Here is a 67,418-nt window from a genome sequence, read left to right on the forward strand (position 1 = left end):
GCTAGTACCATCTGCAAATTTACCCCCCAAGGAAGTAGGTCAAAAGAGAAAAGAATCACACGCACAGAGATGTTAATAACAGCAGTGCTTCCAATAGTAAAAACTGGAAACACCTTTGGTGTGGCCACAAAATTAAATCAAATACCTGTCAAAATGGTAAGTAGAGTAAATGTGTACAACAGGGACGAGTATGAAATTCCACTACATTAAAAGCATAATCTGTCAAACTTGGAGATAGGTTATCTATTAAGATTTGGTGTATACACAGAAAGAAGTTGTAAGGGCATAAACAGAGGAATGAATACGTACCTCATAGTGCAATTGCTGGGGACGCCTGGTGGCTCAGTCGTTGGGCGTCTGCCTTCAGCTCGGGTCATGATCCTGGGGTCCTGGGATCGAGCCCCGCATCGGGCTCCCTGCTCCGCGGGAAGCCTGCTTCTCCCTCTCCCTCTGCCCCTGCTTGTGTTCCCTCTCTCGCTGTGTCTCTCTCTCTCTCTCTCTATTGAATAAATAAATAAAATCTTAAAAAAAAAAAAATAGTGCGATTGCCAGATCGGCAGCAAAGCCAATCCACAAACTCCCAGAGGTGTAGTCTGACCGCCCAGGGGGACTACGCCTCTTCCGTAGCGGCAGCCCTTCGAGCACGAAGCGTGGTGGATGGAGCTGTCAGGGAATGTTGCTTCTGAGGGGCCCCCAGATGCTGGCGCTTTGTTTCATTTTCTCACCCCCAAACTTCATGAAGTAGCTCTTCTTTCCCCCCTTGTGGTTCATCAGACTGAGTGTCTGTGGTTAAATAACTCACCCCAGGTTCTAAGCAGGCAGGTTATTGGCAGAAAGTTATCTGTCGTAACACCCGAGGGTGTGCCCTAAAAACAAAGCAAAACAAAAATCTCATTTTTCTGATTATTAAAAAAAAAAGGCTCTCAGGAATTCTGGGAAATACAGAAAGAGGGTAAAGATGACATTAAAAGTCACCCAGATTTCTTCAGCCCAGGAATAATCATCGTTAACACATTTGTAAATTTCCTTTTTTCCTTCTCCTGTGTATATTGACTAGAATCATACATTCTAAACGATGCTATGCATTCCTTTTTAAATTGACACTGTGTAGCATGAGCTCTCCTCATGCCATTTAAAATTCTTGTTTTTAAAAAAGATTTTATTTTAAAATAATCTCTACACCCAGCGTGGGGCTCAAACTCACAACCCCGAGATCAATAGTCACACGCTCCACTGACTGAGCCAGCCAGGCGCCCCATTTAAAATTCTTTTTTTTTTTTTTAAGATTTTATTTATTTATTTGACAGAGAGAGACACAGCGAGAGAGGGAACACAAGCAGGGGGAGTAGGAGAGGGAGAAACAGGCCTCCCGGCTGGATCCCACAACACAGAACCCAGGATCATGACCTGAGCCGAAGGCAGACGCTTAATGACTGAGCCACCCAGGTGCCCCTAAAATTCTTTTAAACATGATTTTTAATGACTGATAAGTTATTCTGTGTGTACACCGTCCTTTGATCTTTCTTTTGTTGGGCATTTGTACTTCCTTAATTTTTTTTTATTATATATAGAAATGCTGCATAGAATCTTTGTAGACAACTTTAATCTGAGTCTCAAAGTATCTCCCTGGGACAGATTCACAAAAGGGGACTTGCCTGGAGCAAGGCTGGGAATATTTTTTTAAGTCTTTAATTCTGTTTCTTTCATTTTTATTGAAATCTAGTTGACACACGATGTCACATTCATTCCAGGTGATTTGATGACTCCATCTTACTCCCTGTTCACCACAGGTGTAGCTACTGGCTGTCAAGGCTACGAATATTTTTAAGGTCCTTGATGTATATTACTGACTTTTCACAAGGGGTCTCCACTAACGAGGTGCCTGTGGGATGCTCCCTTCCCGTTGACCAGGGTTCTGCTCCACGGATGGGTCCTGGCTGAGGGCCCTGGGGTCAGTTAAACAGCCTCTCGGATCCTTTCTTTTCCTTTTTTTAAAAGCACTTACATAGGGATTTCCTGTACTTTCTAAGTGCTTTATTTTTTTTTAAGATTTAATTAATTTATTTATTTGAGAGAGAGACAGCGAGCATAAGCAGGGGAAGGAGCAGAGGGAGAAGCGGCCCCCCCCACAGAGCAGGGAGCCCGATGTGGGACTCGATCCCGGGACCCTGGGATCATGACCTGAGCCGAAGGCAGATGCTTCACCGACTGAGCCACCAGGCGCCCCTTCTAAGTGCTTCATAAGTACTAACTGATTTAACAACCCTGCAAAGAAGCCTTGGTCCTTCTCCCTGCTCTGTAGGTGTGGAAGATCAATGATGCTGGGGCCACTCAGAAGCAGGGCAGGAGGGGTCTCTGCTGTAGGAAGAAGCCAGACCCTCTGGCCTGGGGCTCAGGCACACATCTCATGACTCATCGCTTTCTTTTTTTAATTTTTCTTATTTCTTCAGGTGCTCTGAGCTTTGACGCTGTTGCCAAGCCTGGTCACGTGACCTGGGGCCCACAGGCAGCCCGGCCGGTGTCCTTTGGGATGGCAGGGAGGCCACTGGCTTTGCAGTCAAGGATGTGGCACAGCCATCCGGGTCCTGAGGAGCTTAGAGCCGTGAGTCAGTGTGGCAAGGCCTTCGCCCAGCCCAGAGGCTCGGGGGATGGCAGTCAGCGTGGAAGGGCCCCCCACCCCAAGGGAAGGAGAATCTGACATGGGCCGCTCCTCAGGAAGCTCATGAGAATCCATGTTGGCGGAGGCATCAGCTGGACCAGCCACACTCACCACCTGTGTCCTGGGGGTGAGCTCCCTCGGGGCAGGACCTGTTTTTGTGTCCCCAGCCCTGTCCCCTTTGTGTCTGCTGATTGACGGGTGCTCAGGGGTTGCGGAGGGGGTTCGCGGGCCGCCCAGGAGGAGCCTGCCGCTGGGATTAGGAGATTGTTTACCCACGAGATTAAGGTGCAGCCTGGCTGGGCAGGGGCCCTGGGTTCAAATCCCAGTGGGGTCCCTCAGTGTCAGGCTGCATGACTTTGAAACGGAATTAGTTTGTGCACTTTGGCCTCAGTTTCCCTTCTGAAAGCCTCCACTGTGTTGAGGGTGGAAAGAGATGTGTCAGCAAGGAGGCCCAGACAGACACCACGGGCCTGAGCCTTGGGTTGGGGGCAGGAAGCCACAGGGCCCCTGTCTGCTCCCCGTCTTGCTCCTTCTGAGGACGGGGATAGACACCCTTTGGGGTTCCTGGGTCGACTGACCTTCCCTCCTCAGGAAGGGGCTCTGCCCTTTGACAGGGCTTCGGCCGCCCCGAGGCCAGGAGCTGGCTGGAACTGAAGTCTCACAGCCAACCCCAGACTCATCCTTGAAGGCACACCGTGCAGATGCCACGCACGTGCACACGAACATATACAGCACACACCACACACACGTATCTCTTTAGGAAACTCATCAGCTCCCACCAGGAGCCCCTGAGAGCCCCGAGACCAAGCGGCGGCGGCCAAATGCTCCCAGGACAGCTGAGCGCTGCACTGCATAGGAAGCAAGAAGTGTTTGCAGGAGGTGTCGGGGCTGCGTGTCACACCCCCTAGTGAACCTACAGGAAGCGGGGCGAGCAGGCCAGGAGTTTCGCACCAGAGGGGACGGCAAAAGCTCGTTTCCTTTCCCAGATAGCTGCTGAACTCTTGATAAAACGCTGGGGAAAGGGTCTGCCGCAGTGGGACAGGGCTAATCCGCGGATTCCCAAATGACCTCCTGGTCATTATTATGTATTTTGTTTACTCAGCCCACCTTTCTACCTTTCTAGTCGCCCTTCAGAAGGTGCAAATCCTTCCTCCAGCTTTATCAGCCCCGCTCTGGAGATTAGAGCCCCAACATCACTGCCTCCCGAGGGCTCGTCCCTGGCCTGGGGGCTGGGGGCGCTGGCATCCCCCTGAGGAACTCAGTACCTACAGCCTGGAAATGCTGATCCGTCTGCGCCGTAAAGACTTCCCATCTAGAACAGGGTGACCCCACAGAAAGGCCAAGGCGATGAGCAGAGGGCAGGAGAACTGGGGGCCCCCTCCAGCCCTGATAACTCCCGAGGGCAAAGAGGGAGCTCAGACGTGGGCGGCTGAGAACAGGAGAATGCGCACCCCCCCTCGTCCCAGTGTGATCGCACACCTGGGCTTGTGCAGGTTGATGATTCTGGAAGTGCACCCACGAGACAGCTGGGCGGGGGGGGGGTGGCGGGGAACAGCGTAGGAGATACCTGTCACTGTCTGTCCGTCCGCCAAGGGTATGTCTTTCAACCTCGAAGTTGTATGTGTTACTAGCTACGAGTAACCTAATCTGGACTAAGATCTTGAGTCTCTAATTCCCCCCTTCAGGCTTTTTAGCAAAAAAGAACTCATCCATCCACCATTCTCACTTCCCTTCCTCCCCTCCCCCGCACCCAACATATACAGTTTGAGCCCCGGTTGCTTGCAGGTCCCAACGAGAGAGTGTCCTTGCTGAGTTGCTGCTCTGCTGGGGTTTCTGTGTCCGCAGCGCTGAGACGGAGGGCCATCCGCTGTTACCGTGAGGGATCAAGGGCATCCGGAGAATGGAGGGATGTACCGGGCGGGGAGAGACAAGGGTGACTAGAGCACCGGGGGGGGGGGGGGGGGGGGGTTCATGGAGGGAGGGAAATTTATGCCCGACTTGAAAGATGAGAATCTCTCAAAGGTAAAGAGAGAGAAGAACGAGCCCACAGCTGGCCGGCCGGGGCTGTTCTGCGAGAGGCCAGTGTGCGGCATGGAGCGTGGAGCCCGACGCGGGGCTCGATCCCATGACCCTGAGATCCTGACCTGAGCCAAAACCAAGAGTCAGATGCTCAACCGACCGCGCCACCCAGGCGCCCCGAAGTAACAGAAGTTTAGAGGGAAATGTTGACCGACATGATGTTAACTTTAGATGTTAAATATGAAACTTCATTTGCATATCATGATTCTGTTTGGAGCATTTAGGGAGAGAAAAAACCTTTCTGTTCATCTGTTCTTACTCTCAGACGTTCAGGGAGAACCCAAAAAAGACCTCAGGAAGAAATTCTTTTCCTTTTTTTTCCTGGGCCCTTTCTTTCCTCTCTGAGGCAATCAGGAAGCTGAGGAATCATCTGGAACAGGCCAGATCGCCATCACCTTCGTGACAGGACGGACGTTTTTCCCTCTCAGGCCTGCTGCTGCAGACGCAGCCGGCCTCCCCCTGCTTCGGGCAGATTCTGGATGGTGTGCCCGGTGGCCCGGGGTCCGGCCGTCTGTGGACAGACAGGTTCCTGGGTGGTTCCAGGCAGAAGTCACCACACCCGGGGACTGTCCCAAAGAACAAACCCAGCCTGGGAAGAAGGTGGGATGCTGGAACAGGGGTCGTGGGAGAGCTGTGTGGGGCTCCCTGCAGGTGCAGAGCGGGAGCCCACCCTCAAAGCTCAGGCTGGCTTGCATGTCCAACACAGCTGCGCTGTGCGGGGTGACAGGACCGGGCCACTGCAGGATCCAAGGCGTCCTGCACCGGGAGGACTGAGTGAGCTGGAAGGTTGGGCTCTCTAAGGGCCACTTCGGTAGGAGAAGACTGGTTCAAGTGTCCTGGGTCCTAACGCATACGTGTGCAACAGACCCAGTGTGAGCTCAAGGTACAGCTAACCCTTGAACTACGTGGGGGTTGGGCACCAACCCCCGTGCCATCAAAAATCTGTGTATGACTTTTGACTCCCCTAAAACCTCAATACTTGACCAGAAGCCTGACTGATAAGCTGAACAGTTGATTAACACGTAGTTTGTATGTTCTATGTATTATATGCTGTATTCTTACAATAAGCTAGAGAAAAGAAAATGTCATTAAGAACATCATAAGGAAGGGACGCCTGGGTGGCTCAGTTGGTTGAGCATCTGACTCTTGATTTCAGGTCATGATCTCAGGGTAGTGGGATCGAGTCCTATGTGGGGCTCTGCCCTCAGCGGGGAGTCAGCTTCTCTCTCTCTGTCTGCCCCCTTCCCACATGCTTGTGCTCGCTCTCTCTAAATAAATAAATCTTAAAAAAAAAAAAAAGGAAAATCATAAGGAAGAGAAAATACACTTACAGCCCGGGACTGTATCTATTGAAAAAAAAAATCTGTGTATAATTGGACCGATGCAGTTCAGACCCATGGTGTTCAGAGGTGTTTGCATTCTTTGTACGGCATTCAGACCGTTACTACTCCCAGCACCCCAACATATCTCTGAAAGATAAAAGTCTCTACATACACCTGAAGCGAACAGAACACTGTGTGTTAACTCTACTGGAATTAAACAACAACAACAAAAAACCCCCACCTCATTCTACCATTCCCTAGTTAAAAAAAAAAAAGTCTTTGCAAAACTTTAAAATCCCCAGCAATACAGGTTGGTAAATGGTATGGCTTTCTTCCGCCTTACAAAGCCTGGGACAGAGAGGGCAGATCTAGACAGCTTTAGTAGTAGTCTTCCCTCCCACAGGTCAGTAGGGGCGATTTTGTTGTTTTCCCACCCTTGGAGCTCACCCTGGGCCCACCGTCCAGGCCAGACCGTCCGCCCGGAGACGCACATTCTCTGGGCCCGCATCCCAAGCTCTGTGTCACAAAGGCCGCGGCCCTCCCTCCTGCTGGCTAATAAGCCCCTGGTAAAAAGTGTCCCAATCCACATTCGTGTTTTTCTTTTGGCCACTAGCTAATTGCCCAATTATTTTATTTCCCCAGCAAAACTTCAGTCGGCCTGGAATCCACATTCAGGACTAAAAGCCTGTGTCCAGGGAGTCAGGGGATTTGTCCTCTGTCTGTCTGCTTCTCTGTGGCCCCTGCCCAGCCCAGGCCCGACCCAACTGAGTTCCCAGCTTGTCTGGGGCCGGTGGGGGGGCGCCCTGCCCGCTTCAGAGGTCAGGCAGAACTGTGCCCTGGAAAGAGCTTCTGGGTGTGGAAGGAATTCGGGCCTAGGAATCGAAGGCTGGGCTTTCTGCCGGCAGCCATCAGAAACTGTGGGAGCTTGGGCAAGTGGTCACCTCTCTGAGCTTCGCTCTTCTTGTCTTTAGAAATGGGGGCAGCGGGGGGCGGGGGGCAGATTGGCCTGGACAGGCCATGTTGGCTCTCAGCTCCCTGAGTCTAAACATAGCAGGGCAGTGGAGCAGGCGGCCCCTTGCTGGGCAAACCCTCTGGGGTTTGCCAAATGCTCCCAGGCTCTCCCCGCCTAAGGGAGGTCCCCAGGATCTGGAAGCGTTCTGTTTCCCAACTGTGGACCACCTGCCCATGTGCCCACAGGCCCCGAGGGGCCCCGCGAGCACCGGGTTCCGGAAGCCCATTCCTCAGTCAGAGATGCTGGGTGTTGGCTGGTTGTTTCAGTTCCCACTGAGGACAAAGCTCTAGAGTCGTCTCTGTGCTGGGAGGCCACCCCAGGAACCCAGTGACAGGCCCGGGCGAGGCGGGAATCCAGCAGAGGACGGTCTTGCCCATTGACTTTCTTCTTAGGAAAGTGAAGTTTCAGTGTAACTGGTCGGTGACCCCAGGGGCAAAAGGGGCTCGGGACACTGAGGATTCCCAGGGGTCCTCAGCCCTGAGGGGTCTCCTGGGGTCAGGGGGAGAGCCTCATGTCCTCGTGCCCGGTCGGCCGGGGAGTAGCAGCACCGGGGTCCTGACCTCCCCCAGCCCTGGGACAGCAGGTCCCTGTGGAAACCAACACAGGGGGCCACACGGCCTCACTGTGAACTTCCAGCCCCCAGGGGGCTCCTGGGGCCTAGACGATGGGGGCCTGGGGAGGAGGTCCCTGGCCTGCGCGGGGCAGCCCGGGTGTTACTTCCTTGGCACCACCCTGGCCCGTGATAAGCCACCGGGCTTCCTCTCTGTAAGTGGACTCTTGCATATTTATGGAACAGCCGCTCAGGATAGCTTCCAGGGACTAAGGGCCACGGGTCCCGGGTCGCCTGTGAATGTGACACTCTGCACCTTTTGGCTTGACTTAAGGCCCAAATGTTTGCATCAAGTAAGTTCCTGCTGATCACTTGCAAAGAAAAGCCGCAGCTCTGCTCCCCGGCAGAGGCCGCGCTTGGCCCAGTGAGAGCAGGAGGCCCGTAGGGCCCTGCGGTGCAGGGGGGGTTCAGACCACGGGAGACGTGAGCTCCTCCCTCCCTCTGCGTTGCTCCTTCCCTGAGTGGTATTCTGACTTTGCATCTGGAAGGTGCATGCGGACACCTGCCTCCTCTGTTGTTGCAAATACCTGCTCAGAGCTGAGAACAGTGCCTGGCATGCGGTGAGCACTCTAGAAACGATTGTTCTTGTTGGGGCCATTGTTAGAAAGGCCACAGGTAATAAGGGGGGCAAACCGTTATTGTGCACTTACTGTAGACCAGGCTCTGGGATGCGCCTCCTCCATGTGCTAATGCATTTGCTCTCCAGACTAGCCCTGTGAAGGAGACCCGATTATTACCACCTCTCCTTCAGAGGGGGAAACTGAGTCACTAAGGCCTTGAGGAACTTGCTAGAAGGTCCAACAGCCAGCAAGGCACACAGACCCCATATTTGCACCCAGCCAGTCTAAACCTGTGTTTGGGAGGCCCCGGGAGGCTCCCACTCCCGTGTGCTCCCCACCTGAGGCTTTGGACAGGACATGACTCTGGGCAGCTATGGCCTCACCTTCCAGGTCCCTGTCCCTTGACCCGGGTCCCCCTGAGCACTGGTATGAGTCCACGGCCGGACTCGGGGCGTGGAGCACTCCCGGAGTGGCTGGCACAGCCTGATGGGCCTCGGCTGTGGGACTGCGAAGACACTTGCAAAGTTGTCCTTTGTGGCACCGCCGGAGAGCCGGACCTGAGTGCGGCAGCTTCCTCGGTCAGGGACAGCACACGGTCTTCCGAGGGCCTGTGGAGAGCAGCAGGAGGGGGCCCGCAGGAACAGAGAAGGGGGGAAGACGGGTTGTGGGCTTCTGTGGGAGCTCGCTGAATGGGGCCTGGCCCAGAGCAGGCAGGAATGCAGAGTCCTCGCCCTCCTTCCTTCCTGATGAACACACGGAGACCCAGACTGGCCTCTAGGAAAGAGATTTCAACAGTTGCCCGATAGGACTCTCTTTATTACAGAATAGGCCCGCTTTTTCATAGGCTGGGACCGGGGTAGGGCCCGGGAAATTCAACAGGCACTGAAATCATCCCTGAGCTGCCCAGACAGCAATGGCCAGAGGCCCCGGGCTGGTGTGGCATCCAGACAGGCCTCTGTGCCAGTTCTAGACAGTCCCCTCCTCCAGGCTCCTGGACCCGCCTGGCCGCTGAGCTCCCAGGAGGTCCGAGGGGTGTGGCCTGGCTCCCCCCACCCCCAGGCCCGGCCCAGGGCTGGCTATAAAGCCGACCCAGCCTGACCCTCAGCACAGCCAGCCAGGACCCTCCCGGAGCCGCCCCCGGGGACACGTCTGTCGCCTCCGCGGCTCGGGCTCGTGCGCGGCCCCATGCGGCCACTGTGGCTGTGCTGGGCTCTTTGGGCGCTGCCCTTCCCCGGCCCCGGGGCCGCCTTGAGCGGGGAGCAGATCCGGGGCAGCCTGCTGCGGCAGCTGCACCTCAGCCAGGTGCCCGTCCTAGACGGGGGCGACGCTGACGGGCTGGTCACCCCTGCCCACGTGACAGCCCAGTACGTGGCCCTGTTGCAGCGCAGCCACGGCGCCCGCTCTCGAGGGAAGAGGTTCAGCCAGAAATTCCGAGGTGAGGCCTCCCTGCGGCTACGCCCCGCTCCTTGTCAGGGTGCCAACCGGGAGCTCAGGGGTTAGGGACACGGGGCGTGTGGGGAGGGTGTGGAACACGTCCCACCGTTGGCCTCCGGACTCGGTAGCCCCGCTAAAGCTGCTCACGGGCCCCGGACTCCTCTTGGGGACATCTCCCCGGGCATGGGAGGGAGATGGGAGGAATTCAAGGCTCTTGCTCTGCTTCTTAGGACACTCAGCCGGCCACCAGAGGTCTCCATGGCAGGGCTCTCTGCCCCCCCGTTTTGCAGTGCCCTTTGCCCAAAGAAGGCTACAGGTCTGGGCGCCTGGCTGGCTCAGCAGGTGGAGGGTGTGACTCTTGATCTTGGGTTTGTGAGTTGGGGCCCCCGCTGGGCCTACGTAGAGATTACTTAGAAGTAAAATGTTCAAACAAACAGAAAAGAAGGCTGCATGTCTGTGCACTTGAGGGGCAGCCCCAGCCCCCACATTCTCCCTGGCATCTCCCTGGGGACTGCTGGGGAAATGCTGTTCACTGGCCGGGGGCCCAGCCCCCTCGCAGCCGCCCTGGTGCTGTACAGGCCTCCTGACCCTGCTCCTGTCCCCAGAGGTGGTGGGCAGGTGGCTGGCGTCGGAGGCCTCCACGCACCTGCTGGTGTTCAGCATGGAGGGGCGGCTGCCCCCCAACAGCGAGCTGGTGCGGGCCGTGCTGCGCCTCTTCCAGGAGCCGGTGCCCAGCGCCGCGCTCCGCAGGCTCGAGCGGCTGTCCCCGCACAGCGCCCGTGCCCGCGTCACCGTCGAGTGGCTGCACGTCCGCGAGGACAGCTCCAACCGCACCTCCTTGGTGGACTCCAGGTGGGGGCTGCAAGCGGGGAGGGGGCGGGGGAGGAGGGATGGGGAGGGGACGGGCGGGGGGGTCCCAGCAGGGGGGGGCGGGGGGGGGCAGGGAAGTAGGTGTCCTGGAGTGGGGGGAGGGGGCGGGGGTCCCAGCGCGGGGGGAGGAGACGGGAGGAGGAGAGGGGAGGGGCGCGGGCCGGGGGTCCCAGCGCGGGGCGGGGAGGAGAGGGGCGCGGGCGGGGGTCCCAGCGCGGGCGTGGGGGCAGGGGGGCTCCCCAGGGTGAACCCGCAGCCCCCAGCTCAGGCCCCCGTCCCCGCGCCGCCCCGTCGCAGGCTGGTGTCCCTCCACGACAGCGGCTGGAAGGCCTTCGACGTGACCGAGGCCGTGACCTTCTGGCAGCAGCTGAGCCGGCCTCGGCAGCCCCTGCTCCTGCAGGTGACGGTGCAGACGGAGCACCTGGGCCCGCGGGCCGCGGGCGCCCACAAGCTGGTGCGCTTCGCCTCCCAGGGGCCGGCGGGCGCCAGGCAGGGCGAGCCCCAGCTGGAGCTGCACACGCTGGACCTGGGGGCCTACGGGTAGGCGCCCGGGCCGCACGGGGGGACCCCACTCCCAAGGCCAGCTCAGTCCGAGTGGGACTTTTCAGGGTGCCATGGGAGTGAATGCCCGCAGGAGAGTCCCTTTCAGTCTCAGGACTAAGGGCTCTCGTGATGTACCGTTTGGTTGTTGGTAGTGACCCATCCTTATCCTTTTGAACATAATGAACACTGGGTGGCAAAGCTCCTCCCAGATGCCCCCCCGCCCCGGGCCCTCCCTGCTGACCTCTGCCTCTCCTTGCCCGCGCAGAGCTCAGGGCGATTGTGACCCCGAGGTGCCTGGGTCGGAGGCCCCCCGCTGCTGCCGCCAGGAGATGTACATCGACCTGCAGGGGATGAAGTGGGCTGAGAACTGGGTCCTGGAGCCCCCGGGCTTCCTGGCCTACGAGTGCGTGGGCGCCTGCCGGCAGCCCCTGCCCTTCAAGTGGCCGCTTCTGGGGCCTCGGCAGTGCATCGCCTCGGAAACGGCCTCGCTGCCCATGATCGTCCGCGTGGAGGAGGAAGGCAGGCCCAGGCCCCAGGTGGTCAGCCTGCCCAACATGAGGGTGCAGAGCTGTAGCTGCTCCTGGGACGGGGCGCCAGTGCCCCGGAAGCTGGAGCCTTAGGTGTGGGGCGTGGCCACCGCGGCGCGGCCCTGGACAGGGGCACAGAAGCAGGTCTGGACGTAGGTGTTAATTTCCTCCTTAGCAAGTGACCCCTGGCCCCACTCAGCGCCCCTGTTTTACTTTTCCTGCACGTTCTTCCTTTTCTTGTCCTCCTGTGCATCACCCCCACCCTAAGCACTTAGGTGAGTAACTAATGCGGCTCAGATTTCTGAGCTCTAGAAGGAAATCCCAGCCTCCTTGTTAAGGAACACAGCCGGGCATGGGCAGACTGCACGCGGGGAGCCTCTCTATGGCAAACTCTCAGCTGAGTATGGACAACATGCCCTATGATGTGAGCTGGGGAAACACTGATTTACTCTACTGCATGATGGGAATTAAAACAAAAATTTTTTAAATCCCCCACTTTCCCCTAGGTAGGGAGGAGGTAAAAAAAAGAACACCCCTTCCCCAAAACGTTGACCCATTCTGGACTCTTGTAAACATGCTTGGGTCCCCACTCCCTTGAGAGATTGCTAGGAGGGAGGACGATGGGCTTCCAGCTGGGGTACTTGGTTTCTGGATCAAACAGGGTCACAACTGTGACCTCAAGCCAATGGGGAAGCCTTTGGGCCACCATTTCCTCTTAAAAGAGAGGAGGTGGGAGTCAGCTGAGTCATTACCCTGGGGGTCAGAGAGCCCAAACTTCACCGGCTCCCCTGCAGACCCAGCTTTTCCTGTGTGTAGTTAGGTTATTTCCCCCACTGTTTTAGAAGCTTTACCACCAGAACCCAAATGTATTTACTTTTTAAAAAATGTAGCCAAAACAGTTGAGTGTAGATAATATGCCAAAATAAAGTGACGGTTTGCTCTGTGTCTCTGCATTTTGTTTCTGGTACCCTTTATACCAGAGAGAAGGGAGTGATGATGGGGATGAGATCTCATAATGATGTGAAGAGATGGGGAGACCAAGACCCCCGGTCTCTGGGGGTGCCAAACACTGCAATAACTAGTTTTGGATTAAGCTTTCATTTCTAATACTTATATTGTCCCCCAGCTCTCACTCCAAAACCGGTATCGTAAACAATCAGTCACACGGGCCACCTCTTTAGAAAACACTTTCCCCCTGGCAGTGTTTATGGGGACAGACATGGGGTGACAGTGGTGTGGCAAGCAACCTAACATTTATTGAGCACTCACTGTAAGCCAGGGCACTGGACCAGGCAATTTTGTATACCTTACATCACTTAATTATTGCAACAAATTCCTTAAGGTAGGTATTATGATTCCCATTTTCCAGATGAGGAAATCGAGGCAGGGCGATGCAAAGCTGTTGAATCTCTACGCTGAGGCATGGGTTATAACACTCCTTCCCACTGTGCTCCCCCCATCCCCCCACATAAGCGTGTTCTGTTGATGACATGGGCGTTAGCCACCAGGTCATCTGGAAGCGGCCACACCTGGCAGTGCCCTAATGTAACCTTTCTAGGCAGCTGGGTTTCCTTATGCCTGGCTGTTGAAGTTCTTGGGCTCTGTTTTCACCCACAAAGCTCATTAATAACAACAGACTAGTGGAGGGGAAAATGGAGCCGGTCTCTGGACAGCCAGGATCTGAGAACGTGGCAAGCATATGGCTGGAGGCAGGGGAGAGGACTTGGCTTGGACAGAAAGGCCTAGATCACCTCCATCAGACATCTGAATGAAGCCCTTCCGCGTGGGATGCTGTGAGGACCAGGGCAGACCGTTGTTTTCTTTACAAGAAGAGTATCCATACCTTCTAAAGAGTTCCACCAGCTACTCAGTGACCTATCTGCAGACTCCCAGCCAGACCATTCAATCAGTGGCAAGGATGGGCCTACTCCCATCATCCCCTGTGAGCTAAAAAGTCCAGGAGATCCGCCTTATTTCAAAATATAAGGATGTGTTCCTCAGCACAGGGAGACGGTGTGGTACATAGAATGTTTTCCCCAATATATCCATGCCTCCCAATCCTTGGAGCCTGTGACTCTGTCATTTTATATTTATACTCTGGATTTTGCAGATGTGATTAAGGTTACAGACCTCAAAATAAGGAGACGATCTTGGATTAACCAAGTACACACAATCTAATCACAGGATTCCTTCAAAGTAGAGAACTTTGTCTGGCTGGAGGCACAGAGATGAGGCTTTAGGGAAGGTCAATGAGAAGATGTGACCACCAGTTGACCCGTGAGCTGGACCCGGGCAAGGGAAGCTCCTCATCCCCTCTCCTGCCTTTGGAATGTTCCAGTCACCTTGCCCAGAAGCTGCCCCCAGGACAGCCTTGAGACAGTGATGTGGTGCTGGGACCATCAGTACAAGACCGAACCCCCCCCCCCCCCCCCCCCCGAGGCCTCTCTATGAACAGTTAGGATGTGGCCAGTGGACGCAGGGATCCACCTTCTCGCAGCCCCCAAGACAAGGCTCATAGGTCGGTTCCCTGAGCTCCTTCAACCCATCTGGAGTGGCCTGCCTCTTTCCTCCATCCCTCCCTGTCCACTGTGTCTGGGTGCTGGCTTGAGATCACACCCGGAGCTCCCAGGAGGATGTGAACCAACAGAAGCAGAAGAGGAGGCCAGAAAGATTTGAAGCAGGAAAAGGACCGGACCTGCCGTTACTGGTTTGCAGATGAAGGGGACTGTGAGCCCGGGAATGTGAGAGCCTTTGAGAAGCTGAGAACAACCCCTGGCTGGCAGCCAGCAAGGAAAGGGGACCTCATTCCTACAGCCACATGGAGCCAAATTCTGCCAGCCCCCTGAATGAGTCTCGGTGCCGAATCTTCCCCAGAGCCTCTAGAGAAGGACTTGGATCAGCTGCCACCTTGATGTGGCCTGTGGGACCCAGAGCAGAGAAACCAGCTGGACCCACTGACCACTTGTGACCTGCAACACGTGAGGTAACACATTTGTTCTGTGACGCAAAATTTGCAGGACATTTTTATGGCAGCAGAAGAAACGAAGACAGTCCGCCAAAGTCCATTAGAAGTGAGGTGTAATTATAATGTTTTCACTTAAAAGACAAAGTAACATGATTAAAGGTAATTTTGAATGACTTGAAAATTGCCCATAATCCCTATGGTTTTTGCATGTCTCCTTTATATACAACCTGACCTGTTCACATACAACATGAACACATACTTGTTTTAAAAATCAGGTTTAGGGGCACCTGGGTGGCTCAGTCGTTAAGCGTCTGCCTTCGGCTCAGGTCATGATTCCAGGTCCTGGGATCAAGCCCCGCATCGGCCTCCCTGCTCTGCGCGGGGCCTGCTTCTCCCTCTCCCACTCCCCCTGCTTGTATTCCCTCTCTGGCTGTGTCTCTCTGTCAAATAAATAAATAAAATCTTAAAAAAAAAAAATCAGGTTTAAGGGCGCCTGGGTGGCTCAGCCTGTTAAGCGTCTGCCTTCGGCTGAGGTCATAATCTCAGGGTCCTGGGATCGAGTCCCACATTGGGTTCCTTGCTCAGCGGGGAGTCTGCTTCTCCCTCTGCCTCTGCCCCTCTCCCCCTGCTCGTGCTCTTTCTCTCTCGCTCAAATAAATAAAATCTTTTAAAAAAAATCAGGTTTAAGGTGTGCCTGACTTACAGAACAAAGAAGTGTCGAGTTATATTCCAAAGAGTCACACTGGATCTCTTTAGGTGGTGGGATTAAAAGCAATGTTCATTTTTCCATTTGCTCAAATTTAAATTTTTTCTACAATCAACATGGGTTATTTGTGTGATTTAAAAAGAAAGAAAGAAAGAAAGAAAGAAAGAAAGAAAGAAAGAAAGAAAGAAAGAAAGAAAAAGAAAAACCCATGCAAAATGTGCCTCCCTGGAGAGGTCCCTAAGTTAGGACGGACTGGGGTCAAGGGGACTTGCTTTAGGATTAGCTGAAAGCAGCTCAGGATCCTCCCTTATTCCCTGGATCTGTCCATTGTTAGACCAGATGAGCCAGCTCATTAGATCAGAAAGGAGGCCCGGAGGCCCTGGGGGGTGAAGGACCGGAGAAGTGGAGGCAGAAATGATGCATTATCCACTTTGTCTGGGAAGGCAGGAGGGGGAGGAGTGGGACTGTGGGGAGGGAGGAGGGGGAAGGGCAGCAACAGTTGACCTAACTGACCAGGAGAGGAGGGGGAGGATGGAGGAGGGGGGGGGGATGAAGGTGGGCAGTCCCAGAAGCTTGGTGAGCTTCCCCATTTTCCTTCAGGGCTTCTCTCTGCCTGATCAGATGGAGTAAAATGGAGAGGACACAGGTGCCGGACATGGAGAGCCTGTGTCCCCGGCCAGTTGGCAGCACCAGGCTGGGGCCCTCCTGGGGGGGCGTCCTAAGTAGCTGGGGGAGGAGGGCGCTTTCCTCCCTGCATCTCGCCAAGGGAACCCTGGCAGGACCTTTAGAGTCAGCAAGTCATTACAAGAGAAGGAAATGGGGGTGCCTATCATTAAAACAGAATAAAACTTTGTACATATAAACTTTAAACTTTGGAGATGAAAAAAAAATGATAGATCTCCAAGTACCACAAAAAAAGAACCAGTTTCTGGCCAGTGGCTCACCCGTCCAGGATCTGTGAGGAGGGCCACGTGCCTTGGCTGCGCCCTCTCTCACGTGGCCTGGCCCAGCTGGTGGTCAAGTCAGCACAGGGGCCACCAACATGGCCTCCCTCCCTGGGCCCCGGAATCCTCCTCACATCTCACCTCTACTCCTGGACGCCAAAGCAGGAGATGCCACGGCCACCAGGTCACGGATGGATGGTTGTGCGGAAGGAGTGAGACACCGCACTCCGCCCCACCCCAATCTTGTGTTTGCAGGCCAGAGCCAGAGACCAGGGGAAGCAAGGGGACCTGCAGCCTTCCAAACGGACTATGGGGAGCCCTGCTCCCTCAGAGGAGCCGACAGCATTCAGAAGCTCCCACCTTCCCTGCTGCCTGACAAAGATTCTTCTACTAGAAAGGAGGCCAAGTGGGAGCAAGTAAAGACCAGAGAAGAGAGGAAGGATGTGGCAGTGCTGGGCCCCAGTTCCAGTCCCCGAGCTCCTCCTGATGCAGGTGCCCCTTCCAGATGGCACGCTCCCAGTACCTTCTCAAAGGCTGTACCGCAGGTCCCCCTTTCCTCCGCTAGTTTGAAGTGTCCAGTTGCCGGCCCCCCCTCAGCCGCCGTGGGGGGTCTCTAAAGCCACTACACACGGAACAAAGAACATAATCAGAGTTTGACAAAGATTTTCTCACAGTAGTAGAATTTTTAAATTTTTTTCTTATTTTATTATTTTTTTAAAGATCTTATTTATTTATTCATGAGAGACAGAGAGAGGCAGAGGCAGAGGGAGAAGCAGGCCTCCCGCTGAGCAGAGAGCCCGACACGGGGCTCAATCCCAGGACCCTGGGACCATGACCTGAGCCGAACACAGACGCTTAACTGACTGAGCCACCCAGGTGCCCCTGAATAATTTTAAAAATGGACATAAGTTTGTGAGGATAGGGACCTTTGCTTTGTTCATGGCTGGACCCCCAGAACCTGGCTCAGTAAGCATGTGTGGAATGAATTAATAAACCTAATTTTGATCTTCGGGAGAATGGTCAGTGTGGTGCAGCCATATAATGGAATACTAAGTAGTCAAAGATATCTTGTTTTAAACAACTTGTTTTAAACAACTTTTCAGTGACATTGGGAAATGCTTATTATACATCTCACGTAGAAGTTTCAAAACTATATGTATATCATTTATTCCCAAGAATGGAAAAGTATATATGCATAGACAATAATAATGTAAGGAAATCCACCGAAAATGTTTCCAAGAGACTGTCCCTAGGAAGTCTGATTATGGGACTATTTTGACCTTTACTTTTTTTTTGGATTTCCCATATTTTCCTCAATATGCATGTACTTCTTTTCTAATCAGAAAAAGTTACTGAAATATTATTTTGCTTAATAGTGAACATTTGGTCCGCACCTTTAAGGATGCAGGAACCAAGGAGGTGGGGGCTTGCTCAGGGACGTGAGCAGGTAGAGGAAGCTTGCAGCAGGGAGAAACTTGCAGGGAAAGGGGTGGGGGGTGCTGCAGGGAGGGGGCGGGGCAGGGGTGCAGAACCCCCCGCAGACAGGCCGTGGGGAGCCCACAGTCTCCCCAGCTCCTGAGAGTCATCCAGGGATGCCCCCCCTCCCTCCGTACTTTCCTGACACCCGTTCCGGAGGCCCCTTTTACTGCTGGTGGAAATGCAAACCTACCGTCTGGGGAGCGTTTACAGCAAGTTGGGGCTGGGCGAGGGGGGAGTCATAGACTTCCCCTGCCTCGGCTGGGCCCTACGTGCAGCTGGGGCGCCGCGGGCAGAGTCACCTGGCTCCGGGGGTCCCAGACAGACCAGGGTCAGCCACTCACCACTCACCAAATCAAAGGCAGAGAGAGGAGGAGGTGAAACAGGAAAGGAGTCTATTTCAGGGAAGCCGACACCAGGGAGACAGCCGACTAGTCTCATAGACGGTCTCCCAAGTGCTGCAAATACATGCAGGTTTGCATCAGGAAAATGCAAAGGGACAGAGGTTAGTGGGGAGTGCGGGTGGGGTCGGTCATGGGTGGGCTTGCCAGGGCCGGCTCAGGGCGGTCCCTGTGGCTCGAGGGGCGGTTTCAGAGCTCAGGCCCGGGTTCTTTGCCCCGGGCTGTTTGCCTGGGGAAAGAGGTAAGCCGGCGAGGAGAACTTGGTTGGAAAGCACGCACAGGTCAGAATGGAGGTGGCGGACCCCTGTTTCACGCTAAGGACTAGATCCTCCCAAACGCACGAAAGGAGCCGATCCTCCATTCTTAGGAACCGTGCAGGCTCGGCGGACAACGCGGCTGCTACCGCGGCCACCACCCCGCAGGCCGGGAGGGGGCGAGCAGCAGGGGCTTCCAGCCGCCCCCGCTCAGGCCTGCAGTCCACAACCCGCGGAGCCTCCCGCCCGCTAGGGCGGCTGACAGACCGCGCCACACACAACACTAGCCGTCTTCGGCCGGAATCCCAGTCCCCGGCCCCACCCGCCTCGAGGGCCGACCCTGGTCCCGGGCGGGCCTGCGGGGCGGAGACCCCGGCTGCCGCGCACCGCGCCGGAGGTTCCCACCGCCAATCCCGTGCTCGGGGGCGGGCGCACGGCCCGAGCTCCCGGCAGCGGATTGGTCCGCTCGAGCTCCCGGCGGAGGCTTGGTCCACCCGAGGATTGGTGCCCCGCTCCCGAGCTCTCGGCCACGGATTGGTCCGCTCGAGCTCCTGGCCGCGGATTAGTCCGCCCGAGGATTGGTGCCCCACTCCCGAGCTCTCGGCCACGGATTGGTCCGCTCGAGCTCCCGGCCGCGGATTGGCCCGCCCAAGGATTGGTGCCCCGCTCCCCAGCTCTCTGCCACGGATTGGTCCGCTCGAGCTCCCGGCCGCGGATTGGCCCGCCTGAGGATTGGTGCCCCGCTCCCGAGCTCTCTGCCACGGATTGGTCCGCTCGAGCTCCCGGCCGAGGATTGGCCGCCCTGGCGAGGCGAGGCGGGGCGGGGACCCGTGAGGCCCCACGGCACCTCCTGCCAGGCAGGCGGTGGGGAGGGGTCCCGGCAGCCGGGCCGGAAGCTGCCGGCAGCTGTCTGCGTCCGGCTTCCGGGGCGTGCGGCTCGTTGGGGTCTCTCTCCGCCCGGCCTCGTGTATCCTGCGGCGGCTCCCTGGTGGTGCCGGACGCGTTCCCGCCGCCATGAGCGTGGGCTTCATCGGCGCGGGCCAGCTGGCCTGTGCCCTGGCGCGGGGCTTCACGGCGGCAGGTGGGCTCGCGGGCCGCAGCCTTGTCCGGGGACGCCTTCCACCGCGCGAGCCCGAACGGCTGAGCGTCTGACGGGCGGGACGAGGCTCGTGGAGCAGCGAGGGCCGCGAGCCCGCGCGGGGCCTGGTTGTGGGTCCGACCTGCCCTCCCGGGGAGAGCGCGGGGGCCGGAGGGCCGCGGGGGCCGGAGGGCCGCGGTGCCCGGCTGATGAGCTCCATCTTCCGCAGGGATCCTGTCGGCTCACAAGATCATAGCCAGCTCCCCGGAAATGGACCTGCCCACGGTGTCCTCGCTCAGGGTAGGGGGGCGCGGGGGCGTGGGGCACGGGGGGGCCCGGCCCGCGCCCACCTCCCCCCAGGAGCGTCCGGCCCTCTGTGCCAACCCTTGCGCGCTCCCATTTCACCTGCCCCTCTGCCCATGTCTCTTTCCGGCCGGGGGAACTTTCCTGGCAGAGGGGTGCCCGGGTGCCCGAGGCCTGGTGGGGATGGGAGACGGCCACGGCCCGGTGGCCTTGGGGAAGCGTGTGGCTGCCTAGCACTTGGCTCACTTGTTCGCTAGCAACAAGGGAAGACTTCGGCGGCGACGGGGGTGGGGGCAGACCCCGAAGGGACAGAGCAGGGGATTCCAGGGTGCTCCGGGGGCGGGGGGGGGGGCCCGGGCGAGGGAGGTTGCCCGCACTGTGAGCTGGGTAGTCTCCTCCTGCAGAAGATGGGCGTGAACCTGACCCGAAGCAACAAGGAGACGGTGAGGCACAGTGACGTCCTGTTCCTGGCTGTGAAGCCGCACATCATCCCCTTCATCCTGGACGAGATCGGGGCGGATGTGCAGGCCAGGCACATCGTGGTGTCCTGTGCTGCTGGTGTTACCATCAGCTCTGTGGAAAAGGTGCCCGTGATGAGTTGTTTGTGGAGGAGGCTGGGGGCGCCAGTGGTGCCCTGGCAACTCACTGGGGCCTCTTCCTTGTCCCAGAAGCTGATGGCCTTCCAGCCGACCCCCAAGGTGATTCGCTGCATGACCAACACACCCGTGGTGGTGCGGGAGGGCGCCACGGTGTACGCCACGGGCACCCACGCCCTGGTGGAGGATGGCAGGCTCCTGGAGCAGCTCATGAGTAGCGTGGGGTTCTGCACGGAGGTAGAGGAGGACCTGATTGACGCCGTCACGGGGCTCAGCGGCAGTGGGCCTGCTTACGTGAGACCCCCTGGGGGCCCAGGGCAGTGGGATGGACTGGCAGGCCGCTTGGGCTGTGGGTGCTGCCTACGTCGGGGTGAAGCTAGCTGTTGGAGGAGAGCAGCCTTTGGAGCTAGTTGCGGTCATGAGGAAAAGCAGACCGCGGGGAGTGGCCCTGCGTGTCTGCGGCCCTGGGACTCAGCGAGTGTCTCCACAGGCATTTATGGCCCTGGACGCATTGGCTGATGGTGGGGTGAAGATGGGCCTGCCTCGGCGCCTGGCGGTCCGCCTGGGGGCCCAGGCCTTGCTGGTCAGTATACTTGCCCTGCGTGTTCTGGACTGGGGTGTGGGATGGGGGCCCCAGGGGGGGGGGTCCCTGAGCTGGGGGGGAGTCCCTGAGCTGGGGTGGGGCTTGGTTGGGAAGCTGGGATAGCGACTGGGGAAGGGCAGTGGGTGTGGAAAAGCCTGTCCGAGGTACATGAGCAGTCTTCTCTCATCCCTCCTGCCTCCCGCAGGGCGCTGCCAAGATGCTGCTGGATTCAGAGCAGCACCCAGGCCAGCTCAAAGACAATGTCTGCTCCCCCGGAGGGGCCACCATCCACGCCCTGCACTTCCTGGAGAGTGGGGGTTTCCGCTCCTTGCTCATCAACGCTGTGGAGGCCTCCTGCATCCGCACACGGTGGGTCGCTCCCCCTCTGTGCCTGGGCCCCCTGCTCCCAGTGACCCCCAGGCTGGGCCCCGTCCCACAGAAACTGCCCCCTGTGGTCCCCTCAGCAGTCCTGCGCTCTGTCCATAAGCATGGTTTCTTGGACTCCGTTTCGCCGAGGGTTTGCAGGCCTTTCTACATTTAATGGTCACTGCAGTTCTGTTGGCGGGGGGGGGTGCGGGTAGCTTGGATTTATAGAAGAGGAGGTTGAGGCCCAGAGACGGTTTTCCTGAGCTCAGGCAGCTAGTACATAGGCGAGGCGGGCTGGGCAAGTGTGTGACTCCAAGCCCGCTCACTGTCCCATCTGTACCGTGTCTCCGTGTGATTGCAGAAAGCACGCAGAGCTACACATGTGCGTGGTCACCCACACGTGGTTAAATAGCACTTCTGAGAAGCTCGGGGGAGTGTTTGATTTAGGGTTCTAATTTTGGGTGGTGTCCAGTCCTCCGGGCTTGGGGGTTATGTGCACGGGGAAGCTGTGTGGAGTTCTGGCTCCTCCTTCAACCCCTTCGGGGCTTTGTCTGCAGAGAGCTGCAGTCCATGGCTGCCCAAGAGAAGGTCTCGCCCGCTGCCCTCAAGAAGACCCTCCTGGACAGAGTGAAGCTGGAATCCCCCACAGTGTCCACGTTGACCCATTCCACAGGGAAGCTGCTCACAAGAAGCCTGGGCCCCGGGGGCAAGAAGGACTGAGGTGGTCTCTGCCCTCCTTTCTAGAACCAGAGCCCTGTGGGGGACCGAGCAGGGCGAGGGCAGGTCCGGCAGTTTCAGGTCCTTGTGATAAAACCCCCTTGAATCTGTTCAGACCCAGCCACACTAGTTTCTTGTCTTGTCCACGTTGGAAGATGCTCCCAGGGGGAGGGGGTGATGGTGGCGGCCAGAGGCAGGCCTGTGCACCTGTTGGGGGAGAGAGGCCACGACTCCAGTCTGAGCCCTGCTGGGTGAAAGGTCTGGAGACCTTCAGCTGGGGTCCTCTGTCTGGAGCCAGAACCAAGTCCGCTTGACACCAGGTCAAGGCAGAGAGAGGTACGAAACGTGACGAGGACTTTGCTCTCTGAATTGTGAGTGGAAAAGAAGTGAGCAACTTAGAATTGTTACAGTTAATCAGAAAAGCACGAAAGTAGGTCATGCTTCTCTTTAACTCTTGCTTCATAGGTGTCCCGTTGGAAAAGTGTTACTGAGCGCTCTTAAGTTTAACTGCTTCAATATAGTTTTATTTTTTATTACCCTGCTTTTATTTTTTTTAAGTAAGCTCTGTGCCCAGTGTGGGGCTTGAGCTCACGACCCCGAGATCAAGAGTCGTGCGCTCTACTGACTGAGCCAGGCTGCTTTTTTATGCTTCATCTTAAGTCTTCATTCTAGAGAACTCCAGGACCTGACCAGGCATTCCTTGCTTCTATGGGGAGCGCCGTCTGAAGGCAAGAAGTAGGGAGGAGAAGAAATTATGGGCTAGGCCCTGAGAGCTGTACAGACGCCCTGCTCCAGCCTGACCCCCAGGGTCAGGGTCAGGAGATGGCTCTAGGATGGGCCAGAGCTCATGGCCGAGGAGAGCCAAGTGGCCTGAGCTGGGGGGAGGGTGGCTGCCCAGGCACAGAGGAGGAAGCCGCCTGCTTTGTAGTTGGCCGTGCACCTGCCGGGCTTTGGACCCAGGCGGACTGCACTCTGAGGGAGGAGCTACTTTTTCCCTCACTTGACCGCAGATGCTGAGGCCTGGGGACAAGCAGCTTAGCTCCTTGAGCTGGGCTCACGGGTGGGGCCATGGGTGGGCCTGCTGTGTACACAGCGGGACAGAGCCTCCCGCTCGTCCCCAGGAGCTCGCCGCCTATGGCATTGGCACCGGCATCCTCTCTGGGTTCAAATCTGAGTTGCCCCCCCCACAATTTGCGGGTAGATGTGTTTTTTTTAAAACTTAATTCCAGTTAGTTAAGCTGTACGATACAGTAATTCAACACTTCCAGGCGTTGCCCCGTGCTCATCACGACAAGTGCACCAGTTTCTGCCACTTTCAGCTAGGGGACCTTAGAGAAGCTACTGAATCCAGTCTCCAGATTTCATCCCCTCTAAATAGGAGGTCCCGCTCCATCAGAAGCTTCTGGTGGGTTTGCAGTGAGACCTTGTGGAATGGCTCAGCAGAACATGTGGAACACGGTGGACCACTCAAGCCTGTGGTGCTCATCCTTCACCCCCAGCTGCGGGAGGGGGTCCTCGGTGAGGACAGCAGCCCAGCTCAAACTCCAACCTGAGAGCCGTGGATGAGGCTCGTTCCTGTGGGGCCACAGTGACAAGCGACAAGTTCAACCCTCTGCAAAGCTATTGTAAAGCCCACGTTAGGTGGCAGGCTCTGCACGCCCTTTATAGGAAATCTTAGGATTCAGGAACTGGGTAGAATAAGGCGAAGCTCGAGGAGGTTAAATAAGCTGCCCCCCAAAGATTCAAAGAGACATTTCACCAAGGAAGATAACACGGCAAATGGGCCTGTGAGGAGACGTTTAAGCCATCGCTGACTGGGGAAATGTCAAAGCCCAGGGCGGTACCACGGCACAGCCGCTCGCACGACTGGTTTTGGTGGAGCTGGGGTTTACCAGAAAGCGATGTTGACAAGGATGTGCAGGAATGACAGCCCTCCTGTAAAATGGAGTGGCCACTCTGGCCAACAGTCTGGCAGTTCGGAAAGTTAGTCACCATATAAGCGATGCTATTCAAGTACCAACCCAGGGGACAGAGCACTTGTCCGCACAAACGCTTGGGCGTGAATATCCAGGACAGCAGCATTCCCAAGAGCCAAGAAGAGGAAACCACCCAAATGTCTGCCAGCTGGTGAGCGGACACCCACCAGCATCACATCCACTCAAGGGAATAGCGTCCGGTGATGATAAGGGAGCGCTGGTCTCGCTACACCATGAAGGTGCCCAGAAACATCACCGGAAGCGAAAACCCAGTCGCTGTTGGCCGCACATTCTGTATGATTCCGTGAATTGGAAATGGCCAGGAACTGTGCGGTCTGCAGCGCCAGATTGTGGCTGCCCAGGGCCGGGTGGGAATGGGAGGAACACGGGGTTTCTGCTGGGAGCCACGAGGTGATTGAAGAGGCGATGGTTGCACTACTGTGGACATACATGATCACCGAACTGTATATTTAAGTGGGTGGATTTTAAGGACTGTAATTCACACTAATGCTTTAAGAAAAGAAAGGAAGTTTCCCCAGGTTAATACCAGGACTCAGGTCCATGCCTGATACTGAATCCTGTCCTCTCAGCACCGTGCCTGATGGCGAGCGGTCCTTGGGGACTGGAGACTGTCCCCTCATCTCTCCCCCGCCCCCTCAAGGCCACCCCCTCCCAGGCCTAAATCCACCAACGTACATTTACTGAGGACCTATGCCTTGGTGCCTGCGGTCTGCTTGGCTCGGGTGAATCCTCACCTGCTAAGGACCCCTGTCCTTCACTTCTGAGCTTCCGCCCCGCACGGTTGGGCTGGACTTGAATGAAGGTGGCTGTGGCCGCAGTCCTCCAGGGAGAGGGGGGAGAGGCTCAGGCCTTAGGGAACAGTTCTGCTCTGCTCTCCCCGGCACCTTGGGCTGCCCACCTTCTCACCGCGGGCTGAGGGGTCCCGGAGCTGGGGCCTGAGCTTCAGGTGGTCACAGCCAGGGGCTGGGGACTCCCCACGAGGTCAAGGGGGCCCCCCGAGTATCAGGCCCTGGCCAGGTTGAGAGCTTGTGGCCTGAGCTGCCTGGAAGGCACTTGAGCGTCCCCTGCAAGCCTTCCAAGAGTAAGAGCTGGTGTTCGAGGCTAGCGCGGCCTCTCCGAGAAGTCCATGCCGAACGCTCCCTCTGCCAAGTGCCCGTGAGGCCTGGGAGCCCCCTGGTCAGCAAGACTGTCCTTGCTCGGAGACACACAGAGGCTCAGGACAGATGTAGACACAGGACATGTGGAAAACAGGGCAGAGAGAGAGAGTAAGGAAGGGGGTAACCAGGCCCCCACCCCCAGCCCACCAGGACTCTTGGGGCGCTGGGCCTAGAGCGGGCCTCAATCCCCACGTCACAACTGGCTTCTCTCAGGACCCCCAGAACTGCCTTACCTGCTGCCTCCATGTTGCTTTCCCGTAAAACGGGGCACGAATCTCGGCCCCGACTGTTCCCAGTTGTTACCTTGGGGGAGTGGAGCTGAGGCTGGTTCTCACTTGATTTTCTTCCTTTTACTTTAGATCGTGGCTGGCAACATGCAGGCCCCACCTTTTTAAATCCATAGTTAAAGGATTAAAAAATGGGGCACCTGGGGGGGGGCTCAGTCGGTTAAGTATCCGACTCTTGGTTTCAGCTCAGGTCGTGATCTTGGGGTCGTGAGATTGAGCCCCGGGCTGGGCGTGGAGCCTGCTTGAGATTCCCTCTCCCTCTTCCTCTGCTCCCCCAAAATAAATAAATCTTAAAAGAAAAAAAGAATAAAAAATGTTTGTGTTGTTTGGTGCTTCTGGCTGGCAGGCCGTGTGGGGACACATCCTTGTCCCCGTGTGTGTGGCCGTCACTAGGCAGCAGCTCAGAGGAACACTGGAGAGCTTAACTGCGCTTCCCTCACCGGTCCAGGGGTGTAGACAGGCCTCTGCTGTCTAATCACATCCCTTCAAAGCCTTGACCCATTCTTCCCTTTTACCAACAAACCGGAACGTAGGCAGCAATGGGTACTGTGAGTCTGCAGAATCAGGAGCGTTGAGAAAACAGAACGCACCTCTTTTCAAGGTCTGAGCCAGTGGCGAGCACCCTACCTTTATGAAAGACGGGGAGGACGACGTTGGATGAAGAAGCCCTAGAAGGATACACGAGACACCAGGGAAAGAGGTACTTAGGGCGGGGATGATGGGAAGGCCTTTTCCCACTGTACTGACTCAGGAATCACATGACGGTGTTATCTCATCACGAAATATATCTTGTAAACCTTTAGGGGGCCGCCAGGCTGCCCAGGCTGTGCGGTGCCCCAGTGGGACGCATCGCCCCAGGTGGCCGGCCAGGGCTGGAGCGAGTCCTATGCGCCCCACTCCGGCCATGGGAACGTCTCCCTTGGCCAAAGTGGACAGACTGGTCCTCTGTCTCTTACCTCTACCTCCACCCACCTTCTGTGCTGCTAGCCTCCAGGATGGGCTAATCATCTGTTTGTCTGTCTCCCCCAGCAGCTGGGGTGCTGCCCCGGGTGGGGGACAGGCTGGGTTGCAGGCCATGCCCCCTGTTCTCGTGCTTGATGCTCAGAAAACACCGCCGAATAAATGCAGATAGGCAGGCATGGATGAATGAATGCATGACAACTCTGACATGGCGGGCTGGGCTGTTTCTTGCTGTGTCTCGGCAGTTCTCTGGTTTGCTGGGGTGAAAGCCCCGTGCACCTGCTAGCCTGTCTTTGGACCTGGTATTTCACTGTTGGTTAGGTTCCGACTTTCTTTGGTTGGACCAGCAAGTGTTTCCTGAGCCCTTCTAGAATGCCGTGCTTGTGCTCAGCTGGCTGTGATGTGAGGAAGGCTTAGTGAATTTCTATGGGGGCCACTCTGTCTCGCGGCTGCTGCAGTAGAGGGGGTGCCTCCCCCATGGCTTCGGAGCCTTTCCTATAGCGTCGGGCTCTTTCAGGTAGGAGGGAAGCACGTCAGGAACATTTAGGTAAAAAAGGGTTGGGATGGAAATCAGCTCCAAAGCAGTTTTCAGTTGTAGATTGTATACGGTTGGGGTGCCTGGGGGGCTCGGTCGGTTAAGCGTCCGACTCTTGGTTTCAGCTCAGGTCGTGAACTCGGGGTCGTGAGATCGAGCCCCGGGTCAGGTTCCAGGCTCAATGTGGGGTCTGCTTGAGATTCTCTCTCTCCCTCTGCCCCTCCCCCAACTCGTGCTCGCTGAATCAATCAATCACTCTTTAAAAAAAGGGGGGGGGATTGGGATGGAAATCAATTTCAAAGCAGTTTTCCGTTTTAGGAGGGATTACATGGATAAATGTTTTCTCCCCCTTGAAAATCGCTGACTGAAATGCACTCGGTGGGCTGGGTAGCAGCAAGAGAGCTCAGGTTGGACATCGGAGACTTTCCCCTGCATCGGGGTACTTCAGTGGGGGGTGACTGGGAAAGCAGACAGTTTGTCATCTTCAGTGGGTGTGTGCGAGCCTCTCAGTTACTGGTCTCCCCGAGTTCTAAGATAAGTGAATTTTAAGTTGGATTTTTACACGTAGGATCTTGTTGGTGAAATCACGGCAAACGTTGTTTTCCTTCTGCCGTCTTAGTGAGTTTCTGCTACACAGAGAGCAAAGGCCTAGGTTCCAGTCTTCGCTGGCCAGGAGACCTCAGGCAAGTCATTGGTCTGTTTCGATTTCAATTGATGATTATGTCCCTTAAAAACAGAAAAATAACAATAATTGCCCGTCCTTCTCTGGGGGTGGTGACCGCTGTGGGTAAAGCGCAGCCTGGCAGCGCCTTCAGCAGGTAACATTCTGCGCTGACGCGGTCCCTGCTGTTTCTGCAGTCCCCGGAGCTCTATGCTGAGATTCCTTGTCTCCTGTATGACCTAAACTGTGCACACGGCCTGAGGCTACTAAGTGCCAGCCCAGGAGTACGTCCACAAGACCCCTGATCTCGTTTCCTCTTTAAGAATCATGATGGGCTGGGGGCGCCTGGGTGGCTCAGTCAGGTGTCTGCCTTCGGTTCGGGTCATGATCCCAGGGTCCTGGGATCGAGCCCCACGTCAGGCTCCCTGCTCAGCCGGAAGCCTGCTTCTCCCTCTCGCTCTGCCGCTCCCCCTGCTCATGCGCGCGCTCTCTCTTAAAATAAAATAAAATAAAATAAAATAAAATAAAAAGGCTTCTGATGTGGTTAGCATCTCCCCATTTTACTGGTGGGAACACAGCAGATTGGAGAAGGTAGGAGCACAGCCAGTGAGGAGGAAAGCCTGCATGTCTAAAACCAAAACCCGTTTTCCAAAGGCCTGAACTGTGTAGCTCTGGTGGGTGCTGCCCACCTCACCGCGAGGACGGAGGGGTCCTCCTGTGGGTGCAGCGGCAGGAGCACCGGGCTGGCGAGGAGCTGGGGGATGGAGGCGGGGGTAATGCTGCAGGGGTCCCCAGCAGGTGCCTGAGAAGGAGACCCAGAAAACTGGGTGGGGTCAGGACTAGCTTCCTTACAGCCTTCACTGGGGGCTGGGAACCTTGCTTTGAGGGTTTCAAGCTATTGGGAAATGCGCTCCGAGAAGTAGGTGCTTTGATTTTTTCCGTTTTGTAGAAGCAAATATATATCATTCCTACTTGTCTTTTTTTTTTTAATGGGAAAACTTCAAATTCTTAGTTGATGACATTTTGAGTCATTAAAGTCTTGATAAGCTATCTGGTCCATAAGTATATTTATAAGCAAAGAACTATTTATTAATAGTTTAACTATTTATTAATAGATAAACCAAGGCATATTAAAAATGTGTTTGCATGACATTTTTAATAAACTGTTTTATTTATATTATACTTTAAAAAAATTTTATTATGTTATATTAATCACGTCATTATATCATTAGTTTTTGATGTAGTGTTCCATGATTCATTGTTTGTGTATAATACCCAGTGATACATGCAGAATGTGCCCTCCTTAATACCCATCACCAGGCAAGCCCATTCCCCCAACCCCCTCCCCTCTAGAACCCTCAGTCTGTTTCTCAGAGTCCATCGTCTCTCATGGTTCGTCTCCCCCTCCGATTTCCCCCCCTTCATTCTTCCCCTCCTGCTATCTTCTTCTTTTTTTTCTTTTTTTTTTTTTTAAAGATTTTATTTATTTATTTGACAGAGAGAGACACAGCGAGAGAGGGAACACAAGCAGGGGGAGCAGGAGAGGGAGAAGCAGGCTTCCCGCCAAGCAGGGAGCCTGATGTGGGACTCGATCCCAGGACCCTGGGATCACGACCTGAGCCGAAGGCAGACGCTTAACGACTGAGCCACCCAGGCGCCCCTTCTTCTTTTTTTTTTTTTCTTAACATATAATGTATTATTTGTTTCAGGGGTACAGGTCTTTGATTCAACAGTCTTGTACAATTAACAGCGCTAACCATAGCACATACCCTCCCCAATGTCCATCACCCAGCCACCCCATCCATCCCACCCCACGCCCCACTCCAGCAACCCTCAGTTTGTTTCCTGAGACTAAGAATTCCTCATATCAGTGAGGTCATATGATACATGTCTTTCTGTGATTGACTTATTTCGCTCAGCATAACACCCTCCAGTTCCATCCACATCGTTGCAAATGGCAAGATTTCATTCCTTTTGATGGCTGCATAATATTCCATTGTATATATATACCACATTTTCTTTATCCATTCATCTGTCAATGGACATCTTGGCTCTTTCCACAGTGTGGCTATTGTGGACATTACCGCTATAAACATCAGGGTGCACGTACCCCTTCGGATCCCTACATTTATATCTTTGGGGTAAATAGCCAGTAGTGCAATTGCTGGATCGTATGGTAGCTCTATTTTCAACTTTTTGAGGAACCTCCATACTGTTTTCCAGAGTGGCTGCACCAGCTTGCATTCCCACCAACAGTGTAGGAGGGTTCCCCTTTCTCCGCATCCCCACCAACATCTGTCGTTTCCTGACTTGTTAATTTGTACATTATACTTTTAAAAAAATACAAGTTATTTGGGATGCCTGGGTGGCTCAGTCTGTTGGCGTCTGACTCTTGATTTCGGCTCAGGTCGTGATCTCAGGGTCTTGGGATCGAGCCCCGCATGGGAATCTGCGCTCAGCTCACAGTCTCCTTGAGATTCTCCCTCCCTCTCCCTCTGCCCCTCCAACTCATGCTCTCTCTCCCTCTCTTTCTTTAAAATGAATAAATAAATCTTTAAAATATACAAGTTATTCAATTCATTTAAACTAAAGAAAAACAGTTCACCCATTTCATTCGCCCCATGTCCCTGCCTCTGGCAACCACCAATCTAAGTCTCTGTATCTATGATCTCAGTTGTGTTTTTTAAAGATTCCACAGATGAGAGAAATCATACAGTATTTGTCTTTCTCTGACTTACTTCACTTAGGATAATGCCCTTGAACTCCATCCAAGATGGCAAGATTTCATTCATTTTTATGGCTGAGTAATGTTCCATTGTATTGATACCGCATCTTCTTTATCCAGTCTTCTGTCGATGAGTGGATTATTGTTTCCGTGTCTCGGCTACTGTAAATAATGCTGCAGTGAACGTGGGGGTACAGATACCCTTCCAAGTTAGGGTTTTTGTTTTCTTTAGATAAATACCCAGACGGGGAATTGCTGGATTACAAGGTAGTTCTATTTTTCATTTTTCGAGGAACCTCCATACCGTTTTCCAGAGTGGCTGCCCCAGTTTGCATTCCCACCAACCATGCACGAGGGTTCCCCTTTCTCTGCATCCTCGCCAACACCTGTTGTGTCTTTGGTTTTTGACTTTAGCTCTGCTGACAGGTGTGAGGCCACATCTCACTGTGGTTTGGATTTGCATTTCCCTGATGGTGAGTGATGCTGAGCCCGTTTTCACGCACCTGCTGGCCATCTGCATGTCTTCTCTGGGAAAATGTTCAGATCTTCTGCCCATTTTCTAATCAAATGTGTTTTTTTGTTATTGTTGTCATGGTTGAGTTGTGTGAGTTTATGTATTTTGGATATGACCCCGCTTATCAGATATATGATTTGCAAATATCTTCCCCCATTCAGTAGGTTGCCTTTCACTCTGTGGACGGTGCCCTGTGCTGTGCAGAAGCTTTGTAGCTTGATGTAGTTGTGCTTGTTGATTTTCGCTTTTGTTGCTTTTGCTTTTGGTATCAAATTCAAAAAATCGTTGCTAAGACCAACCTCTAGAAGTTTACCACCTGTGTTTTTTCTTCTGGGAGTTTTATGGTTTCAGGTCGTCTTTAATCCATTTTGAGTTAGTTTCTGTGTATGGTGTTAGAAGGTAGTCCAGTTTCATTCTTTTCCATGTGGCTGTCCAGTTTTCCTACCACTTTATTGAAGAGACTCTTTTCCCCATTGTATATTCTTGCCTCCTTGGTCGTGAATTAATTGACCGTATGTGTGTGGCTCTATCTTTGTGCTCTCTCTTCTGTTCTCTCGATCAGTGTGTCTGTCTTTACGCTAACACCATACTGTTTGTGTATCACCGTAACTTTGTGATATAGTTTGATGCCTCCAGCTTTGCTTTTCTTTCCCAAGATGGCTTTGGCTCTTCAGGGTCTTTGTGCTTCCACACAAAATTTTAGGATGGCTTGTTCTTCTGTGAAAAATGCCACTGGAATTTTGATAGGGATAGCATTGAATCTGTAGATTGGTTTGGGTAGTATGGCCCTACCCGCCTTTTGGATTAAGAGAAAGGAACAAGAAATGAGCGTTTGTCGACTTCCTTTTCCAGCCCCATGGCCTGATTGTCCCAGAAGGCTCACTTTGCCCTATGCAGACATCTAGGTCTCTGCTGAGCCCAGCCCTCCTTCCCCACCGCCCTCCCCTCTGCTGCCCTTCTTGGCTTCTCTGCCCCCAGCTCCTTCCCCCATGCCAGTCCTTCACTGGTCCTTGGCATCCTGGACTTGCACTATTACTATTTTCTCTGGAGCGCAATGCTTTGCTCTTCAGTAACGCTTTTGAACTGACGAGGTGCTGTGGTCCATCACATCCCATTGGAGTCTCACCAGGGTCCTGGGGGGGCGGGTGTGGGGGAGGGCGTGGGCACCCCCATCGCACACAAGAAGACCCCGAGGCACTGGTCTAAGGCAGCTGGGGCTGGGATCCCAGCCTCCAGATTCCAAGTCCTCCCCCCACTGTCTCAGAGACGAGCGCGCAGGGACAGCAGGTGGCCCCGCTGAATACCCCTGACAAAGGGGCAGGCCCCGGGGAAAGTGTGTTCTGGCCTCGGTGTCCCACTGCTCAAATATGCCACTAGAGGGCGCCAGGTGCCAGCCGCTGAAACCCCGTCTGCCCCTGCCCCTCAGCGTCCCTGTCCCCGGTGGAAGGCAGGTGCCTCCCTGGGTGGCCCTGTGTCCAGGCTTGTCCGTGGTCATCGAGCTCAGGAGGACGCCTGGAGTCACATCCCTCACTAGCCATGTGGCCTCGGGCGGGTTGCTTACCCTGCAGGAGCTTCCCTGCTGGGCTTGGGGTCTGGCAGGGGGCAGCTCAAAGAGCCTGGGGTTGCTCTTGTTTTCATGGGGATCCATCGTTAAGGGATCTGAGGCTCAGGGAAGATGACGGCGGGGGTACAGGTCCCGGAGCCAGGGCCTGGTGGAGCCAGGGTCAGGCTGTGGCCTGGGTGGAGGGCGGGGGGCGGGCTGGCCCGTCCATGGCCTCCCATTCCCCAGGCACTACCGGCTCTGGACCTGCTTCTCAAACCAAGTGATCACCTGCCTGGTTTTGTTTGTTTGTTTTTGTTTTTGTTTTTTTTAACGTAACACCCAACGTGGTATTCGAACTCATACCCCTGGGATTAAGAGTCCCATGCTCCACGGGCTGAGCCAACCAGACGTCCCAAACACCTGCCTTTTTTAATTCAGGGAAATAGAGACAAAACTGGTGTTGTTGAGTTCTGTTTCCAATCTTACTACCCTCTACCCTCCAAGATGCTCCCCTGTCCGGACCCCAGACCCACCTCCACCTGGATGTCCCCCTCCCTGGTTTTGCTTACTTCATTTCCTCCCCTGGAGGAATGTGCCTCTCTGAATGTGGCAGGTCTTCATCTCCCACCCAAACCTCAAACTAGAGGTTCCGACCCTCAGGCGGAAGGGGTGCCCCTGCCCAGCACTGCCCCGTGAGCCCCACAGACGCCTGTTTGATCGAGTCGGGCTGACTGTGGCCTGCAGCCAACATGGGCCTTGGGGAGACACAGCAGACAGGAGGTGAAGACCCAAGATTACCAGTCGATATGTATTTATTTACGGCTTATTTGGGGGCCCACGAAATACAGAGTATTCACTTACCGAGCCCCCCGATGTGCTGGTGTCAGTATCCTGCGATGCCCAGGGCAGCCCTGGGGAACGGAGACCCAGCTAGAAGCAGCCCCAGGGACACGGGGGCAGGGGACAGGCAGGGCAAAGACGGGAGCGCCCCCACAGCTGCGGGAGATGAAGTGGGGCAGCTGTAAGAAGCAGCCTCCGGTTCAGTGGGACTCACGTGCATGTAATCCGTCTGCACATACGGAGCACCACTGTGTACCAGGCACCAGAGCCCCAGATAAAACCAGACTCATCCCTTCCTCCTCTAAGGGGGTTCCCGATCTGGTGGGGAAGAGTGACAGGGAAGCGCCCATCCTACAAGGTGATAAATGCTCTGAGGAGGCGGTAAAGAGCCTTGGGAGCAGACAGGAGGTGCTCGGGAAGGTCTGGCAAGGGAGGTGATGCTGGAGATAGGTCTGGAAAGATAAGGGGAGGGGCACCTGGGGGGCTCAGTCGGTGAAGCGTCTGCCTTAGGCTGGGGTCGTGATCCCAGAGTCCTGGGATCGAGCCCCACGTCGGGCTCCCTGCTCATTGGGGAGCCTGCTTCTCCCTCTGCCCCTCCCCCTGCTTGTGTTCCCTCTCTCTCTCAAATAAATAAATAAAATCTTAAATACATAAATAATCTTATTAAAAAATAAAGGAAACTCTGTAAGCCTTGAGACTCCAGCCGTCCAGGGAAGGAGTGGGAGAGGCGCTGAGGAGGGCTGCGAGTCTCAAGGCTTCAGGTCCCCTCCCCGCCCCCACCGCCCCTATGTCGTAACTGATCCTTTAAAATTGAATTTGTCTAATTAATGTGCAGATAAGCTGCTGTCCACCCCCCCCCACCCCCCCACCCCCGCACACACAGGCTTTACCCCATGTATTCAGTAAAGCACTCTGCATGTATTCGGTAAAGCACTCTGGCTTGGTGGGGTGCTAGGTCGGGCTAGTGAAGCGGCCGCAGATCCGTGGATGGGGGCAGGCTGCAGGGGGAAAGCAGGTGTGGTGGCCCCGCCGAGGCTTCCAGCTTGGTGACTCCCTTGACTGAGCTGCCAGGTACTGCAGGAGGTCGGGCTCCCGACACACTAGAACAGCAGGTGCCCTTCGCAGAGCACCGATACAGGTCACGTCCGGGGCCCGGCCCTGCACGCAGCCAGCCCACCTCCTCCCAGGTGACCCTGTCAAGTGGGTGCCTCGGTTCCCTGCTTTTACAAATGGGGAGAACGAGACTCATGGTATGCCGGGGGCTGTGGTGAGCGACTGCAGAGCTAGAGCCCATGTGCACCCCTCTGCTGTGGGGACCCCCCCCCCCCCGAGGAGCAGGCGGGGACAGAGCTGGGGCCGGGTGTGGAGGTGCAATCTCGCACCATAACTTAGAGCTGGGCGGAGTTAGGGCTTATGCGCTTCCGCGTGGGAAGATCGTTCTACCTTACTTACCTCTTCACAGGCCGTATCTCCAAGGCCAGTCACATTCCTGGGTGCTGAGGGTTACAGCCGCAGCATGGGAATTCAGGGGGACACAACACAGCCCTTCACAAGCAGAGTCTGGGGAACATGGAGATTTCAGGGCTCAGGGGCAGAGAAGGACCAGAGAGTGACAGGAGGGGCCGCCCCGGCGGTGGTGCGGGGAGCTCGGAGGACGAGGGTAGACCAGAAGCCCCCAGGCTGGCAAGTGACACAGGCCCCGGGTGATCTGGGTGCATGGGGCCGAGCTCCTGAACCCAGAACTTGGAGGAACGGACAGCTGCTCGGGAGGGAAGGATGTGGCTGGCGTGGCCACTCCATCGGCAAAATCACCTGTCAGCCCCGCTCCAGACGAAGGTTAGCGTGGCCGTGGAGGGCGCCTCTGGTCATTGCCAGCCGGGGCTGTGATGTCTCCAGCTCCGTTCCTTGTCCTCCCTAGGCTGTCCAGGTCTGGAATCTACCAAGAGCTGCTCCTCTCTGGACACCAAGGGACCCTGGCCTGTGAGATGGGGACGGGCCAGGCCCTGTTATTCTGGGGGCCTCAGAGGTACCCGGCACGAGGACCCGGCCTTCCCACTAACACCCAGATACAAACATTTCCTGGGACCCCCATGAGCCTGGTTGTGTCCCTCAGTCCTCAGTGCTGACCTCAGTCGGCTTGTAGGCAGAGAAGGGGTTGCACCCTCATATACACACACGCACACACACGCACACCCCAGAACACGCTTCTGTTTTACTCCGTTGCTGCTAACACCGAGCTAACACGTCTCCCGGAAATCTCTGTAAAAACGGACTCCTCCAAAGGAAACAGAGACACGTCGTGGATGATTCCTAAGCAGAGAAGACAGCCGTGGTCTAGCACCAGAGTCGCTGGAAGGATGTGAAGACCGTGCAGGTCAAATCCCTCATTGTCCAGAGAGGGTCCTGGGCTGCCCAAGATCCCACAGCGCGCTGGTCCTGGCTGTGCCTGTGCTGGCCCCCTTAGCTGGTGCTCAGGCCGACCCCGGGCCGACCCCGGCCAACCGCTGTCCGAAGGCGCTGGGGACGCTCTCTCCCGGGCTGGGCAGCCTGCTGCTTTGATCTGAGGTGGGGCCTCCCACCTCCCCCTCAGCCTCCATCCCCTTTCAGGGTCCCCAGGCAGGACGCTGAAGCCCCCTGTGGGAAACGAGAGACTGGTCCCTCCCACCCTTTACGTCTTACTCCATTCTTAATTACAGAGCCGAGGAGCAGAGCCTCCCAGGCTGAGCCAGAAATAGGCAGCTTTTTAATTGGATTTTTGTTCTCCCAAAGGAAAGCCCGGTGGGCCCACGGCACCGAGCCTGCGGGGGGAGCATGCAGGGGACACAGGGCTCACTGGGGCCCGGAGTTGGCAATGTGGGGGGATCCTGTGACCGAGAGGTTTGACTCCAAACTTAACCCTCCCTCAGCAAGTAAGGCGACCTCAGCAGGCCTCAGTTTCCCTGTGGGAACGAGGCATGGGAGCAAGCTTCCCCTTGGGGCCTTTCCCGCCCTACTGATCAGGAAGGCCGGGTCAGCACTTGACACCCCTGCCCCGTGGGCACCCTTGCAGCCTCTTGGGCCTCTCCCATCTCTGGGCTCTCCTCTCTCACTGTAATGATGAAGGCATTCTCTGTCTCCCCTGCCCCGCCCCTGCTTGGAGCCTGGCCATGGCTGTCTGCGGTGGGGTGGGCTGGGGCGGGGGCCGGGCCTCTCCTTTGGCTTCTTTGACAGTTCTCCCCTGTCCCATGGAGATGCCCTGGGGGTGCGAGGGCCCCTCAGAGTGCTCAGGGGGCCAGAGCCTCTCTTGGGCCTGGGGAGACCAAACACTGAAATGAAGAGCTATTTTCCTGAGAAGGAAATGGAGTGGGGCTCAGCTCCCCAGTAAGGCCCTCCTGCAGGTGCAGGGTCAGCCCCGGACCCCAGAACCGACGGGGGCCACTGTGTGGACCGGGAGCCCCGCTCCTTGCTGGAAGGGGCTCCTGGGCGGGTGCAGACACTTCCCATCCACACTGGAGCTCACTGTCTGCAGGGGCCTGGTGCTCCGAGGACTCCGGGGCAGGGGGCCCACTGTTGGGGAGCTGCCACCTTCCTGGTCCGGGGGAGGCCGTCCTTGGAGGGAACTTGCAGCATCTCATGCGGACAAGGCTTTGTCCGGGGGGAAGCCCAACCACCTCTTCTCCCTCTCAGTGCTTTGGAGCTGGAAGGAAAATCCAGTTTATCTCCCTCGTTTTACAAAGACATTGAGATCCCGAGATGCTCATAAAGTTTGCACTGAGCTAAAACTCCCATCTTTCAATTCATTGATCCATTTATTCATTCAACAAATATCAATGAAGTATCCACCGTGAGTGCTTGTCCTTGTTCTCTGTGCAGGGACACAGCCGCGAACAGGCTGGACAGTCACTGAGCCCATGGAGAATCTACATCCTAATGGGGAGGTAGTCCACAGTCAAACAAATAGATAAAGATGATAATTTTATTTTTTTATTTTTTTATTTTTTTTTTAAAGATTTATTTATTTATTTGAGAGAGCGAGAATGAGAGAGAGAGAGTACATGAGAGGGGGTAGGGTTAGAGGGAGAAGCAGGCTCCTTGCTGAGCAGGGAGCCCGATGCGAGACTCGATCCAGGGACTCCAGGATCATGACCTGAGCCGAAGGCAGTCACTTAACCAACTGAGCCACCCAGGCGCCCCAAAGATGATAATTTTAGATAGGACTAAGTAGCAAGAGGAAAATAAAGCTGGATGATAAGAGAGATCTCGATTGGCAGGGGCAGGAAGGGGATGCACGGATTTTATGAAAGGGCAAGAGAGGGCTTTCTGAGGACCTGACGTTTGATCTGAGGTCTGAATGACAAGAATTAGCGAACCCTGTGAAGGTCAGGATGCAGAGCCTTACAGGCAGTGGGTGCAGCTAGTGCAAAGGCCCTGGGGTGGAACCAGCGTGGCAGGTTTGGGGACAATGAGAAGGGCCGTGTGACAGGCTGTCAGGGAGCAAGAGCGGCAGCAGGAACAGGCAGGAGGGTGAGCCTGGTCCAGGTCAGCCTGAGCTTTCAGGCAAGACATTTGAGTTTTATCCAAAGTGTAGTAGGAAGTCATTGGAGGTTTTTGTGTTTTTTTTGGTTGTGTTTTGGTTTTTGGTTTTTTGGTTATTTGAATAGACTTTATTTAGAGCAGTTTTGGTTCACAGCAAAACTGAGCAGAAAGTATAGGGAGTTCCCAGATACCCCTGCCCCCATACATGCTCAACCTCCCCGGCTATCAACAACCCCACCATGGTGTGCATTTGTCACTAAAAATCCTCTGTGTCCCCCCATTCATTCCCCCACCCCACCCAGCCCCTGGCAACCTCTGATCTTTTTATAATCCCCATAGTTTTGCCTTTTCCAGAATGTCACATGGTCGACACGTAGACTTTTCAGATGACTTCTTTCACTTAGTAATACGCATTTCAGAGTCTTCCATGTCTTTTCATGACATGATAGCTCATGTCTTTTTAGTGCTGGATAATCTTCCGTTGTGTGGATAGACCACAGGTTTGTTTTGTTTTATTTTGTTTTTTAATCCATTTACCTAGTGAAGGATGTCTTGGCGGCTTATTGGTTTTGGCATTTATGAAGACAGCTGCTATAAACATCCATGTGCAGGTGTTTGTGTGGACAGAAGTCCTCAACCCCTCTGGGTAAATACCAGGGCGCATGATGGCTGGATCGTACGGTAAGAGCAGGTTCAGTTTTGTAAGAAGCTCCATACCGTCTCCCAAAGTGGCCGCACCCGCTTGCTTCCCCACCAGCAGTGAAGGAGAGTTCCTGTGGCTCCACATCCTCGCCAGCATTTCGTAGTGTCAGTGTTCCGGAATTCGGCCGTTCCAATAGGCGAGTGGGGGAAGGGGACGGGAGCCCCCCTGGAGCCCCCCAGATGCTGGGCTCTGATGCAGACGTGGAGCCGCTCCTGGGCTCCTGGGCTCCAACCTGACCGACCTCAGGATCCCTTCTGGCTCTGAGCCCAGGCCGGGTCCAGCAAGTGGCCCACCCATGGAGGCTGAGGATGACCCAGGGAAGTCTGCTGTTTCAAGCGGGAAGGAAGGCTGCTGGGAAGTAGCCGCGCCCTGGAGGTGTGAGGCGGAGGAGGAGGTCGGTGCGGCTGGGGACAGAGACCAGCAGCCCTGGTGACACACAGCCCCACCTTCGGGTAGGCACTGTTATTCCGGGGACAGAGCCTGTGTCAGCCCCATGTTGCCCACGCGCTGGGAATGGCCCGAGGCAAATGCTCAGCCTCCGTGCATACCTCCTAGGTGTGGTCGTGAGGTTACTCGGCTCTGGTAAACCTTACTTGTCCCGCCTGTCATCGCTGAAATCAGTTCCTGCCGGGTCTGTGTGCTTTGGTTCTGGGCGGAAGAAGCGCGAAGACAAGGTCTTCAGATACATCTGTACAGTTGGGTGGGGGGAGGCGCAAGCGCACCGCGAGTTCATCAGAGCTAGGCTGCGAAGGGCTCTGACCCTGCCTGGACGTCCTGCTGTGGTCCAGTCCCCCCGCCACCCCCCCAGGTGCTCTCCTTGCCCCCAGCCCTCATGGAGGACACACAGGGCGGGATGGGAGGTCCTGGAAAAGGAGTGGCTGGGTCACCGTGCAACCACGCATGTCCACCCCTGCTCCCGATTGTGCTAAGGCTGAGGCGGGTCCCCTCGCCCCCCTGCAGTGGCGTCGACAAAGCACTGGGGGCTGGTGGCCTTGGCAGCTCCCGGCGGCTCCCCACACACTGGCAGCCTGAATCTGGGGGTCGAGGAGCCTGGGATGGCCCCATCTCGTCTGCCAGAGATCAACCAGCGTGTGGGAGCCCCGAGCCGGCCTCCGTGACCCAGGAGTGGGGAGGGACAGCGTCCGTGGGATGGCTCAGGACCGGATGGCAGCCTCCCTGGGACTCTGGTGGGTTCTGAACATGGGGCCTGATCACCCCCACCTCCAGTCCCTCCTGACCCCCATCAGGTACTTAGGGGCTCAGAGACTGAAGCAAGACTGTCGCGTGGGAGACAAAGGGCCAAAGGGGGCTCTGCAGCCGTGGTGGGAGGCTCCCTTCCTCCTGCCACCGCTCTCGAGCATGTCCAGGCCACCCCTCCACCCCCATACATTCCCCCCAAGTTCGAAGTGCCCCCTCCGAGACAGCCGTCTGGCCCGAGGGAGCCTCCAAACTCCAGACCCTGTAGCTGCTGGGGTGTGTGCCTCGCTGGGCGAGGACCTGTGTCCCATGGCCCTCTTCCCCTCTCCTCCTCGGCGGGTTCCTCACTGGCCCCCCAGCCGCCTCTGTGGAGTGGCCTCTTTTGCTGTAATGGTTTTCTTCCTCGCTCGGCACTATTAAAGCACTACATACAATATTTTCCTTATTTGTCCGAGTGAATGGTCAGTCGCCCCTGCATTCCCACCCCACAGACTATGGAGCTTCTAGGGGCTGTGTGTCATTCTGGGATCCTGGCTGGTGGCTCCCCCACAGCCTGGCCCTGTGGCCCTCTACACCGGGTTTGAAAAGGCTCAGAATTCCTCAAGAAGGGGGCAAAGCCGGCTTGCTACTCAGGATGGGAATAAGGCTGAAAATGTAAACATCCCCAGGGAAGGAAGCAGGCCGACAGAAATCTCTAATGGGATTATACAGAGATCTCTGTATAAACACAGATTATAAAATTAAAATGTCATCACAGTATAGTACTGTTTTGAAATTTGCTTTTCCGTTTGCATTTATTTTATCAGGGACCTGTTTCCAGGTGAGTCCTTTTTTTTTTTTTTTATTGCTCTTTAAAAAATTAAACGAGTGATGCCTGAAAATGTTCTCAATGTCAAGAATCCCGCCAGGGCAGGGGTGCCTGGCTGTGGGTAAATGGAGCATTCGATGCTTGCTCTTGGGGTCATAAGTTCGAGCCCCTTGTTGGGCATGGAGAGGACTTAAAAATAATAAAAAATTTAGAAGAAAATCCCAGCGGGGCAGAAGTCTATAGAGAAAGAAGCGGACATCTTCCTCCCCACCTCACAAATGCTCACACACTGGGCTGCTCCAAACAGTCCCATGGCTCTGCTGGTCAGAGGTCTGAGTCCGCTCAGCTGGAGTCTACGCTCAGGGGTCACCCGGCTGAGGTCAAGGTGTCTGGCGGGCAGGACTGCTCTAAGCTCACTTCGCTGCTGGCAGGGTCCAGCTCCTCAGCCTGGAGGGCTGCGCTCTTTCCCTCGCTGGCTGTGGGCTGAGAGCCCCTCTTGGCTCCTTAAGGGCATGGCTTAGCTCAGGTCGCTGGACCCAAAGACCACAGACGGGGCAGCTTCAACACCCAGCATGTATTTCTCGCACTTCCAGAGGCTGGACGTCCACGTTCAGAGTGCCAGTGTGGTGGGGTTCCGGTGAGAGCCCCCTTCCAGTTCTGCAGACAGATGCCTCTTGCTGTGCCCTCTCTGCACATAAGGGCGCGGATCCCGTCATGAGGCCTCCACCTTCATGACCTAACCACCTCCCAGAGGTGCGCACCTCCAAACACCATTGCACTGGGGATTAAGGTTTCGACGTGTGAATGGGGGGGAACATTCTGCCCCTAGCAGGGTGCCTACCTCCCTCCAGGCGGCCCCTCCATTTTCATGCCCGCTACTATGTGTCAAACGCTCCTTACGCTTTGAATCCATCTGACTTTCTCTTCTGCTACCAGCCAGAGAAAGCTCTCTGCTTTTTTTAAAAAAAGATTTCATTTATTTGAGAGAGAGAGAGGATCTCCAGCAGACTCCTGCCTGAGCATAGAGCCCAACTTGGGGCTTGATCCCAGGACCCCGAGATCATGACCTGAGCAGAAACCAGAAGTCTGGCACTGGGCATGGAGCCTACTTTAAAAAAAGAGAGAGAGGGTGCCTGGGTGCTCAGTTGGTTAAGCGTCTGCCTTTGGCTCAGGTCATGATGTCAGAGTCCTGGGATTGAGCCCCGCATCGGGCTCCCTGCTCATCAGGAAGCCTACTTCTCCCTCTCCCACTCCCCCTGCTTCTGTTCCCTCTCTCGCTGTGTCTCTGTCAAATAAATAAATCTTTTAAAAAAGAAAGAAAGAAATTATAAAAAAGAGAGAGGGAACTATATATACTCTTTAGCCTAGTGTATCCACTTGTAGACGTTTATCCAAAAGACACATTCATACAGGTATAAAGTGGCCCCTATTATACTAGGCTGTTTATTGCAGCATTATTTGTAACAGTAAACACTTGGGACCAATGTGAACTTCATTCAGAGGGATCTGGTTACATAAATTATGCTGCATCATACAGAGGAATTTTATGTAGCAGTAAAGTAAAACAAAAGCATGAGGCAGCACTGCATAGAAGATTCTCCAAGACATATTGTGGTTTTGTTTGGTTGGTTGGTTTGGGTTTTTTTTAAAAAAAGATTTTTTTTAAGTAATCTCAACACCCAACATGGGGCTCAAACTCACAACCTCAAGATCAAGAGTCGCGTGTTCTTCCGACTGAGCCAGCCAGGCTCCCCTCCAAGACATATTGTTAAATGAAAAAAAAAAAAAAAGACACAGTACGTATAGTATGCTAATCATTCAGTTTAACAAAGAAAGGATGGGGCGCTGGGGTGGCTCATTTGGTTACAGGTCTGCCTTCAGCTCAGGTCATGATCTCAGGGTCCTGGGATCGAGTCCCGCATGGGGCTCCCTGCTCAGCAGAGAGCCTGCTTCTCCCTCTGCCTCTGCTCCTCCCCCTGCTTGTGCACAAACAAATAAATAAATAAAATCTAAAAATATATAATATAAAAGAAAGAACAAAATGCATGTGCTTATGTTTGCCAACATTACCTCTGAAAGATACCTTAGAACGACAGTGTTTCCCCAAACCTAAGATCCTCTGCTGCTGAAGCTTTCGTCACCTGACCAGGACGGAAGTGTATCCCCCACAAATTCATATGCTGACATCCTAACAGCCAGCACCTCAGAATGTGACTGGACTCAGAGATGGGGACTTTAGAGAGGTGAAGAAGGGAAAATGGGGTCATGGGCCTGAGTTCTCATCCGATTGGACCAGTGCCCTTCTAAGAAGAGAAAATTTGGACACACGGACCCCAGGGGTGCCCGTGCACAGAGGATCGACTGTGTGAGGACAGCGAGAGCATAGCCACCTGCAAGCCAAGGGGAGAGAGGCCTCGGAAGAAACCACATTTGCTGGAACCTTCCCACCTCCAGAACTGGGAGAAAATCCAGTTCTGTGGCTTAAGCCTCCCAGTCTGTGATCTTCGTTATGGTCACCCGAGCAGACTAAGACACCAAGCGTCATCTGAAGGTTGTACAAATTTGTTTCAGCTGTCTCCTGGCTGACGATAAATTCTGATTTCAAGGAGGCTATGGTGTCAGAGAAAATAAGAAAACTCTTTTGTATCAATTAAACCGATAGCACTGGCTCAGGGGCGGGGCTGGAGGGGCCAAGGAGAGTGGGGGCCAAAACTGGCGGAGACAACATTGTAACAACAAATTACAATTACAACTTCAGAAAGAGGTATCGATCAGATCAGATTGTAAGATTTGCACGCTGGGGAGAGATGTCTCTGCAGAGCACAGACCGTCTCGGGGGAGGGGAAAGGGACAGATGAGGAGTGAGAGAAGGAGCCAGGCTGGGCACCCTGGACTCTTGAACTATGGGTGTTAATTGTAAAAAGATTTAAGAAACATTGTTAACTTAATTTTCTTAAAGTAAAACAGGGTAAAAATTAGTAGCACTGTGAAAGACTCCTGCTATTTATTAAGCACCTACTGTATACCAGGGGGCTGTGCCAGGCACTCTGCTGACCTCTTGATTAATACTGAGGAGTTCCTTGCAAAAAAGAAGTCCATTGTTCCCATTTTATAGGAGGAGACTCACGTTGAAGAGGGTAGAAAACTCACCCGATTACACACAGCTCCTGAGTGGTACAGCCCAGGGCTCAAAGCTGCCAGGAAGGGGCTGGTGAACTGAAACATGGGTCCCTATTCCTGCTCAGGGAGCCCCAGGGAGGACGGGCAGGGCCCAGCCAGGAGCTTGTCTGGAGACCCCAAGGGCCACATGGGCCCCCAGGCCTGGGGTCCGGGAGGCTGATGGGTGCAGGGTTGGGACGGCCTGCAAAGGTTGTCTTTGGGACGACCTGGGGCTGGGCCTCAGGGCGTCCCTGGAACACCCACCGCAGTGCCTGCCCTGAACGGGAAGGGGACGGGAGCCCCCCTGGAGCCCCCCAGATGCTGGGCTCTGATGCAGATGTGGAGCCGCTCCTGGGTTCCAACCTCACCGACCTCAGGGTCCCCTCTGGCTCTGAGCCCAGGCCAGGTCCAGCAAGTGGCCCACCCGTGGAAGCTGAGGATGACCTCTGACCCCACGTTTTCTCGTGGCCCTCACCTGGCAGCCTGGACTCCGCCTGGAGTCACATCCTGGCCTGAAGGGCAAGGGGTGATGGTGGGCACATGGCCCTACTCACCTGCCCTCCTGCCTCAGCCCCCAGGACTACCTGGGCCCCGGGTTTGCGGCCCACGCCCCACGCCGGCCCACTGACCTCCACGGTGCTCTCAGCTCTGGGGCCAGGGCCAGGTCCAAACTGGTGCTCGGGCAGTAGTACTGATCCCCCACTCCCTCACGACACAAGATCTGGCTCCATCTCCTGCCAAGGGACCCTGTGGAGATCTGGGCCAGACCCAGAGCAGGTGCAAGTCGAGGATGAGGACGAGGGGCTCCTTCCTCTGCATGACAAAGGGTGGGGACTGCCGTCCAGCCCCCGGACAGTCCATCAGCCCACTGTCACAAACCTCCCAATCCACACCGGCTTTCTTGGGCCTCTGGCCAGGGCTGCCAGAGTTAGCAACTCAAAATATAGGACTCCCAGTGAAATCTGGACTTCAGATAAATAGCAAATGATTAGTCTAAGTATGTCCCCAACTGTCTCCTGTATTTTATCTGGCAGCATTACCCCTGGCCACTGCCCAGGTGTTTCATTTTCCCAGTAAAACTCTTCAAGCACCTGCAAGCCCGCCACCCCTTGCAGAAATCCTTGGGAAGCGGGGGATCGATCCCACCCCCGCCCAGCCCCATCACTGGACTGAGTCCCCCCCTGGCAGCTTCTGGGGTCAGGCAGGACTCTAGCTGGGAAGAGCTGGAGGGTGCGGAAGGATTTGGGCTGGCCCCCGGAAGGCCTGATCTTCCTGCTCTTTTCAGAAGCTGGGCTCTCCTGGCCTCGCCCAACTACCTAGCAGGCAGTCGCCATCAGCGACTGTGGGAGCGTCAGGAAGGGGTCACCTCTCTGAGCCTCGGTTGTCTTGGCTCAGAAGTTGGAGGGAGCGATACACCGGCTGGTTCTTCCACTTCTAATCTCTGAATCCATGAACAGCCAGAGAGAGGGAGAGATGGGTCCTTATTGGACACACCCCCACTGGTGCTAAATTATCACAGGTTCCCTGGCCTAGGCAGGTACCCTGAGAACAGTGGTTTCCGACTGTGGTCAGCCCAGGATCTCAGCAGCCCCCGGAGCCCTCAGGGCACCAGGCCAGATGCTCATCGCTGCCCACAGGATGGGTCCTGAATCCAGGAGCCCTGGTGGTGGGGGGACAGTTTCTTGCAGCCAGCAACCAGACCCCAGCTCCACACACCAGGGAGTCCAGTTGCCTCTGTGCCTGGGCAGACCGGGAATCCGGCACAGATGAGATGGGAATGAGATCACGGCCTCTCCTCCACAACTCAGACCTTTAAAGTCCGTTGGTCAGGCCCCCCAAAGCAAGGCAGAAGCTCATGGGCACTGGACAGAGAGCCAGCTGTCCACAAGCCAGACAGCCTCTGTGCCTGTTCTAGACAGCCCCCTCCTCCAGGCTCCTGGATCCGCCTGGCCGCTGAGCTCCCAGGAGGTCCGAGGGGTGTGGCCTGGCTCCCCCCACCCCCAGGCCCGGCCCAGGGCTGGCTATAAAGCCGACCCAGCCTGACCCTCAGCACAGCCAGCCAGGACCCTCCCGGAGCCGCCCCCGGGGACACGTCTGTCGCCTCCGCGGCTCGGGCTCGTGCGCGGCCCCATGCGGCCACTGTGGCTGTGCTGGGCTCTTTGGGCGCTGCCCTTCCCCGGCCCCGGGGCCGCCTTGAGCGGGGAGCAGATCCGGGGCAGCCTGCTGCGGCAGCTGCACCTCAGCCAGGTGCCCGTCCTAGACGGGGGCGACGCTGACGGGCTGGTCACCCCTGCCCACGTGACAGCCCAGTACGTGGCCCTGTTGCAGCGCAGCCACGGCGCCCGCTCTCGAGGGAAGAGGTTCAGCCAGAAATTCCGAGGTGAGGCCTCCCTGCGGCTACGCCCCGCTCCTTGTCAGGGTGCCAACCGGGAGCTCAGGGGTTAGGGACACGGGGCGTGTGGGGAGGGTGTGGAACACGTCCCACCGTTGGCCTCCGGACTCGGTAGCCCCGCTAAAGCTGCTCACGGGCCCCGGACTCCTCTTGGGGACATCTCCCCGGGCATGGGAGGGAGATGGGAGGAATTCAAGGCTCTTGCTCTGCTTCTTAGGACACTCAGCCGGCCACCAGAGGTCTCCATGGCAGGGCTCTCTGCCCCCCCGTTTTGCAGTGCCCTTTGCCCAAAGAAGGCTACAGGTCTGGGCGCCTGGCTGGCTCAGCAGGTGGAGGGTGTGACTCTTGATCTTGGGTTTGTGAGTTGGGGCCCCCGCTGGGCCTACGTAGAGATTACTTAGAAGTAAAATGTTCAAACAAACAGAAAAGAAGGCTGCATGTCTGTGCACTTGAGGGGCAGCCCCAGCCCCCACATTCTCCCTGGCATCTCCCTGGGGACTGCTGGGGAAATGCTGTTCACTGGCCGGGGGCCCAGCCCCCTCGCAGCCGCCCTGGTGCTGTACAGGCCTCCTGACCCTGCTCCTGTCCCCAGAGGTGGTGGGCAGGTGGCTGGCGTCGGAGGCCTCCACGCACCTGCTGGTGTTCAGCATGGAGGGGCGGCTGCCCCCCAACAGCGAGCTGGTGCGGGCCGTGCTGCGCCTCTTCCAGGAGCCGGTGCCCAGCGCCGCGCTCCGCAGGCTCGAGCGGCTGTCCCCGCACAGCGCCCGTGCCCGCGTCACCGTCGAGTGGCTGCACGTCCGCGAGGACAGCTCCAACCGCACCTCCTTGGTGGACTCCAGGTGGGGGCTGCAAGCGGGGAGGGGGCGGGGGAGGAGGGATGGGGAGGGGACGGGCGGGGGGGTCCCAGCAGGGGGGGGCGGGGGGGGGCAGGGAAGTAGGTGTCCTGGAGTGGGGGGAGGGGGCGGGGGTCCCAGCGCGGGGGGAGGAGACGGGAGGAGGAGAGGGGAGGGGCGCGGGCCGGGGGTCCCAGCGCGGGGCGGGGAGGAGAGGGGCGCGGGCGGGGGTCCCAGCGCGGGCGTGGGGGCAGGGGGGCTCCCCAGGGTGAACCCGCAGCCCCCAGCTCAGGCCCCCGTCCCCGCGCCGCCCCGTCGCAGGCTGGTGTCCCTCCACGACAGCGGCTGGAAGGCCTTCGACATGACCGAGGCCGTGACCTTCTGGCAGCAGCTGAGCCGGCCTCGGCAGCCCCTGCTCCTGCAGGTGACGGTGCAGACGGAGCACCTGGGCCCGCGGGCCGCGGGCGCCCACAAGCTGGTGCGCTTCGCTTCCCAGGGGCCGGCGGGCGCCAGGCAGGGCGAGCCCCAGCTGGAGCTGCACACGCTGGACCTGGGGGCCTACGGGTAGGCGCCCGGGCCGCACGGGGGGACCCCACTCCCAAGGCCAGCTCAGTCCGAGTGGGACTTTTCAGGGTGCCATGGGAGTGAATGCCCGCAGGAGAGTCCCTTTCAGTCTCAGGACTAAGGGCTCTCGTGATGTACCGTTTGGTTGTTGGTAGTGACCCATCCTTATCCTTTTGAACATAATGAACACTGGGTGGCAAAGCTCCTCCCAGATGCCCCCCCGCCCCGGGCCCTCCCTGCTGACCTCTGCCTCTCCTTGCCCGCGCAGAGCTCAGGGCGATTGTGACCCCGAGGTGCCTGGGTCGGAGGCCCCCCGCTGCTGCCGCCAGGAGATGTACATCGACCTGCAGGGGATGAAGTGGGCTGAGAACTGGGTCCTGGAGCCCCCGGGGCTTCCTGGCCTACGAGTGCGTGGGCGCCTGCCGGCAGCCCCTGCCCTTCAAGTGGCCGCTTCTGGGGCCTCCACAGTGCATCGCCTCGGAAACGGCCTCGCTGCCCATGACCGTCCCTGTGGAGGAGGGAGGCAGGCCCAGGCCCCAGGTGGTCAGCCTGCCCAACATGAGGGTGCAGAGCTGTAGTTGCTCCTGGGATGGGGCGCCGGTGCCCCGGAAGCTGGAGCCTTAGGTGTGGGGCGTGGCCACGGGGGGACTTGGCTTTTGTGGGCATCAGGGGTGTTGTAGGGCATGGGGAGAGCCGGGGGTTGCTGCTGATGGGCAAAGGCTCTGTGCCATCTACTGAGCTCTCTGTCCATTCAGCTTGCCTCCTAATTTTTGCTTCCCAGAGTCAAGACTCCCTGGCAACTGGGTAGCCCCCGCCCGTCTTCTCTGTTCATGTGACAATATCCCAAGCACTTACCTCTGTCAAATCTATAACGTAAGAGCAGGAAGCCAAATTGTCATTGTTTCCTTAAACCGTCACTGGATCTGGGCTGAGCTCTGTGGAATGGGCCTGTGGTAGGGTCAAGTATGGGTTGTGTATTCCCAACCCAGATAGGGCATTTTCTAATGAACAAATGAAACATGTTTTAATCTGTATTTCTCTATTTTACCCAGAACCCCCAGGGAACAGAGAGTTCTAAAGGGATTAGGTCCACCTGCTTAGAAAGCTAAGGAAGGAGCTAGAGAGGACTCAGTCAAGGTCTCAGTAATATAGGAAGCTAGGACTGATGCCATTCAGAGTCAAGTGCACTTGTCCTGCTAAAATCCAAGCAGACATTTTTTGTCACTGTTGACGTTTTTACCCTCCTGGGCACAGGGAGTGGGCTTTGTTTCAATTCTACTTGCTACAAAATAAAAAGTCTGTGATGATAAAAATCATCAGTACTGTAAGACTGTAGGTCACACCTTTAGCTTTTGGGGCAGATGAAGGGAGCAAATGCTGAAAATGTTGGATATGACATTTTCGAGTGCCTGGATTACAGGGGCTGATAAGCTGTGACTTCGATCCCAGCCTGGCCATCTTGAATTCCTAGCCAGTGTGCAGGACTCTTATTAGCTCTGAATTCCATACCCTCCAAAACCCTATCTCCTTCCCTATCCAACAGAATAATCCCCGACTCCCATACACTTACTGGAGATTTAAGGAAATGGTGTTTTTACCAGCACCCCCCACACGGATGATACATGACAGGGGTTACGGCCATCTCAACTTTTATAGGGGTTATGGCTGTCTCAACTCACATTCGGACCCTATTGGCCTTCTCTTGATTTTGAAATAAACTTCATTTACTGAAAATCAAATTTAGAAATCCCTTTCCTCTCTGAAATTTTGAAATCAAAGATTCTAACGTTTCTCCTTTTTTTTTTTTGGTCAGTGGCTTCACCATTCTAACTCCTGGGGATAGAGCCTGGCACTTCCCCGGACCCCTCAGTGCAGAGCAGGCCGGTGGTGGTGCCATTAATTGAGGCAGGAAGGAATGAGGACATGCAGGACAGGGGTGTGAGGGACAGGAAGAGAGTAGACAGTCTGAGAAGTCTGGTGGGGGGTTGGGGATGACGACGACGACGAGGACAGACGTCCAGCCAACCACACCCAGGAACCTTGGGGGAGGCCAAGTGTGAGGCCCTTGGCAGCAGGAGGCAACCCCAGGAGAGAACAGATACGCAGGCACTTGTCAGGCAGACAAGGGCTGAGAGCAGGGGCCCTCGGCAAACTCCAGGAAATAACTAGTGGCTGGGATTTGGGCGGGGGGACGGGTTGGGGGCAAGGAGGAGGCCAGATGGGACCGAAAAGAACTGTTGGAGAGGCAGGAAGAGCCGCCGGGCACCCACCCCGGCCCACCCCAGCGCAGAGAGCCAACAGGCCGGCTCCAATCAGGGGCAGGGAGGAACGGGCAATGAAAGAGGAGAGGTCAGGCACGCAAAAGGGTCGAGAAGCTGCAAGGGCGCCCGCCCACGTGAGGGTCCAGTGCCGCCTGGGCCTTCCTGATCGGTAGTGCTGGAAAGGCCCCGAGGTTCCCCTGCTCCCAGGCCTGGGGCTGCAGATGCGGAAGACGAGGCCCGCTAAAGCGGGGCGCCGGAGGCCGCTGCCCGGAAGCGCGGCGTCCCGTCCCGTGCGCCGCGTCCCGTGCGCCCCGCGCCGCCCTGGCGAGCTGGCAGCCCCTCTGCGCAGGCCCCCGGCTCCGGGGAAAACGCGCTCCCGGCGCGGCCGCGCAGCTCGGGCCCGGGGGTCGTCGGCCACCCTGCGACCTCCGGCCGGAGCCGAGCTGCGCGTCCTCGCGGGGGCCAGGGTTGCGCGCGGGGCTCTGCGCATGTGCGGGAGGCGCCGGAGTTTCCCTTTGCAACTTTTAAGGGCTTGGGGACGCCGCGCCGTCCAGCCAGGTGGAGCCCGCCGCGCCCGCGCCGCAGGTAGAGGGGAAGGGGCGAGGCGGAGGGGGCGGAGGGTCGGGTCCCGGGCCCACAGCCTTTCCGGACTCCCCCTGCGAGACTCCCTCTCCCCTCGCCTCCCCCCGGGGATTTGTCCCCGGAAGCTCGACCTCCCAGCCGGGACGGGGAGAGAGGAGCGCAGCCGGGGTGGGGGCGCTTCCTTCTCGGACTCTGTGCCTCGCAGGCCTGGGAAGGGGCCGGGCGCCCGAGTCCTCTGCCGCTGGGAAGGAGTAGAAGCCCCCGGGGCTATCTGTCCCTCAGGGACCCCTGCCCGCGGCCCTGCCGGCGCCCCGCGGAGGGAGGCCGGGCGTTCGGGGAGGGTGAGGAGAGTTCTGCCAGGAAACCCAAACCGCCCAGGTCCGGGGACCTGATAAGACTGGCCACCTGAGACGCTGGGGTGGCCTCCACCTTTCAGCCGCCGGTGGTGTTCTCAAGGGCAGGACTCCACAGTGCGGGAGACCGAGTGACCGCCAGCTTCCTTCCCCGCCGAACCTGCGCGGCTGCGCCTACAGTGTCCCGGCTTCCTGGTTCGGCCGGTGGGCTGTGCTCCCCAGGCCCGCCCCGGGCACAAGGGGGACTGTGGAGGCGCGCTGGGCCCTTTCGGAGGCCCTGGCGCCTACAGGGTTGAAGACACTCGTGGGGGACGGGGGAAGATCTCTCCGTCATCCCTCACTGCAGGAACAACCAGTATTTCTCTCTTCCTTCCTCCCCTCCTCTGACACATGTCAGAGTCCCAAGTGTGCTTCTGCCTCCGGAGAATGGGAACAGAAGCAGAGGACCCCTCCTCTTCACACGACCTCTTCCTTGTTTAGTGTCGGGGCAAAGATCTCTCTTGAACTGGGCTGTAACAGAGAAAAAACATCAGAGGGAGTCCTGACATTGTTTCCCAGTAGCTGGAGGAGTGACTTAAAAACCAAGAGCTTTCGAGTGCTCGCTGGGACTAGGCCCTGGGCTAAGTGCTTCATGGCATGGACAGCCGTGTAAGTAAGCGGAATAACATCATCGCCCCCATTTTACGGAGAAGGAAGTCAAGGCACTGAGCATTTAAGCCACTTGTCTAAGCAACATGGTACCCTAAGTGCAGAGCCTGCTCAGGTAACTGCTGGGTGCCCTGCCTCCCCGAGGCTCCAGGGCCCATGTCTATGGAGGGAAACCGTTGTCCAGGGTCCCGGGTCCTGTCTGGTGGTGCTTTAAGAACTTTGTATTCACTCGCAAGCTTCTCCTGCATCCGGCAGATCCGAGTTAGCTCCCATGGCAGAAGGGCTGGAGCTGCTTGTGGTCTCGCTGTTGGAACAGAATTGGAAGGTCTGTGCTGATAAAAAATACCCTGAATTTGCATGGGCCCTTCTTGCAAGACCCGACAGGGCTCACGCACCTCCTGCAACATTCTGTTGGCTTTTCTGGAAGGAAGGTGTCGATGGTCAGGTGTGCTGCCGGTCAGGGGCCCAGCCTTGCTGCCAAGTCAGGCGGGCAGTGGGCAAGCTTGAGACCGGCTGTTGCATTCAGCCCTCCCTCCTGATGGCCACTACCAGACTCTGGGGTGCCCAAGGGCTGAGCTTGGAGTTGGGGGCCCAAGTCACCTGCTGTTCCGGCTGCAGGGCCTCAGCGGTGGCTCAGCCTCTCCTCCCCCCAGGTTATTAGAGAGCTCTCTGCAAGGCACGGGTAAGGCTTGGACTAAGCGGGTCTACACATAGGGGAAGATTGCCCGTGGGCCAAGTCGGGGCCAGTTAGGCTCCTGTGGCCACGGGGCCTACTTGCTGCTTCCCCCCACTGAGCCAGCTCCCTGCCTCCTCCCCAGCCCGGCAGGGCTGCCCTGTGGTGCTTGGGCCCCCAGCTGCCTGGCTCACAGCTTGTCTGTTCGGGAAGCTGCAGGGGGGCTGGTCCTGGAGGCACCGTGATGTTTCAGCAGAATTGGGATGTGACGTGTGTATAGCCCAGGGACAGTTCACGACTGAGCTGAAAGGTCTGCGGGGGTGGCTGGCTCTGCCTTCAGCTGGGCGCCTCCCCTGGAGGGGCTGGCCCGACCGGCCACAGTCCGGGGCACCCCGAGGCTCCCTCCTGGGCTGGTAGTATTTGCTGGCTGACCTCACCAGCTCTTACCCAACTTTGTAAAACCACCCTGGGGAGCCTGTTTGGCAGGAGCAAGGTAACTTAGAGGTGTGCCTGGAGCCGACGGAGGAAGAGGACTCACCTTCCTCCGACGGGGCTGCTGCCCTTCTAGAAGTCCTGGCTGGCCGCCCCTTCCCAGGGACACTGCTCCCTCTGTGAGCATTTTATGAGGAGGATTTGTTTTTTCTTCCCACGTCACCTTTCAGGCCTTCCTTGTTTGTTGTGCTGTGTTCCTTCTCCTGACTCTAGTCCTTGGACAGCAGCTGCCCTTGGGGCCCCGATGAGGTCCTAGACTCAGAGGCTGACCCGGAGCCCACAGCCACCCCTGCTCCCATGGGGTGGACACTCCCCAGTCCCCGCAGTGCCTGGAGCCAGAGAAGAGGGGGGAGGCTGCTGACGTTGGGGGGAGGAGGGAGGAGCAAGCAGCACAGAGGAGAGCCCAGCACCAGTTTTGGGAGCTGGGGGGTAGAGCAGACTGGGGGAGCCCCCAGGGAAGAGCCAGAGGCTCCATGTGGGTGCCTGAGCTCAGAGACGGGGCAGGTGTGAGCGCAGGGCCCTGTGCCAAACTGGAAAAGGCAGCCCTCGGTGACTCGGGCCGTCTGTGTTCTTTAGGGAAGCCTGTGAAGGCTGGTGCTCCCTGGTCCTGGGGTCAGGAAGGCCCTGCAGGAAATGAGTAGCAGGCCCAAGGCATCTTGGGAGGTGGCTGGGGCCGCTTCTGTCTGTGCCAGAGCGGGAGGGGGAGCCGGCTCCAAGTGAGGACCTCTCTGAGGGACACGCCCAAGTCCTTCCTGCTGATGAGTGTTGGGCGGGAGGGAGGGGCAGCCACTGGCCGTGCAGCGTCAGGCCAGGCCCTGCGGTCGGGGTGGGGCTGCTGGGTGACATTTAGAGCAGGGAAAGCAACAGGATCTGTGTCCCAGAGGTAGTCTTTGTGACTCTGTTCAGAGCCACCAACTGCAAGGCCTCATATCTTCCAGCCATTGCCAAGTCTCTTGCGGGGGTGAGAAAGTGACTCGGCCTTCTGGAGCCCCTCCCAGGCCCCCGGACCTGCCACCCCCACCCCCTTCCTGCACTTGCTGTCATGAGTGTGAGACTGTCCCCTGCCAGCCCCAGGGGTCAGAGTGGCCCTCAGCACCCCATACACACCTCAGCAGCATTCCCAGGTAGTCCAAACACCTGGTTGGGTTGTCTGTACCTTTTCTTCTTGTCCCAAGAGTTTTGTTCCTATAGCAGCTTAGAAATACAGAGCCAGGGGCGCCTGGGTGGCTCTGTCGGCTAAGTAGTCTGACTCATGATTTTGGCTCAGGTCGTGACCTCAGGGTCGTGAGATCGAGCCCCGTGTCAGGCTCCTCGCCCAGTGGGGAGCCTGCTTGAGGGTTTCTCTCCCTCCCTCTGCCTCTGCCCCCCCCCCACTCATGTGCTCCTTCTCTCAAATAAATAAAGAAAATCTTAAAAAAAAAAAGAAAGGGAAAAAAATATCAGACCTAGCAGAATCCCCAGATGTGGGGAGGTGGGAGCTTGAGGGAGGGTTGCTGAGTATTTCTGCTGGCTCTTCAGCCACAGACAGCGTGAGGCAGGGGCCAGAACTCGGGCGCTAACTCTGAGGCCTGGTGTCAAGGAGACAAACACTGGAGATTTCCATTAGCTTCACAGGGGTGCCAGGAGCCTCAGAAAGGAAAGGTCAACAACCAGCCGGGAGGAATATTTGCTTTGGAAATGCTGGGCCTTCCAGTTAGACCAAGGGTACCCAGGAGGGTGGGGGTGGCAGGACAGAGCTGGGGTGTGCTCCAGGGGTCCCTGAGGAGCCCCCTCCCTCCTCCCATCCTCCTCTATCTCCCCCGGCCCCCACCCCACCCCACCTTCTCTGGCTGCCCCTTCTGGGCCTTCACGGAGCTAATGTGGGGAGCCAGACAGGGAGCGTGGCAGGGCCGGAAGAGGCTGGTTCTGAGGCCGATTTGGCGCTGAGCCCCTGAGCCTCAGTTCCAAGCAGAGGGGTCTGTGTCGGAGGCCCAGCTGGACAGCCCAGGAGCAGTGGGGCCAGGGCACCGACCGTTGCCGCCTTCTTGGATGTCCCTTCTAATGTGTTGATTCCTGCGTTTACTCCCCGCCTTTATCTCCCTCCCGTCAGGTCTTTCCCCTGCCTGCCCACTGGAGCTCTGGGGCCCCCACAGGATGCTCCCTCAGCAGCAGCCCCTGAGGCCATGGCGGCCCCTGGCCATTCGCCCACTCCCGGGAGGCTGCCAACTCTGTCCCGGATGAGCCCTCCCCCTGCCCGGCTGACCCCTGGGGCTTTCCCCACAGTGGAGCTATTCTCATGGGCCCTGCCAGGCTCCTTGCTGCTGGCCCCCACCTTGGCCTCTGCCAGTGCAGGCTGGGAGACCGCAGGGGCGTCCACGCCCTGACCGTCGGCCCGGGTTTGCTCTCCAGGGAGGACAGGCGCGATGACCGGCGCCCGCCCCCTGGAGCTGTGGCAGTCCAAGGCGGTGTCCATGCGTGAGCGGCTGGGCATCGGGGACCAGCCCAACGACTCCTACTGCTACAACTCGGCCAAAAACAGCACCGTGCTGCAGGGGGTCACCTTCGGTGGTGTCCCCACCGTCCTGCTCATAGACGTCAGCTGCTTCCTGGTGAGACCCCTCCTGAACCATGTCCCCCTCCCCGCCCTTACCCCGTCCCCAGGCCTTTTGGGAAGGTCAGGTGAGGAGCCAGGCCCACCTGAGTGTGGACACCAGCTCTGCCACCCACCTGCTGTGGCCACGGCCTGCGTGTGCCACTCTGGACAGCGGAGGTCAGGAATCTTAGCTGCGGGATTTCCGGAGAAGATCCCGTCGGGCTTTGCAGGGACAGAGCCCACGTGGCTGTACCTCTGAAGCTGAGCACCCCCGGAGTTAGCAGCCTGTCGCGTGGGGAGGCTGCGGGGGGGGGGGGGGGTCCGCAGGGACAAGAGCTGTGAATGGAAGGTGTGGGTTCCAATTAGAGTGGCCGCACCTCCCGGCCTAGAAACCTCACCTCCCGTCCCCACTGGGTCCTGGGCCTTTTAGGGGATCAGCCGCGGAGAAAAGGACAGACCTCGGAAAAGGCCCCCCTTCCTCAGAGCTGGGGCACACAGCGGCCTCTCGTTAGTGTAGACCTCCTGCTTCCCAAACAAGCCCCAGCCTAAAGTGCACCATTTTTCTCCCCTGTGCCGACCCCTTTGGCCGGGTGGCAGGTGCTGGGGTCAGGCGCACCTTCCTTTGCCTGCCCGTGGGCCGGTGCCTCCTGATGCCTTCTCCCAACGTGTGACAGAGCCCATCAGAGTAAATGGGGTGGGACGGGGGTGGGGGCGGTGAGCCAAGGAGAGACGTCTGGAGACGGAGGCGGACGCCGCTGAGGGGGGCCCGGCTGAGGAGAGAGTCGCTGGCAGTGGTGGATTTTTATCATGGGACACTCGGGGTGCCCCTGGGAGCCAGAGGGGCCTGGAAAACGTGAGCGCGCGGGAAAGGTCCACACGGCAGCACGGCAGGGCAGGAGGGCAGGCACCTGCCCAGCAGCCTTCACGTTTACCCTAAGACAGGACTCACCTGCCTGTGGAGGTGTATCAGCAGCTTCCCCACCCGCCTGAGCTAACCTCTCAGAGAGCAGGAGCAGGGCCCCCCTGGGGTTCTGGCCTTCTGGATTCCCTTCAGGGGGACAAAACCCACTTTTAAAGATTTTTATTTATTTATTTATTTGAGAGAGAGAAAGAGAGAGAGAGCATGAGAGGAGGGAGGTTCAGAGAGAGAAGCAGACTCCCTGCCGAGCAGGGAGCCCGATGCGGGACTCGATCCTGGGACTCCAGGATCATGACCTGAGCCGAAGGCAGTCGCTTAACCAACTGAGCCACCCAAGCACCCCAAAACCCACTTTTAAAAGCTCAGTTCCTGACTGGGGCCGGCAGGGTTGTGCTCAAGGAAAAAGACTCCCTCCCTCTGCCTCCCTGAATCTATTTTTTTTTTTTAAAGATTTTATTTATTTATTTTTTAGAGAGCGAGCAAGAGAGAAACAACATGAGAGGGTCAGAGGGAGAAGCAGGCTCCCCGCTGAGCCGGGAGCCCGATGTGGGATTCGATCCCAGGACCCTGGGATCATGACCTGAGCGGAAGGCAGAGCTTAACCATCTGACACGACCCTGGGATCATGACCTGAGCGGAAGGCAGAGCTTAACCATCTGAGCCACCCAGGCGCCCTCCCTGAATCTTGAGGGAGGGAGCCTGTTCAGGGAGCAGGGAGAGGCCCAGCGGGTCTGAGGACCGGCCAGGGCCGAGGTGTGGGGAGGGAGGAGAGAGCTAGAATGTACAGATTTTAGAGCTAAAGGGGGTTAGGGAGATGGGCCGAGGGCCCCAGCTAGTGGAGGCCGAGCCCGCCGGAGCACCAGGTCCTCGGTGGGCATGGCCCCTCCGGGAGAACCAGACACCAGGCAAAGGTGTCACCACTGCGGCTCAGCCTGGGGCAGCTCTGCCTCCTTGTAATTAAACCTGCATGTCGGTGTGAAGTGAGGAGGGAGGCTGGTCCCCAGGGCAGCTGTGGGCCCAGAGCTTGTCTCCCTGCTCAGGAGCAGCGGAAGGCCTGTCAGGGCTGGGGAAGAAGAGTGGAGAACAGGGCCAGTGCGCAGGACGAGGGGGCGCAGGGGGAAGCCCAGCGCACTGTGGATGCCGTCGTGCCTCGGGCACCGGGGACGGGCGCTGGGGAACGGGGTGAGCTGTCCCGCGCTCAGTACAGGTCACCTGATTTGGTTTCTTTTCTCCTTTTAGTGTTTAATTTTGGTGTTTTCCATCATAAGAAGGAGATTCTGGGATTATGGCCGCATTGCCCTGGTGTCAGAAGCAGACAGGTAACAAGGACACGTCACCTCGAGTGTGTGTGCGTGGGTGTCGCCGGGACGGGCGGGTGGCCCACACGAGACGCTGACATGAGACCGTGTCCGTTGCCAGGCCGGTGCCAGAAGTGCTGTTGGCTTCAGGCCGTGGAGGAAATCTAGCTGCTTGCACACGTAGGGCTTTCGTCAGCAGCTGAGAAGGATGCCGATGGCTTTCTCACCTTGAACATCTTCAAGTGTCTCTTCTTGGAAATGAGCTAGTTTGGGGCTGGGGGCGAGGCAAGGCGGGTGAGGGGAGCTGCCCCTGTCCTCGCTCGGGGTCGGCGTGGGCTGGTGGCCCTCGCTCAGCCAGCGTCGGGGAGTCTGCCGAGCAGGGCCCCCCTTGGCCAGACCCCCCCCCCCAGGCCCTGACGGCTCATGACACCTGAAGGGGGGGTCAGAGTCTAGGCCTGCGCCCTGGCATCTCCAACCCCAGCTGTTGCCACACGCCAGGATCTTGCGTCAGGTGCAGAATAGGAAGCCACAGGGGAAACGCAAGTGTGCCCGGGCCACCCTGCCCCCCAGGGCCTCCTCGGGCGACCCCCGCCACTCTTGCTCCATGGGCCGTGTTGAAACGTGGTCTGTGCGGCAGGGGCGCGGCGTGTTCGAGCACCTTCCTTCCTTGCAGCCTCCGTGCCGGCATTTGCGAAAGCAAAGCCATAGAATAGTTACGTCCCTTACAAGTGGTGGTGTTGTAGATTGGACAAAATGCAGCATTTGTTCCAAGTTTTATTTAACACATTGGGAAGCAGATCACATACGTCGACGCTCTGAAGTCCCATTAGGTGGACCCGTGGGCGTCGCGGCCCTGAGGCCCCAGGGCGCGGGGCACAGGGGCGGTGCTCATGCCCGAGCTCTCGTCACTCACCCCTGTGAGGCAGAGTTTCACGTCTCACACGCCCAGGTGTGGGCATCCGCACATTTCGTGGGCCAAGTTGTATCTTGTGCCAGACCTTGAGGCAGGCTTGTAGCTTTGGTCTGGGACGTCAGGTGTAGACTTTTCTGTCATTCTTCTCTTTTGTGTTTCTAGTGAGTCCAGATTCCAGAGATTGTCGTCATCTTCCTCTTTCGGGCAACAAGATTTTGAAAGCGAGCTGGTTGGTACCAAAGGGAGCGGTGCGGCCGTGGCTGTGGTGGGGGCAGGGGCAGGCCGCCGCGCACCTGTTCAGCGGCTGACTTGGGACCCTGCGTCCTGAGTGGCCAGTGCTGGTGACAGCTCTTCTCGGCACCGACCAAACCACCTGACTTGGGGTGCCCAGGACGGGGTCACCTCTCAGGCAGAGGGCTCCCCGAATCCCCTGCCGTCCCAGCGCTCGTCTCTGTGATAACACTCAGGGACAAGTGTGACAGCTCGTTGTTGACTTGCTGCTGGCTTGAGCCACCTGTGGGCAGGAACCATGCCTTATCCAGTCCTGTCACCCCGAATGGATGACAACTAGATATGTGTGTTTCCCAGCCGGGCGGCAGCCCAGTTTTGGGGGGATTGTGCGTAAGAGACGCGATGGACAGTAAAACCTACAGACCCCCTCTTCCCTCCGTAACCCCACTCCGGGGGGGGACTGTCCCATCCACGAGGCTTGTCTCCCTGCATCCATCCCACGTCTCAGCCCGTCGTTCGGGACAACCTAAAAGAAGCCCGCAGAAGCTTCTCTGAGGCTCTCCTGAGCACCCTCCCGCTCTCTCTTCAAGTTCAGCATTTGCCCCTGGAGCCTGTATGATTCTGCAAATTGTCAAAGCTTGAGAGGTTTTGGCAAGAGTTCCAGGCATAGGGTGCCTGTCACAAAGGACTGGGAGTGTGGAGACCCTGTCACTTTGGGGACACGTGGTAGCTTCCTGAATTTGGGACAAAAGCGTTGCTTTTGCATCACGGGAGGGTAGGTGGTTATTTAGGGCACGGACAGTGATCACATCTGCCTCCTAAAGACACACACGTCCACGGCTGACCCCTGGTCTCTGCCTTTCCAGGGATGCTGCCCCTGGCTGACCGCCATCTTCCGCCTACAGTGAGTACGGCCCAGGTGGCTGGTGTGCGCGTGCACCCGTGTCTGCGTGTGGGTCGGAGCAGGAGCGGGGGGGTGTCTGGCTGTCGGTCTTTGTCTGGGGCGGGGTGGTTAGCGTGTTTGGCCTGTGAGAAGGAAAGGTCAAAATGCCCAACCCCGAGATGGGGGTCTCTTAGCTGCTTCTTAGCTCAGGCCCAGAGCAGAATGTGGGGGCTAAGAAAAGGGGGCCCAGAAGCTCCTGCACAAGCTCACGGAACTGAGTTTTTGTGCTCTAGGCAGAAACGATGGCCCCTTGGTATTTAACACCAGCACGCCCGACGGAGGCTCTTCCCAGCAGGCTTCCGTGTCTGGTTTAGTGCAGAGAGGAGAAAGAATGATGCTTCAGTACATTCACCTCATTGGGTTAAAAGTGGCCTTGTTTTTAAGATGTGGGGCCTGCAGAGAGAAACCCTATCAAGCAGGATCCGCTGCGGTCGTAGGCAGCACCCTTTCACGGTGCCGAGATATGCAAAGCACCTCTCAGAATTGATGATATCCAGCAGTTACGGGATGCTGGGGATGTCCCTCTCTCTGGGCCTCAGGTTCCCCAACTGTACAAGGGGGAGAGGTGCATTTGCCAACCCCACCCTTCTCCACCACCGCAAAATCGTGTCACCAGGAGGCATTTCTCCTGACGCTGGAGGTCATAACATACTCCGTGCAATAAGTCCATCACAGAAGGAAAAGAATCAGTGAGAACAAATTTGAGGACACCTAGAACCCTCCCCCTGAGGGACGCCCAGGGCATGTTCTTCGGTTGGCTAATGGGGGGGGGGGATGCGGCTGGGTGGGGCTCAGGCCACGCCCCTGCCCCTGGGCCGGGCGGGGCAGCGGCAGACACTGACTCATCATTTCCATGGTAACCCATAAAGGCGGTGGGCAGATCTGCTCTGCAGTGGGCTCCTCTCCCTCGGCCCATTTTCATGGTTCTGTGTCCCCTCCAGCACCCCCTGCGCCCCCTGCATGGACACGCACTTCTCATGGAGGGGCTGTCACGGTGCTGCCGTGTATCCTGTCTGTCACCATGATCCTGGCCCATCTCCGCTCCGCGGGTTTTCTCCCCGTCTGTCCCTATCGCAGAAAGGACAGCAGCTTGATGTTTCCGAGGCTACAGTTAAACCTAGCAGCTGCTGACAGCCAGCATTCCCACCGACATTCAGAGAGGCCCCGCAGGGTCCTTAGAAGTGCCTTTCCTAGCCAGATCGGAAGGCAGAGGCATGTCCCAGAAACACCGTGAATGAGAATTGCTCATTCATGGGTTTGAGTCTTCATCACTACTCCTTCCGGAAGCTGGATCCTGGGGCAGCTCCCTGTCAGGGGACTGGGACAGAGGGGTCCCCATCCTGTGTCCATGGCACAGAGGTCTGGCTGTCGGCCTCTGGAATTTTCCAGGTCCCCAAGCCAGCTGGAGCTTCCAAATATGGCACCCAGGAAAGGGTGGAGCGCCTGTGGGGGCCCCCCCCCCCACCGCAGGACGCAGGGAGGAGGCGGGGCAGCAGAGGGCCTGAGCCCCGAATGCTCCATGCTTTGGGAACCGGCTCCCCCTGCCTGAGGGGGGCCCCGGGAAAGAGTGGGGGCTGCGAGCCTGGCAGCCACCCTGCCGTGACTTTGCTTATTCACAGCGGCGGGGAGGGCTGCGGTGCGGCTGAGCTTCCACGCCTCGCCCCTGCACAGATGGCTGCTGAGACGGCAGCTTCCTGGGGGTGCGGTGTGGCGGGCTAACGGGGCAGGCTCAGGAGGCCCCATCCTTGCTGTGCCCGCACAAGCTGTGTGACCGGGGACGCGGGCTGCGTCCTCATATGTAGAGCGGTGGGGGTGGGACGGGAACCCGCCTCCCAGATGGTCCTGAGGACTGAGTGAGGCCACTGCTGCTCACTGAGATTCCATGTGCGTGTCTTGGCCAGCGATGACCAGATCCTGGAGTGGTGTGGGGAGGACGCCATCCACTACCTGTCCTTCCAGAGACACATCATCTTCCTGCTGGTGGTGGTCAGCTGCTTGTCCCTGTGCATCATCCTGCCCGTCAACCTCTCGGGTGACCTCCTGGGTAATGACCCCTTGTCCTGCATGACTCGGGCCTGAGCAGAGCCGCGGGGCTCTTTGTGATAGGGCAGAACCTCAGGACTCATGCTCGGATTCAGACATGAGGAGTCCTCGAGGTGACTCTCGGAACTTTCCCTTCTGCCCAAAGGTCCAGAGAAGACCCCCCCCCCCCGCCCAAAGCCGCCCCCCCCCCCCGTCAATTTCTGATTCTGTCCGAGTATGAGGAATAAAACCCCAAGATTTGTCAAATCAGGCTTTTGGAGAGTGCTTTCCACTTTCCTGCCCCCACCCAATCAGGAGGACATAATTAGTGATCTGGAAGATGTTTGTGATGCTCAAAGTCAAAATTGGAGTGTGGAACAATGTTTCCAAGCAACTGCAGGAAGCCAGCTTCCAAAATGCCATCACGAATCCACTTTTTTCTTAAAAATTTTTTTTTAAAGTAGTCTCTCCGCCCACCGTGGGGCTCAAACTCACGACCCCAAGATCAAGAGTCACACGTCCTGGGGTGCCTGGGTGGCTCAGTCATTGAGCGTCTGCCTTCGGCTCAGGTCATGATCCCAGGGTCCTGGGATTGAGCCCCGCATCGGGCTCCCTGCTCCGTGGGGAGCCTGCTTCTCCTTCTCTCTGCCTGCAGCTCTGCCTACTTGTGCTCTTTCTTTCTCTCTGTCAAATAAATAAATAAAATCTTTAAAAAAAAAAAAAAAAGAGTCGCGTGTCCTGTCGACAGAGCCAGCCGGGCATCCCAAAAATCTACTTATAAGAAGTGGATTCCAGTGATTCCCAACTTGGTGTTGGGCCCAGCTTAGGATGATTTTAGATTTCTCACGGAATGTCACAAGAATCTCAGAGCAAGAGGAATTCAAAGTTGACTTCCCCACATGGTGGGTTGGGGAGAAGTTGTCAGGTACAGCAGAGGCCTTGGCTGGTGGAGCTCTGAAAATACTGGACAGATGGTCAGGTCCTCTGACGGGTCCGGAGCCACATACCGAGGCTGCCGTGCTCCCTCCCCCTCCCCTAGCCTGACCCTGGAACTATGTGTCTTGCTTCTCTGCAGACAAAGACCCTTACAGCTTTGGGAGGACAACGATAGCAAACCTGCAGAACGAGTGAGTATGGGGTGGGGGCTTTGAGGGTGCTGACAGGGCGGGGACCAAGGGGAGGGCAGATTCCAGAGCCCGGGCTCGGCCAGAGAGTCCTCAGCCAGTGGGCCGATGGGCGAGAGCCCCTCTGCAGCCAGCGCGTGTGGCTGGGTGGTGGGCATGGACATGGCCCCGTGGCCCCCCGCTCTAGAGGGGCACTGGCCACGAGGCTGCTGTTGGAGGCATCTGCTGGGATGGAGCCATTGGCCCTCAGCTCAGCACCATGAGGGGACCCCGGGCCCAGCCCCTGCACCCCCACCCTGGCTTGGGAGCCCAGCCCTGATGGCAGGTGGTGTCCCGGCCCCCCCCAGCAATGACCTTCTCTGGCTGCATACTGTCTTCGCTGTCCTCTACCTCATCCTCACTGTGGGCTTCATGCGGCATCACACGCAGTCCATCCGGTACAAGGAGGAGAGCCTGGTGAGTGCGGCTGGGGGCCCAGGGGGGTCAGAGCCCAGTGGCATCCCCAGCGGGTGGGCAGATGGCCTGGGACTTGGGAGCAGTGAGCTTCAACAGAGGGCTTCTGTGGAATGTGGCTGGCATGTCTGCACTTAAAAATGACATTCTCTTTTAAAAAAAATTAGGATTATTTTAGACATGGATTTATCCCCTTCTGTGTTGCCAACTAGCCCTTAAATTTGTGGGGTCTGGGCTTATAGTTGCCTATCCTAAGTACCTTCTTGAAGTTCGGATTGGGAGCAGCCCTCTCTCTTTGTAACCCACAGCTTGATGGGGAGGAGGAGTTTCTGTGAGTTCGTTCTGGGCCTGGGTCCTCCTCTCATCTGCTGTGTAACCCCATTTGAGTCCCTCACCGTCTCTGGGTTCCTTCTCCCATTCTCGTCATGCAAGGGAGGCTCGCAGAATTGCTTGACGTGTATTGTGTGTACAGTCTGGAAGGCGATGCTGTGGGCACGGCATCCATCAGGGCTCCGCCAGGTGGCCCGGAGCAGCCAAGCCTTCCGAGCTCCTGCTGTTTCCTTCGGGGAGGCTCGAACAGGGCGGAAGAGCGGGGCCCCCCTGCGGACGGGCTTGCCCGGTGACTCCTCTCCCTGGCGCGTTTCTCCGCAGGTGAGGCGGACCCTGTTCATCACGGGTCTCCCCAGAGACACCAAGAAGGAGAGTGTGGAGAGCCACTTCCGGTGAGCGGGGCTGCGGCCCCTGTGGGTGGGACAGGTGCCTTAGGGGAGCACTCCGTGTTCTGCTCGGGCACCCGGAGACCTGGAGAAGGGCCTGGCCCTGCCACATGGTCATCGCGTGGCTGCTGGTGCCGTGGAAGGGTTCCGGCTGGGGCGGCCTACCCTCTGCCGGCCACCACGGCCGCCCCGGGTGACCGCAGGTGCTGGAGAGGAGGCCAGGCCCTTGAGAGCATAGGGAAGATGATCTCCTGTGGGCTTCTCAGCATCAGCTGTGCAGAGACCGAAGCCTGAGACAGAGCTGGTCTCCGAAGGGGAGGGCCTGCGGCTGGCCCTTCCGCCCCTCGAGGGCATCTGGGGAGGGGGCACGTGTGTCCAGAGCCCTGTCCTCACAGAGCTCACCATTCAGTGAGTCCAAGCTCTCCAGGGCAGGACCTCCTTCCCGGCAGCCCCCGCTGAGCACCTGTTCCCAGGGCTCCTGCAGGGGGGCGGGGGGGAGAGGAAGCATGTGCAGGGCTGGGAATGGAGCATCAGGACAGGGGTGGGGGGACAGAGCAGGTGCAGAGGCCCCTGGACCCCCTGGGCTGCAGGCGAGGGAGCCAGGCTTCTATCCGTCTTCACTCCCCACCAGCTCAGCAGTCACTAGTCTGTAGAGCGGACTAGGGGTGGAGGATGGTGTAACTGAGCACCATTTGTGAAGAACGCTAAAGAGTTGTAAAATGAGTGTTTAAATGTATTGACTAACCTTTTCAGAAGCTCCAAGTATTTTAGAAATACTCTTTTATGTAAACAGATACTGGCGTGCTTTTTCTCTGTTCCTTGAAATACCTCCCGAGGGGCCTGCTGGGCAACACTGAAAACCATTGTTTCGTTTGATGTATAATCTTAAAGAGAAAAGAAAAGACCCCTCCTACCATACAGACACTGGATCAGAGATCTCCTAGCTTAGGAGGCCCTTTTGGTGCATGCGGCTGCGGCAATCCCTGGGGACCGACGTGGGCATCTGCCCTGTGGCCGGGATGCTCACACTGGGGTTCCCTTCCCTGGTGCTCTTCCTGGGATCCTGGCTTGTCCTGCTGTTTAAATCAATGGCTGACATGCCTGTGGGCTTTGTCTGTCTCACGAAGATGGACCCAGAGGGTGCATGGCATGTGTGGGTGAGGACTTTGTGTGTCTGGGGAGGGAGCATCGTGCGGCGGTGCCAGGCTGCCTGGATTCAGATCGCGGCTCCGACAGCCACCAGCTGTGTGGCCTAGGGCACAAGCCCTATAACCTCTCTGACCCTTATTTTCCTCATCTGGAAAATGGGGATGAAGCCTCCCACATTCTGATGAGGATTCAGTTAATCGTCTAACGGTACCTGCCAATAGCAAGGGTACGCACAGCATACGAACAAGTAGATGCGATCTTACTATGACGGTTAACGCGTGTGCAGACATTTTCTGGGCTGAGGGTCTTTGCTTTCATTAAACCTGAAATGTCTGTGACCTTCAAAAGGGTCACACACTGGATAGGGTTTCGGTGATGGTCCAAGGTCAAAGTGACCTAGAGCCAATGATAAATCTCTTCCTTTGGGTGGGTGGAGGACATCAGCAATGGTGTTCAGCCTTTGCCAGAAGCGCCTGCTGATTTAAAGCCGCGAGGGTCTAAACCTGTCACTTGCAGGCACTGACTTTCATGCTATTAAAAAAGGCCTTTTTGTATTACATTTCAAAATTTCCCCCTTTGATAAAAAATAAAGAGAAAAGAGCTCTCTACTGGCACACAAAAAGCCTTGGAGACTTGGGGGTCTCCCTGCCTGGGGGTCCTCTTTTCCAACGGGCATCTTTTTTTTTTTTTTTTAAAGATTTTATTTATTTATTTGAGAGAGAGAGAATGAGAGAGAGCACATGAGAGTGGGGAGGGTGAGAGGGAGAAGCAGACTCCCTGTTCCAACGGGCATCTTTTGGGCACAGGGACGCGTACCCCACGTGTGAGCTGTTGGACGTCCAGCTGTGCTACAACGTGGCCAGGCTGCTACACCTGTGCAAGGAGAGGTACGGGCGGCATGGGCCCCTCCCCCGCTGAGGCCCCTGCCTCCCTCCCGCTGGCCGTGGCCGGAGCCCCCGCTGGGGAAGGCAGCAGGGCGGCTCTGAACTCCTGGGTCTGGTGGCGGCCGGTGGTTGGATGGTGGCGGGGGGTGTGCGCCACAGGGTCAGCGCGAGGCTGACGCTCCCCTCCCCCCCGCCCCCGCAGGAAGAAGGCGGAGAAGAGTCTGAGCTATTATGCGAACCTGCAGGCGAAGACGGGCCAGTGGACCCTCATCAACCCCAAGCCCTGCGGCCAGTTCTGCTTCTGTGAAGTGCCGGGGTGTGAGTGGGTGAGGGCCCGGCCCCGGCAGGAGTGCGCCACGGGGTTCCCGACCCCCACAGGGCCGCGTGGTCACGGGGGGGTGTGTCCGCCGGCAGGAGGATGCCATCGCTTACTACACGCGCTTGAAGGACCGGCTGACCAAGAGGATCGCCGAGGAGCAGTGCCGGGTCCAGGAGCGGCCGTTGGGGATGGCCTTCGTCACCTTCCAGGAGAAGTCCATGGCCACCTAGTGAGTGGGACCCTTCCCCGGCCAACTCCCCGTCCCCCTCCAGGTGACTTGCTGTCCCTGTCGGATGCAGGTGGTCCTGCGGAATCCATCCCAGGGATTTGCCGGTAGCATTTCCATCTCCTTCCCTCTCATCCCAGCCTGTGCTTGTGACAGCTGGGCGGGGTCGATTCTTCGGATCCCTCTCGGGTTGTTGCAGACTCACCCTCCTGCTGGGCTCTCACCAGCTGCCCCAGGGATCCCGTTGCCTCTGTCCAGCATTTTGCCCTCCTTCAGATGTCCACTCTGGACCTCAGATCTTCTTCTGTGCCCGGCTTCCCAACCTGTACAAATGCACACCCCCCTGGGCACTTGGGGCACTCCCTTCTGCAGAGCCGAGGCCTGGGGAGGGTTGCAGGGTGCAGGCTGGTATGGGGCGCTGGCTCCCAGAGCAGTCCCATGCCTGGGGTTGGGAGAGCACTGGGGACAGCAGGTGGCCACACAGATGCCCCTCCCCCTGCCTTCTCTGCGGCAGCACAGGTCCAGGAATGGACCCTGCCACAAGGGGAGAGCCGGGAGGGTGCCCGTGGAAAGGGGTGTTCCAAGGCAGGAGTGGGGGTGGGTGGGCACGGAGATGGAGAGGGGTGAGGTGGCTGTCCTGGGGTGGGTGTCAGAGTGGGAAGGAGTCGGGGAAGGGCCGGTGAGACCCTGGCCTGGCCACAGGATGTGCCCACAGCGCCAGCCGGGGTGAGCGGCCGGAGCGGGGGGCCCGGGGAGGAGCGGCGGGTTGAGGCCGTGCAACAGCGTGGGAGGCAGAGTCCGACGGATGGGGCGCACGCCTAAGTGGGAGGGCCTCAGTTTCTCTATCCGTAAAGCAGGAGTCCTCCCTGGCTTGCCGGGTTGTTCTAGGGATTCGACGGAATCCTCCCTGGTGGGTGCCAGGCAAGGCTTTTCTAAGCATTACCTGTAATAAACTAATAAAGCCAAGGTCCCCTGCCCCAGGGGCCCCACTCTCGCTGGGTCCCATCTCCCATGTCTGTACGTGGCCCCCGGGCGGCCGGGCCCTGGCCACTTCTGCTTTTCCCGTCAGCATCCTGAAAGACTTCAATGCCTGCAAGTGTCAGAACCTGCGGTGGAAAGGTGAGCCCCAGCCGTCCTCCAGCAGCAGGGAGCTCCGCACCTCCAAATGGACAGTGGCCTTTGCCACTTACCCCGAGGACATCTGCTGGTGAGCCCCCGGGCCAGGCCGGGGTGGGACAGAGGCCC

The 67,418-nt window shown here is 57.2% G+C and overlaps 4 protein-coding genes across 9 annotated transcripts in view; all 4 read left to right on the forward strand.

Moving 5' to 3' along the window:
- Positions 1-9,427: 9,427 nt before the first annotated feature.
- On the forward strand, positions 9,428-11,709 carry LOC110571365 (left-right determination factor 1-like). 2 transcript variants are annotated; one of them, XM_021679466.1, is made up of 5 exons: positions 9,428-9,677; positions 10,282-10,324; positions 10,427-10,528; positions 10,844-11,086; positions 11,355-11,709. In XM_021679466.1, exons 1-5 carry the CDS (start codon positions 9,428-9,430, stop codon positions 11,707-11,709), a joined length of 993 nt encoding a protein of 330 aa, XP_021535141.1. The 2 variants fall into 2 exon arrangements, with proteins under 2 accessions (XP_021535141.1, XP_021535140.1); XM_021679465.1 differs by having other exon boundaries at positions 10,282-10,528.
- A 7,495-nt stretch (positions 11,710-19,204) lies between these two features.
- PYCR2 (pyrroline-5-carboxylate reductase 2) lies at positions 19,205-25,633 on the forward strand. 4 transcript variants are annotated; one of them, XM_021679463.1, is made up of 7 exons: positions 19,205-19,443; positions 19,670-19,740; positions 20,148-20,327; positions 20,412-20,633; positions 20,830-20,922; positions 21,128-21,291; positions 21,846-25,633. In XM_021679463.1, the coding sequence occupies exons 1-7, from the start codon at positions 19,377-19,379 to the stop codon at positions 22,006-22,008; spliced, it is 960 nt and encodes a 319-aa protein (XP_021535138.1). In that variant the 5' UTR covers positions 19,205-19,376; the 3' UTR covers positions 22,009-25,633. The 4 variants fall into 4 exon arrangements, with proteins under 4 accessions (XP_021535138.1, XP_044772374.1, XP_044772375.1 ...); XM_044916439.1 differs by lacking the exon at positions 20,830-20,922; XM_044916440.1 differs by lacking the exon at positions 20,412-20,633.
- A 20,103-nt stretch (positions 25,634-45,736) lies between these two features.
- Positions 45,737-48,087, forward strand: LOC110571363 (left-right determination factor 1-like). The gene is given in 5 exon segments (XM_021679462.2): positions 45,737-45,986; positions 46,591-46,837; positions 47,153-47,395; positions 47,664-47,784; positions 47,786-48,087. Coding segments are annotated over 5 exon segments (1,095 nt in total). The 3' UTR covers positions 48,020-48,087.
- Positions 48,088-50,158: 2,071 nt separating this feature from the next.
- The window catches only part of TMEM63A (transmembrane protein 63A), a 25,453-nt gene continuing 8,193 nt past the window's right edge, over positions 50,159-67,418 (forward strand). Inside the window, exons 1-13 of one of the 2 annotated variants that reach the window (XM_021679503.2) lie at positions 50,159-50,241; positions 54,793-54,992; positions 57,135-57,214; positions 58,269-58,335; positions 59,204-59,241; positions 61,182-61,324; positions 62,378-62,429; positions 62,774-62,882; positions 63,531-63,601; positions 65,551-65,631; positions 65,831-65,954; positions 66,043-66,176; positions 67,243-67,380. In XM_021679503.2, coding sequence (XP_021535178.1) covers positions 54,807-54,992; positions 57,135-57,214; positions 58,269-58,335; positions 59,204-59,241; positions 61,182-61,324; positions 62,378-62,429; positions 62,774-62,882; positions 63,531-63,601; positions 65,551-65,631; positions 65,831-65,954; positions 66,043-66,176; positions 67,243-67,380 — 1,223 coding nt within the window. In that variant the 5' untranslated portion in view covers positions 50,159-50,241; positions 54,793-54,806. The remainder of the gene's footprint in view (positions 50,242-54,792; positions 54,993-57,134; positions 57,215-58,268; positions 58,336-59,203; positions 59,242-61,181; positions 61,325-62,377; positions 62,430-62,773; positions 62,883-63,530; positions 63,602-65,550; positions 65,632-65,830; positions 65,955-66,042; positions 66,177-67,242; positions 67,381-67,418) is intronic. The other variant, XM_021679505.2, reaches the window with a different exon arrangement.

The sequence above is a fragment of the Neomonachus schauinslandi genome, chromosome 6, assembly GCF_002201575.2.
Source record: "Neomonachus schauinslandi chromosome 6, ASM220157v2, whole genome shotgun sequence".
Classification (NCBI taxonomy): Eukaryota; Metazoa; Chordata; class Mammalia; order Carnivora; family Phocidae; genus Neomonachus; species Neomonachus schauinslandi.

Bases quoted from the DNA above. Each gene is read 5' to 3' on its own strand.
- LOC110571365 (XM_021679465.1), top strand. From the start codon at position 9,428: ATGCGGCCACTGTGGCTGTGCTGGGCTCTTTGGGCGCTGCCCTTCCCC. The intron at 10,529-10,843 runs GTGGGGGCTGCA...GCCCCGTCGCAG, and splicing joins ACCTCCTTGGTGGACTCCAG to GCTGGTGTCCCTCCACGACA. The intron at 11,087-11,354 runs GTAGGCGCCCGG...TTGCCCGCGCAG, and splicing joins CTGGACCTGGGGGCCTACGG to AGCTCAGGGCGATTGTGACC.
- PYCR2 (XM_021679463.1), top strand. From the start codon at position 19,377: ATGAGCGTGGGCTTCATCGGCGCGGGCCAGCTGGCCTGTGCCCTGGCG. The intron at 19,741-20,147 runs GTAGGGGGGCGC...CTCCTCCTGCAG, and splicing joins CCACGGTGTCCTCGCTCAGG to AAGATGGGCGTGAACCTGAC. The intron at 21,292-21,845 runs GTGGGTCGCTCC...CTTTGTCTGCAG, and splicing joins GCCTCCTGCATCCGCACACG to AGAGCTGCAGTCCATGGCTG.